The sequence below is a fragment of the Gymnoscopelus braueri genome (genome assembly GCF_963280865.1).
Source record: "Gymnoscopelus braueri genome assembly, chromosome: 24".
NCBI classification, from domain to species: Eukaryota; Metazoa; Chordata; class Actinopteri; order Myctophiformes; family Myctophidae; genus Gymnoscopelus; species Gymnoscopelus braueri.
The window spans coordinates 40,408,959-40,481,047 of record NC_137626.1 but is presented as its reverse complement, the minus strand read 5'-3'; the positions used below and the strand labels follow the sequence as shown (position 1 = coordinate 40,481,047).

The following is a 72,089-nucleotide window of genomic DNA, read 5'->3' as shown; positions in this document are numbered from 1 at the left end:
GAACCGGCAACCTTGATGTTGTGAAACATTCACTTAAGCGGGAAGCCATTAGACCAACAGACCTGATCTAGAGAAAACGGAGTTCAGACAGATGATACCATTTCACGCAAATAACTGAAAAATCCTGCGTTTAAGTGTTTTTCAAACTGCTCAAAATTGCGGACAATCTAAGGGCGGAGAGAGAGACATGGAAACGGAATAGATTGAAGAGAGAGACATGGAAACATAATAGATTGAAGAGAGAGAAAGATGGAAGCAGAATGGATTGATTGGACGTCTCAACCTATTGCCATTAACAGGAATCGAACCTTCAACCTTCGGATTGACAGGCTGCAACACTACCTATAGTGCTATAACTTTGTCTAGGCTGAGGTTGTCTGTTGAAGATAAAAGTGAACCAGTGAAAGCAGCCGATCTACAAGCTCAGAAACACGTTGCTATCTGAAAAGTTTTGAGATTGTAGATCGGCTATTTTCAGAATGAAGTATGTCATACATTGAAAAGACATACTCTCAAATAAGCATTTCAGGTTATCTTTAACAATTGCAGTTGCATTAATTGACACAATCATGTTGTGTGCAATGCAACTTAAATGAAGTCTGCATCAAGTGAGGCTTGAACTGGCAACCTTGAGGTTCTAAAGCGAGAAGCCATTGGACCAACAGACCTGCCCTGGAGAGAGAGAGAGAGAGAGAGAGAGAGAGAGAGAGAGAGAGAGAGAGAGAGAGAGAGAGAGAGAGAGAGAGAGAGAGAGAGAGAGAGAGAGAGAGAGAGAGAGAGAGAGAGAGAGAGAGAGAGAGAACAAACAATAGAGAGTGAATTGTGGCAACTATAAAGAGAATGGAAACATTTCTTCAATCATGTGTTTCTAATCCACACAACACAATGCCTGAGTAGGCATTGAGATTTCTATTCCACATTACCCAGGACTTGAACTGGGTCATGAACTTGTTGAGCTACTTACTGTACCAAGTGAAAAGCAACATGTGGTTTCACATTGTCTGAATTAAATATTAGATTGTAGTGTTCTAATTGACTAAAGTACTACCTTTTATCAACATGGATGCAATGCAACCAGTTCATTTCACATGAAAATATTTTTGTATTTCATCTAGACGACACAAATGAATTGTAGTATTATAATTAGACTTATACCATAAAATTAACAAATGAGCATTTCAAACCCTCACTAACACTAACCTCAGTAAAACAACACCTAAGTTTATCCTCAAGAAACACTATGTGAAAGCCAAATCATGATCACCTCAATACATTGTCAGGGACAGAGATCGAACTAGTGACCTACGGACTCACAGGCTACCTCTCTTCTCATTGAGCTAGATATATGGCCTCCCTGACAGTATCTGTTGACATCTATAATTATTTCCGTCCATTATGAACCAAGCCTCTGTGTCCCGAACTACTCTAGATCACTGGTTCACAAACCATTTAGCAATAAAGATTTTTTTTGTCTCCTTAGAACGAACTAGTGAAAGTAGCCGATCTACAAGATGTTGTTTGATTGTAGATCGGCTATTTTCACAATGAAGTATGTCACACATTGTAAAAACATACTCTCTCCAAGAAGCATTTCATGTTACCTTTAACAGTTGCACATGCATTAATTGATACAGTCATGTTTTGTGCGATACAATTGAAAAGTAGAACCGGCGACCCTGCGATCCAGAGGCTGATGCTGAAGCGAGACGCCATTGGACCAACAGACCAGAACCAGTGAAAAAAGAATTCACACTAACACTAACACTTTCACACTAACACTAACACTAAGATCACTCGTTCACAAACCATTTACCAATAGAGAAATTGTATGTCTCCTCAAAACCAAAACCAGTGAAAGCAGCCGATCTACAAGCTCACAAAACGTTGCTATCTGAAAAGTTGTGATATTGTAGATCGGCTATTTTCACAATGAAGTACGTCATACATTGAAAAAACATACTCTCAAATAAGCATTTCATGTTATCTTTACCGTTTACACATGTATTCATTGATACAGTCATGTTTTTTGCAATTCAACTTAAATGAGTGTGCATCAAGTGAGGCTTGAACCGGCGACCTTGCGGTCATGATGCACTTGCTTAAGGGAGAAGCCATTGGACCAACAGACAAGACCTCTGAAAAAAGATATGAAACGGATGATACAGTTTCACGCAAATAGCTGAAAAATCCTGGGTTTAAGTGTTTTTCAAACTGCTCAAAATTGCGGACAATCTAAGGGCGGAGCTTACTGGTCAGCGTGATACATGTGTTCCTCATGAGTCAAGGCACATGTCTAAGCAGGTTTAATGGCTGTCGGCCAAACGAGGCATGACTTTTGCCTGTTTAAAGTTTGCATTTTCAAAAAATCGCTATAGCGCCCCCCTTTGACCAATTGGAGTAAGATTGGTTTCAGTGATATTTGGAATGACCCTCAACATTACCGCAACGTTTCAAAGAAATGTGAGTCTGCATGTATGTGTTAGGGGCAGATGAATAATTGTCATAAAACTGCAATATTCATTGGCTCATTAAAGCTTCATTTTTTCACTTATGGAAAAGTCTTGCTGCTTGTTTGTCGGCATAGGTCCAAAGTTCATGTGTAAAACATTTCGTGCAGATTACTCAAAAATCCCAGGAGGAGATAGGTTTTAACTGTTTTTCATATAATTCAAAATGGTGGGAGATCTAAAGGTCAGAGGTCAAAAGTCAGAGTGTGAAAGTCGTTGATCTTGAGTAGACGCGTATGTATATTGAAGTTTCATGGCTGTAGGTCAAACAGGGCATGAGTTGTACCTGTTCAAAGTTGGCATTTTGCTATAGCGCCACCTTTTGACGAAAGATTGTGAGAATTATTTCTTGATAGTTTTTCATGACCATCTACCATATGGCCAAGTTTCGTAAAAAGCGTATGCACGGTTCAGCCAGAACTGCCAAAAGTGGCAGAAGAAAAAAGAGGGGAACATTAAAACAGGTCCAGAGCTGAGCTCTGGCCCCGTAATGACTGTATCAATGAATACATGTGCAAACGGTAAAGATAATATGAAATGCTTATTTGAGAGTATGTTTTTTCAATGTATGACGTACTTCATTGTGAAAATAGCCGATCTACAATCTCACAACTTTTCAGATAGCAACGTGTTTCTTTTTCAGCTATTTGCGTGAAACTGTATCATCTGTCTGATCTCTTTTTTCACAGATTTTATCTGTTGGTCCAATGGCTTCTCCCTTAAGTGAGTGCCACACGACCTGAAAATAGCCGATCTACAATCTCACAACTTTTCAGATAGCAACGTGTTTCTTTTTCAGCTATTTGCGTGAAACTGTATCATCTGTCTGATCTCTTTTTTCACAGATTTTATCTGTTGGTCCAATGGCTTCTCCCTTAAGTGAGTGCCACACGACCACAAGGTTGCCGGTTCAAGCCTCACTTGATGCAGACTCATTTAAGTTGAATTGCAAAAAACATGACTTTATCAATGAATACATGTGCAAACGGTAAAGATAACATGAAATGCTTATTTGAGAGTATGTTTTTTCAATGTATGACGTACTTCATTGTGAAAATAGCCGATCTACAATCTCACAACTTTTCAGATAGCAACGTGTTTCTGAGCTTGTAGATCAGCTACTTTCACCAGTTTCAGCCAGGGGCTTGGTTCATGACAGAAGGCAAAAATGTATGATCTTCAACAGACAACTTCAGCCTGGACGAAGCTGTAGCGGTGCCGGGAGAGGGATAGTCTGGTTACCTAACGTGCAATCACGCTTCAGCATTTCCTAATTCCCCCATAAGATGGGAAAGCTACACTCTCATTGACTGCTGTTTTCAAATCACACCTCCTCATTTCCATTTAATGGAAATGCTCGATTCTAATTAGCTGGGGAAAAGATGGAGGTGGAGATAAAGAATTTGGAGACACCTGATTCGTTTTTCTGCAACCAACCAGCAAGCGTTCCTTCCAGCTTCTCTCATCTTTTTTTTTTCAAGCACAGGTGTGTTGATTAGGCTGCAGCTGAACTTATGGTGAACTCTGCTTGCAAGTTGCTATGACATCAAAGGGGCTCCATTTGAGCTGAAACCTTGCCATTTTCCAGTAAAGCAGAGTTTAATAGCAATTATTTCATTCATGTCTTTGTATGTTTGAAAAGAAGATGTGTATATTTTGCAATAAATCTGCACTTTATTTCTACAGCAGTACTTTTGACTTGTTTCTACCAAAGATATCTGTAAAAATAGCAGTCAAGCAAATATATTTGCTTGTGTGTGTGTGTGTGTGTGTGTGTGTGTGTGTGTGTGTGTGTGTGTGTGTGTGTGTGTGTGTGTGTGTGTGTGTGTGTGTGTGTGTGTGTGTGTGTGTGTGTGTGTGTGTGCTAACACACTGCATATAACTCAGTCCATAATTATAACATAGTGTATGTTCATACAATATATATGCTAACACACTGCATATAACTCAGTCCATAATTATACTATAGTGTATGTTCATACAGTATATATGAATATACATTAGTATATTCATATATACTGTATGAACATACACTATATTATAATTATGGACTGAGTTATATGCAGTGTGTTAGCGCACACTAACGTGTGTGTGCATATATATATATATATATATATATATATATATATATATATATATATATATATATATATATATATATATATATGCATACACTATATTATAATTATGGACTGAGTTACACACACACACACACACACACACAAGTAAGACGCGCGAACGCTGGAAGCGAACGCAGCTCGAAAATATTGTGTATTTACAGACTTAATCCGTGTTATTTCACCGTGATGGGGAGAGAACATTGAGAGTGTGTGTGTGTGTGTGTGTGTGTGTGTGTGTGTGTGTGTGTGTGTGTGTGTGTGTGTGTGTGTGTGTGTGTGTGTGTGTGTGTGTGTGTGTGTGTGTGTGTGTGTGTGTGTGTGTGTGTGTGTGTGTGTGTGTGTGGCAGGCTGGTGTGCATTGTCTAAATTCCTGCACTCTGGCGCACTCGGGTGGCTGCTTACAGGCAGTGCACGCATGTGAGTCACATGGGTGCATGCAGCCAATGAGAGGTGAACACAGACGGACAGACACACATACACACACACAACCTGAGCAGGGTTACATAGTAAGCTCCACTTGGTCGGAGGCGCGGCTTCGCTTCGCCGCGCCTCCTTCCGCGTTCGCAAATACAAAATATAACTACTTGGCTGTATGGCAATCCCAATAAGGCACTGACCTCTTTGTGTCACTAATTAAATTATATTTGAAAGATTCAGATCACTTGGTAAGACTTTGGGTGGGTTAGAGAGATGTTCCGGTCGGGAATCGAACTGGTGACCTTTCGATCCACAGCTCCCCCTTCCTCCTCCTCCCCCACAGCTTCTCCTCCCCCCTCCTTCCCCTTTTTTCCTCTTCTTCCCCCCCCCTTACCCAGGCTATTGTTCCCCAGCTTTAGCGGTACAGGTCGTGTCTCAGCCTGTGAGTCCGAAGGTCGAGCGTTCGATTCCTGTCAATAGCAATAGGTTGAGGTGTCTCTGTGTCTCTCTGTCTCTGTCTCTGTCTCTGTGTCTCTCTGTCTCTCTGTCTCTCTGTCTCTGTGTCTCTTTGTCTCTGTGTCTCTGTGTCTCTCTGTCTCTGTGTCTGTGTCTCTGTGTCTGTCTGTCTGTCTGTCTGTCTGTCTGTCTGTCTGTCTGTCTGTCTGTCTGTCTGTCTGTCTGTCTGTCTGTCTGTCTGTCTGTCTGTCTGTCTGTCTGTCTGTCTGTCTGTCTGTCTGTCTGTCTGTCTCTCACTCTGTGTCTCACTCTGTCTGTCTGTCTGTCTGTCTGTCTGTCTGTCTGTCTGTCTGTCTGTCTGTCTGTCTGTCTGTGTCTCACTCTGTCTGTCTGTCTGTCTGTCTGTCTGTCTGTCTGTCTGTCTGTCTGTCTGTCTGTCTGTCTGTCTGTCTGTCTGTCTGTCTGTCTGTCTGTCTGTCTGTCTGTCTGTCTGTCTGTCTGTCTGTCTGTCTCTCACTCTGTCTGTCTGTCTGTCTGTCTGTCTGTCTGTCTGTCTGTCTGTCTGTCTGTCTGTCTGTCTGTCTGTCTGTCTGTCTGTCTGTCTGTCTGTCTGTCTGTGTCTCTGTCTGTCTGTCTGTCTCTCTGTCTCTCTGTCTCTCTGTCTCTCTGTCTCTCTGTCTCTCTGTCTCTCTGTCTCTCTGTCTCTGTGTCTCTGTCTGTCTCCCACTCTGTGTCTCTGTCTGTCTCTCACTCTGTGTCTCTGTCTGTCTCTCACTCTGTGTCTTTGTCTGTCTCTCACTCTGTGTCTCAGTCTGTCTCTCACTCTGTGTCTCTGTGTCTCTGTCTGTCTGTCTGTCTGTCTGTCTGTCTGTCTGTCTGTCTGTCTGTCTGTCTGTCTGTCTGTCTGTCTGTCTGTCTGTCTGTCTGTCTGTCTGTCTGTCTGTCTGTCTGTCTGTCTCTCTGTCTCTCTGTCTCTCTGTCTGTCTCTCTGTCTCTCTGTCTCTGTGTCTCTGTCTGTCTCTCACTCTGTGTCTCTGTCTGTCTCTCACTCTGTGTCTCTGTCTGTCTCTCACTCTGTGTCTTTGTCTGTCTCTCACTCTGTGTCTCTGTCTGTCTCTCACTCTGTGTCTCTGTCTGTCTGTCTGTCTGTCTGTCTGTCTGTCTGTCTGTCTGTCTGTCTGTCTGTCTGTCTGTCTGTCTGTCTGTCTGTCTGTCTGTCTGTCTGTCTGTCTGTCTGTCTGTCTGTCTGTCTGTCTGTCTGTCTGTCTCTCACTCTGTCTCTGTGTCTCTCTGTCTCTGTGTCTCTCTGTCTCTGTGTCTCTCTCTCTGTCTCTCTGTCTCTCTGTCTCTGTGTCTCTGTGTCTCTGTGTCTCTCTGTCTCTGTGTCTCTGTGTCTCTGTGTCTCTGTGTCTCTGTGTCTCTCTGTCTCTGTGTCTCTCTGTCTCTCTGTCTCTGTGTCTCTCTGTCTCTCTGTCTCTGTGTCTCTGTGTCTCTGTCTGTCTCTCACTCTGTGTCTCTGTGTCTCTGTCTGTCTCTCACTCTGTGTCTCTGTCTGTCTCTCACTCTGTGTCTCACTCTGTCTCTCACTCTGTGTCTCTGTCTCACTCTGTCTCTCACTCTGTGTCTCTGTGTCTCTGTCTGTCTCTTACTCTGTGTCTCTGCGTCTCTGTCTGTCTCTCACTCTGTGTCTCTGTCTGTCTCTCACTCTGTGTCTCTGTGTCTCTGTCTGTCTCTCACTCTGTGTCTCTGTGTCTCTGTCCGTCTCTCACTCTGTGTCTCTGTCTGTCTCTCACTCTGTGTCTCTGTGTCTCTGTCTGTCTCTTACTCTGTGTCTCCGTCTGTCTCTCACTCTGTGTCTCTGTCTGTCTCTCACTCTGTGTCTCTGTGTCTCTGTCTGTCTCTCACTCTGTGTCTCTCTGTCTCCGTCTGTCTCTCACTCTGTGTCTCTGTCTGTCTCTCACTCTTTGTCTCTGTCTGTCTCTCACTCTGTTTATCTGTGTCTCTGTCTGTCTCTCACTCTGTGTCTCTGTCTGTCTCTCACTCTGTGTCTCTGTCTGTCTCTCACTCTGTGTCTCTGTCTGTCTCTCACTCTGTGTCTCTGTCTGTCTCTCACTCTGTGTCTCTGTCTGTCTCTCACTCTGTGTCTCTGTCTGTCTCTCACTCTGTGTCTCTGTCTGTCTCTCACTCTGTGTCTCTGTGTCTCTGTCTGTCTCTCACTCTGTGTCTCTGTCTGTCTCTCACTCTGTGTCTCTGTCTGTCTCTCACTCTGTGTCTCTGTCTGTCTCTCACTCTGTGTCTCTGTCTGTCTGTCTGTCTGTCTGTCTGTCTGTCTGTCTGTCTGTCTGTCTGTCTGTCTGTCTGTCTGTCTGTCTGTCTGTCTGTCTGTCTGTCTGTCTGTCTGTCTGTCTGTCTGTCTGTCTGTCTCTCACTCTGTCTCTGTGTCTCTCTGTCTCTGTGTCTCTCTGTCTCTGTGTCTCTCTGTCTCTCTGTCTCTGTGTCTCTGTGTCTCTGTGTCTCTGTGTCTCTGTGTCTCTCTGTCTCTGTGTCTCTGTGTCTCTGTGTCTCTGTGTCTCTGTCTGTCTCTCACTCTGTGTCTCTGCGTCTCTGTCTGTCTCTCACTCTGTGTCTCTGTCTGTCTCTCACTCTGTGTCTCTGTGTCTCTGTCTGTCTCTCACTCTGTGTCTCTGTCTGTCTGTCTCTCACTCTGTGTCTCTGTCTGTCTCTCACTCTGTGTCTCTGTATCTCTGTCTGTCTCTCACTCTGTGTCTTTGTCTGTCTCTCACTCTGTGTCTCTGTCTGTCTCTCACTCTGTGTCTCTGTGTCTCTGTCTGTCTCTCACTCTGTGTGTCTCTCTGTCTCTGTTTGTCTCTCACTCTGTGTCTCTGTCTGTCTCTCACTCTTTGTCTCTGTCTGTCTGTCTCTCACTCTGTGTCTCTGTGTCTCTGTCTGTCTCTCACTCTGTGTCTCTGTCTGTCTCTCACTCTGTGTCTCTGTCTGTCTCTCACTCTGTGTCTCTGTCTGTCTCTCACTCTGTGTCTCTGTGTCTCTGTCTGTCTCTCACTCTGTGTCTCTGTGTCTCTGTCTGTCTCTCACTCTGTGTCTCTGTCTGTCTCTCACTCTGTGTCTCTGTCTGTCTCTCACTCTGTGTCTCTGTCTGTCTGTCTGTCTGTCTCTCACTCTGTGTCTGTGTCTGTCTGTCTGTCTCTCACTCTGTGTCTCTGTCTGTCTGTCTGTCTATCACTCTGTGTCTCTGTCTGTCTGTCTGTCTGTCTGTCTGTCTGTCTGTCTGTCTGTCTGTCTGTCTGTCTGTCTGTCTGTCTGTCTGTCTGCCTGCCTGCCTGTGTCTGTCTGTCTGTCTGTCTGTCTGTCTGTCTGCCTGCCTGCCTGCCTGCCTGCCTGCCTGCCTGCCTGCCTGCCTGCCTGCCTGCCTGCCTTTCTGCCTGCCTGCCTGCCTGCCTACCTACCTGCCTGCCTTTTTTTCTCTCAAGTTGAGTGTTCTATGCTTCTATGGCTTATTCTGCAAATTACTTATAGTTTCTTCTTTCTTTTTTCTCTCTGCAAAACCTGGCCCCGTGTTATCGCTGCTTGCAGCTATATTTATTATTATTATTACCCCAACCTATTTTGGAGACCTGGCAACCCTGACGTAGCCCCGACGGTAAGCGTGTTACGTCACTTTCTGTATTGTCTGAGCTAGCGAGACGTATATCGTTTAGCTGTGCAAGACGCTAACGTTGATATTATTGTATTATTGTGATTTAAGCACACACTGCCACTGCTAACTACTACCCTATTTCTCTACTGTGTGGCGACTTTATCGTTGCTTGGGCTGATTGTCTAGCTAAGGGACTAACTTTGCCGTTGGTTGTTGGCTTTACAATTATCCTAGCTTTAGCTTTAGCTTAGCGGCTACCCTGGGCTGCTGGGCTATGGCTTCTCACTCCTTCCCCCCCCCGGTTCCCGTCTCGCTCTCATCCTCTCTACTGTGCTGTTTGCCACATGTATAGTTACAACTCCGACAACTTTATTGAATGTACGGATGTATGTAACAAGTGCTGTGTGTTTGCAGCGCTGGAGGAGAGGCTCTGGCAGCTAGAGGAAACCATAGCTAGCTGTGCTCACTTTAGCCTAGCCTCTGCTCCCGTGCAACAGGGAACAGGGGGACATTACCAGTCACGGTCACCGATCGTGACTGATCATAGTCCCCACACGCACCCTACGACCCAAGACGGTTGGGTGACTGCTCCTGGTCGTAAGCGTAGTAATAAACAAAAGCACACGGGACACCAACCACTTCACGTTTCAAACAGATTTTCCCCACTCGCTGCTACACCCGTTGAGTTTAGCAGTGAGACGTCAGCCCCACTCTGTGACACGCCCCCTCAGTGTGTCACTGAGAATACAACTCTGGTTATTGGTAGTTCTATAATAAGAAACGTGAAGTTAGTGACACCAGGGACCATAGTCAAATGCATCCCCGGGGCCAGAGCGGGCGACATCGAATCAGATTTAAAAATGCTGGCTAAAAGTAAACATAAACGTTATGATACAATTGTAATCCACTGCGGTGGCAATGACACACGACTTAAGAGATCAGAGATCACGAAGATAAATATTGGGTCTGTGTGCACATACGCAAAGACAATGTCGGACTCCGTAGTTTTCTCTGGTCCCCTGCCAAATATGATTGGTGATGAGATGTACAGCCGTATGTCTTCATTCAACCGCTGGTTATCAAGGTGGTGTCCAGATAATAACGTGGGCTTTATAAATCATTGGCAAACTTTCGAGGGGAAAACTGGTCTGATGGGGAGAGACTGCATACATCCAACTTGGGATGGTGCGGCGCTCATCTCTAGAAATATAGACGAGTTTATCAATAAACAATGACCACCCAGAGTTGGGACCAGGAAGCAGAGTTGCAGTCCTACACGCTTCTCTGTGCTTCCACCAGAGCAGCCACATACCCTACAAATCAGAACAATTGAAACTACTCGACCCCCTAGGCATGTGAAACCAAGGGTTCGAGGAGCTGTGCATAAAAACTTGGCACATATCAAAATTAATGCAGTAGTGCCACAAAACAAAATTATTAAATGTGGACTCCTGAACATTAGATCTCTACGCTATAAAGGTGTATTGGTAAATGAAATCATATCAGACAACCATCTTGATCTACTTTGTCTTACCGAAACATGGCTGGGTGAGTAAGAATACGTCAGTCTAAATACAGCCACCCCACCAAGTCACACAAATGCTCATATTCCTCGAGACACCGGCCAGATTGGAGGTGGAGTTGCAGCCATTTTCAACTCAAGCTTAATAATCAGCCCCAGACCCAGGCTGACTTAGAAAACGTTTGAAAGTCACTCACTCTTTCGCACCCAAGCTGGAAATCATTACAGCCTTTATTATTTGTTACAGTGTACCGCCCTCCTGGGTCCTACACTGAATTTCTATCTGAATTCTCAGAGTTTCTATCACGCCTAGTCCTAGACTCTGATAGAATCATTTTGGCTGCCGACATGAACATCCACGTAGATGTAGTAACCGATACCCTCAGTAAAGCGTTTATTACAGTAATTGAGTCAATCGGTTTCTCTCAGTGTGTAGATAAACCTACTCACAAGTTCAACCATAAATTGTTTTGGTCTATGGTATTGAAATTGAACATCTCATAGTCTTCCCATATAATGAGAACCTCTCCGACCACTATTTAATAACCTTTGATTTTACATTAATTGATTACTCACCATTGGACAAAAATGTATTTGGTAGAAATCTATCCGATAGTGCTGTGGGCAAATTTAAGGAAGCAATACCATCAGCCATCAACTCAGTATATTCCAACACAATTGAAGATCTCTATACTTATAGCCCCTCTCAGGTCGATCATCTTGTTAATAGTGTCACAGGCTCCCTTCAGACAACGCTTGACTCTGTTGCTCCTTTAAGAAAGAGGGTAATAAAGCAACAGAGGCTAGCCCCATGGTATAACTCTGGAACTAAAAATCTAAAGCGAACGTCACGTAAGCTTGAAAGGATATGGCGTTCAACCAAACAGAAAGAATCCTGTATAGCCTGGCAGAACAGCCTTAAAATATATAGGAAGGCACTCTGCAATGCCAGAGCCACCTATTATTCATCTTTAATAGAGGAAAACAAAAACAACCATAGGTTCCTTTTTGACACTCTAGCCAAATTGACAAAAAGTCATGACTCTACTGATCCGCGTATTCCTATATCCCTTAGCAGCAATGATTTCGTGAATTTTTTCAATGGTAAAATCAATACTATCAGAGATAGTATTGATAACCTACTGCTCTCTGCCCCTGCTGGACCACCCTCCGATGTGGTATCCTCAGAAGTGGCTGTGCGACACAGTGTATATTTGGACAGTTTCTCTCCGGTCGAGCTCTCCGAATTCACTTTAATGATCACATCTTCCAAACCAACGACCTGTCTCTTGGATCCAGTCCCAACTAGATTACTTAAAGAGGTCCTGACCCCGGTTGGTGCATCCCTACTCGATATGATCAATATGTCTCTGGTGACGGGCTACGTACCACAGTCCTTTAAGGTAGCTGTCATCAAACCCCTCCTCAAGAAGCCTACTCTCGACTCAGGCATTTTGGCTAACTATAGACCTATATCGAACCTTCCATTTCTCTCTAAAATCCTTGAGAAAGCAGTCGCCAAGCAGTTATGTGAATTTTTACATAACAATAAGCTATTTGAAGCTTTTCAGTCAGGATTCAGAGCACACCATAGCACTGAGACGGCATTGGTGAAGGTCACAAATGACCTCCTGATTGCATCCGATAACAACCTTCTCTCTGTACTGGTTTTGTTGGACCTCAGTGCTGCATTTGATACTATTGATCACCATATTTTGTTACAGAGACTAGAGCATTTGGTTGGCATTAAGGGTGCTGCATTGAACTGGTTTGAGTCCTATCTGTCTGACAGATTTCAATTTGTAAGCGTTAACGATACACCCTCATTACGCGAAAAGGTTAAATACGGAGTCCCACAAGGCTCTGTACTTGGACCAATACTATTTACTCTATATATGCTTCCTTTAGGTGAGATAATTAGGAAACACTCTATAAATGTCCACTGTTATATACACAATTATATCTATCGATGAAGCCAGATGAAACAGATTAACTGGCTAAACTTCAAGCATGTCTTATAGACATCAAGAGTTGGATGACCCGTAATTACCTACTCCTCAACTCGGACAAAACTGAAGTTATTGTACTTGGCCCTAAGCACCTCAGAGATAAATTAGCCGATAAGAATTTTACCCTAGATGGTATTACCTTGACCTCCAGGGCCACTGTAAAGAATCTGGGAGTCACGTTTGACCAAGATATGTCCTTTCAGTCCCACATAAAACAAATTTCAAGAAATGCTTTTTTTCACCTGCGTAATATTGCAAAAGTTAGGCACATTCTGTCCCAAAATGATGCAGAAAAACTTGTTCACGCATTTGTTACTTCTAGGCTGGACTATTGCAACGCTTTATTATCAGGCTGCCCAAGTAAGTCCCTAAATAGCCTGCAGCTAGTCCAGAATGCCGCTGCGCGCATACTGACAGGAACCAGAAGAAGAGATCATATCACTCCTTCATTGGCCTCTTTGCACTGGCTCCCAGTTAAATACAGAATAGAGTTTAAAGTTTTCCTCCTCACATACAAGGCTCTCAATGGACAGTCACCAGTATATCTCAAAGAACTCATCGAGCCCTATAAACCAGCCAGAACACCATTGCGTCCACAGTATGAAAAAATCGGCGGTCCGGACCAAAATGCCAGGGCTGAATTTTGGTCCCAGTCCGGCCCTGGGTTGTATGAACTGGATAAAGTTAATGTTTAATATTGCAGCTCCGAGACTGGACACAGTGGACAGTAGTGTAGCTCTGATCCATAACCTAAGGAGATCTCCTTCTAAGGCCAGAGCTATAGTTTGACCCACTTTGCGCAGCGCACTGGTGTGTAATTAATTATTTTTGAGCACGTTATTTTCTGCATGGGTGTTAGGCTACTTCCTACTGCATAATGCATTCCAATGATCCCAACGATATAAGACCTTATTTTATTTTTTTGAATCAGGACAATCATAGGCTGTAATAATTTAAAGGAATTATCCCCTCAACACTTCTGTTTATAAAAATAACTATCAGACAAGCACCCATGTCTGTACTTTTTTTTTGAGAGAGAGAGATTACACTGGTAGCTGTCCAGTGCTGAAATCGCAAGCTTGTAGATCGGCCATTTTATTATAATAATAATGCTAATAATAAGGTGGGTCCGTGGGGCAGCTTAGAGGGGCTGGGGGGGGGGGGGGGGGGGGGTAGGACACGTGGCCGACGCGGTCCGTGCGGTCGGTCGGGAGCATGGCTCGGGCCCGGCAGGCGACGTGCGTCGGGACCTAAGGTCACTAAGCTCGCTGAGGTTGCGACCTTAGCGACCTCGGTGGCTAAGGTAGCGGCAGCGACGGGTCGGCTCAGTCAACGACCTGTTACTCAGTCATCCACCTGCTGCTCGTCGGAGGTCGTTGAGGTTGCAACTGAGGTCGCTAAGGTCACGACCTCAACGGAGGTTGCGACCTAGGTCGCTAAAGTCCCGACACACCTCACGAGTCGTGACCAAGCATCGCTAGTCACGACTCACGACGTCCAAGTCTCGACCTTAGCCGCCTAGGTCGCTAAAGTCGCGACCTCAGCGACCTTATAGCGACCTTAGGTCCCGATGCACGTCGCCTGCCAGCTAGGTCGCCAGCTAGACCAGTGTGCCAGGCTCCCGACCGACTATCTATCTATCTATCTATCTATCTATCTATCTATCTGCGGTAGAGTTCATGTCGGAATTAAATTATTATATATATAATATCATCATATTCTTTATTATGGTGGCGAAATTGATGCTATTCAAGGATTATTCTTATTCTTATTCTTATTCTTATTCTTATTCTTATTATTATTATTATTATCATTACCCTTATTATTATTATTATTATTATTATTATTATTACATTTCATATATTTCTTTGGCCATGTTTTGTACATTTTCAAAACACTTTTTTTCATTGGACATATTTATAAATTGTTCGATGTGAAACATATATTTTATTTGCAGTACGGACATCGATGCACATACGACATATCACACAAGACACAATGCATGCACAGTTCAATGTGAAACTTTATTCATGAACCAAGGGACCATAATATATATATATCTATATAATAATGTATAAATACTCTATATACTCTACTTCCTTCTGTGGTGACATTAAACAAATGACAAATAACAAAATTATATATTTTTTTCCTTAAAAAAAGCCACATGATTATATTTAACAGGCTGTACAAAAATAAATAGTGTTTGAATATTCTGTACAAAATAAAAAAGAAATCAAGAAATAAATGCACCTTCGCAGAAGGTAGGAAAAACTTCCTTATGAAGCATTAGATGGACACACACACACACACACACACACACACACACACACACGCGCGAGCACACACACGTACACCTCTTTGGACTATGGTCAGAACATGCATGTGATCGGTGGCAATAATTCATTTGTTCCCCTTGATTTTGGTTGCGCACCGACAATTACAGATCTGCAAGTTCACAAGGCATTGCAGCACAACGTGTTGTGAACTTGTAGATCTTCTATTTTCTGTGTTTGACACATACGCGCAACCAAGCAAAACTATACATACTCACTATGCTGATTGTATCTGTCCAACCCAGCTTGGACAAACCACACACACACACACACACACACACACACACACACACACACACACACACACACACACACACACACACACACACACACACACACACACACACACACACACACACACACACACACACACACACGCATGACATTGGCACTGGCAGCATTGTTCATGTCGCTGCAGTCTGGCTGCAGTTCTACATCTTCACAGCCAGGTGGCGCCAGGCCACCCAATGTGACTTTTACACTTGACCCAAAAAAAGAAACAAGTCTGTGGCAAGAATAATGGCTGTCCACTTTCGACAGGGAGGCCGTGAATGGAGAAGATCGGATCGTCTTGACACAATGGAGGTGGTTTGATGAGAAACGTTAGACCGCTGTCCTTAGCAAGCGCCCTGATTGCATCTGGATTCTAGGGGATCCCCATCAAAGTGAGTTCATATACTGTAGCATCAAAATCAGTTTTATCCCTGTTTATGTACTTTGGCTTTTCTACAAGCTCACAACGCGCCGCGATGCAATGCATTGTGGGCTATTGAAAACACAAATCTTCTCTTCTCGGGGTCCCTTGCACAACATCTTTTCAGACGGGGGTCAAATACATGTTGAATTTGGACGGTTTGTGACGTGAAAACATTTGTGAGGCACAGTTCTTTAGCAAGCGCCCTGATTGCACAAGTCCAGCAACGGCCGGGGCCGGTCTTTGGGGTCGCAGCTGTCGTGCGTCAGTGTGCGTCCCTCGTGGCCCACGCAGCGCAGCGGCCGCTTGCGGAAGCCCCGCCCGCACGTCTTGGAACAGGCCGACCACTCCCCCAGGAGCCAGGAGGGGCACGGGTGCGAGGCGCACTCCCGCGACACCAGTGGCCGCAGCTCCTCGGGGCAGTCGGCGGACGGGCGGCCCTGCGGGTCGGAACACGCCACCTCACGCTGCTGCGTGCCTCCGCCGCAACTCTGCGAGCACGGCCCCCACTCCCGCAGCGTCCACTCGGCCCCTCCCACCTCGCGGATGGCGTTGATGGATGGGCGGCGCCCCCCGCCGTTGGAGTTGGAGTTGGCGCCGTTGTTGCTGCCGGCAGGTCTGGGAGCGAAGTAGCTGAACTTGACGCGAGGTCTCGGGGAGTCGCCCACAGACAGCACCTGGAGACCAAGGGTGGAGAGTCAGTAAGTACATTTACTCGAGTACGATACTTCAGCACAATGTTGAGGTATAGGCTACACTGACTTTACTTGGGGACTTCCATTTTTATTTAAGTGTGCCTGCCATGTAATGGCAAAACACTTATTGTAATCCACCATACTTATTAATACATATTTATTTATCCTTGCAAAATTCGATTGACCATAACTGCCGCACCGTTTACACAACCCCGCCAATATGTGCATCAAAACGTGCGGCTTGGCCGGGAATGATGTGCTCGGAAATAAAATTTCCGTTACGCGTTACCATTGCGACGTTATTCGCAAAACAACAAGTTTTTTGGCCGCATGCCGCGCCCCAAATGCTACTCCTCCCACACGGTTGAAAAAGTCTGCGGCAATGTATACAACAAAACGTGCGCAACGACCGGACCAACCAGGCTTTTACTTTTCTCGCCGTTTCGCGTTACCACGGCTACGTAATCGGCAAAACCACGTAGCCACGCCCCCTTTTTAATCCCCCATTCGAACCCAGGGGGGACCCATGTTTTTTTTTTCTTTTTTTCAAAATTTGTTTTTATCCCCCCAAAAAAAATATCATTTTTTTTTTTCCAGAATTATTTCTTAAATTTTTTTTTTCCCACCCACACACTCTGAGGGGTGTGGAGCTCAATGGTGCAATCCGGAAGTGGATCTATTCACTTCCGGTTTTAAAAAGTGCCCAAAATGCTCCGAAGCTTTGAGGACCTCCCGTAAGTGGGGGTCTGCCAACAAATGCATCAGACCCAAAAGTGGATTTATTCACTTCCGGTTTTGAGAAATGCCCAAAATGCTCCGAAACTTCGCCTAAATGGGGGTCTGCGAACAAATATATGCTCAGTTTTTGCCTCAGACCACCAAAAGTGGGTGAAACAAGCACTTGAAACCATTTGAGTAATTGTTTATATATAATTGTTTTTGTTAGACTTTTTTCAAACATTGTTTTAGATGCTCATTTTTTCCTTACATTTTTCGTCTTTTTTGCTTTCCTTTTTTAGTTTTTGGTTTATTTTGTATTTATTTTTTAAATAATGTTTTGCTGTTTTTTTTTTTTACCCCACCAAAATAGACCACCCAAAAACCTGTTAGGAGCACGTTTCAGGCCATTTGGAGTCAATTAGGTACTTTGTAGTGAAACTATTTTGAGTCTAAATAACATGCAATCTAAATGACAATTCATTACATGTTTCATATCATTTTTAGTTACTTCTACTTCACTACAGCTCATTGTACTTTTTCACTTTTTCTCTTTTTCACTCAGTTTTAGTTACAAGTTACTTTATAGATTTAGATACAAACTTGTATCGTGACATTGTGAGCTTGTAGCTCGGCTATTTTAGAGAGTTTGAAAAAAAAATTGAACCATTTTTGTACATTTTGCAATACTTTAGTACTTACACACGTAACAAATTATTTACATTGTGGTATTGCTACTTTTACTAACAAAGTTTCAGTAAAAATGTGTAAAGAATATGAGTACTTCCATCATTGACTACAGCAGTGGTTCTCAAAGTAGGGTCCGGGGACCCCCAGGAGTCCTTGGAGGGTTTCCAGGGGGTTCCCAAAACAATGGGTTAATATCCACTTATACATTGGCTATTCAAGAGTTCCGAAAATGTTTGGAAAATGTTGAATAGGTTTGAATTTCTTCTCTTCTGGCGCAAAATATTTTCCGATGGGGGTCCCGTGACTAAATACATGTCTATTTGGGGGTCCTTGACACGAAAATGTGTGAGAACCACTTTAAGAGAGTATTTCTACTTAAGCAGTGGTGTAAAGTAACAAATAACATTTACTCAAGTACTGTAATTAAGTAAAGTTTTGAGGTACTTTTATATTACTGGAGTATTTCCAATTTTCAATGCTTCTACTCCACTACATCTCAGAGGCAAATATTGTACTTTTACTCGTAACAGAGTACTTCTACATTGCAGAATTGATACTTTTACTCAGGTAAAACATTTGAGTACTTTTTCCACCACTGTACTTAAAGGGCAAGACCACTTTGGTAGAGCTTTGGGTTGTGTAGTTACCTTGCCATGATGTAACTCCAAAGGTGGACTAGAAATCTAAAATAATTGTTCCATTGTTTAGAAATGATAATTCAAAATATGCTCCTCATTGACTTACATTGTGCGGTAAAACAGCTCTCAAAGTCACTCCTTTAGCACATAAACGAACACAAACAAAGCTGATTCTGACAATATAGATCACCACCAAACCCAGTACTGTTTTTTTTTTTAATAAAAATGTCAACTTCCTGTTGATTTTACTATTTGAAGATCCGGATCCGGAACCGCGGATCCAGTCCGGGTTTTCTTCTTAATAAAAATAGCAAAATCAACAGGAAGTTAACATTTGTATTTAAAAAAAGAACAGTACTGGGTTTGGTGATGTTCTATATTGTCTGAATCAACTTTGTTTGTGTTCGTTTATGTGCTAAAAGAGACAGTACAATGTAAGTCAATGAGGAGCATATTTTGAATTATCAATTTCTAAACAATGGAACAATTATTTTTGATTTCTTGTCGACCTTTAGAGTTACATCATGGCAAGGTAACTACACAACCCAAACCTCTACCAAAGTGGTCTTGCCCTTTAAGTAAGACATATCCGAGTACTTCCACCAGCACTGACCTGTATGGTGATGGCCTCGGGGAGCGGAGAGAAGCTGCGCAGACGCTCGAGCGCAGCAGACGATCCGCTGTAGCGGAGCAGCGCCCCCTTCAGGGCGATGTCGGTCTCCAGGGTCATCAGCTTGTAGTCGCCGTTCAGCAGGTAGCCGCCGTCCTGCCGACGCACCGCCAGGTAGCTGTTGTCATGGCGACCGTTGCCGTGGGCTCGCTGCTTGACGTCCAGGTGGGTGGCGCCCGCCGGGATGGTGACCACGTCCTGGTAACCTGGCCTGGAGGGACGGCAACACAGAAGGGTAAAACTTAGACATGAACATTTTAATTTATGTATCATATTTATTATAGCTATTAAATTGATTTTGATATAATGCTATACAATCAGTGGTGGAAAAAAATACTCAAATGTTTTACTTCAGTTAAAGTATCAATACTGCAATGTAGAAGTACTCTGTTACAGGTAAAAGTCCGGAATAAAACATTTACTTGAGTAAAAGTACAACAGTATTGGTATCAAAATGTGTACCAAAAGTAAAAGTACTAAAATGTTTGAAAATAGCAGATCTACAAGCTCACAACGTGTCGCGATGTGACGCGTTGTGAGCTTGTAGATCTGCTATTTTCAAATAGCCTAGGTATAAAACAGGGCTAAAGCGGTTAATAACGTAATCATTTATATATTATATTATAACGTAATCATTTATATCTGCAAAGTAACTAGTAACTTAAGTTCAAATAATTGTAGTGGAGTAAAAGTACAATATTTGCCTCTGAGATGTAATGGAGTAGAAGTAAAAGTATAGACAATTGGAAATACTCCAGTAAACCAAAAGTACCTCAACATTTGCTATGAGTAAATGAGTAATGTACTTAGTTACTTTACACATTTAAGTAGCCATTAGATTGTTTTATTTTATTTATAAAGCCATTAAATTGAATTAAACTAAATGTTGATTATGAAACGTTTATCTTGATGTAACTTCCAATAAAAATATGAAAATCTAGCTGTACGTTTTTGATGGAACGTATTCATTCCAATCAGTGGTGGAAAGTAGTACATTTAGTCAAGTAGGCTGCTTCAAATGTTGTGATACATGAGTATGTCCATTAATTTCAGCACGTTATACTTCTACTCCACTACATCACAGAGGCAAATATTGTACTTTTTACTACACTATCATTATTTGAAAACTCAAGATAACTACAAGATACTTTGCAAATGTATGTACATACATGTTGTTGGATGCATATGCTATGTGTACATAAGTAGATACGCTGAGTCTCTTTTTTTATTCGTTCTTTTTTTCAATTCCCTTGCCCCCCCCCCCCCCCCCCCCCCCTTCTCTCTTATTTCTCTTTTCTGGAAACAGTCAAAACGATGGAGCTTGCACAAAAACATATTTCACCCACTGTTTTACACCTGTAAACCTGTGATTGCAAAACATACATTAACTCATTAAGCCCTATTTTATACTCCGGCTATTTGAAAATAACCGATCTGCAAGTTGACAACATGTCACAATGTGATGCCTTTTCAGCTTGTAAATTGGCTATTTTCTAAATAATTCAATTATTGAAAAACTTTTGAAAAACTAGTGCATTCGCAGTGTAAGTATATTTAGATTACAATAGCTTTGTACTTTTACTCAAGCAAAATTTAAGACATACGACTTTTACTGATTAAATGTAATCCATTGTATTATAATTAACACATAAAGCTGTTTGTATTCAGTATTCTTACCGTGCGCGCTCCAGTGATCCAGACACTTTCTTGCAGGTGGATCCATCTCCTCCACACAAGCCACACTTATCGAAGCGCCGCGTGGATCCGATGACACGATCACACCCTGCCTTGACACACTGGCCCTGAACACACACTGAGGTGGAGTCTGGACTGCAGGGTGTCCCATCCGCCACCTGAGGGCAGCACAGACACATGAGAAGAAACATTAAGAGCTCTGTCTACTGAAGCAGTTGTATAACAGCAGTGGTGGAAAAGTACTTTTGAAGTGAGTAAAAGTAGCAATAACACAATGAAGAAATACTCTGTTAGGGCGCGCTCCCACCGCACTTTTATTTCACCTCTGGGGCGGAATCTGCCAATGCTTTGTCAATGCAAATGCGTGGATTCTTGGAAAGACCATGAATCCATTTTGTATTCAAAATTTGACTTGAATAAAAGTACCAAACTATTGGCATCAGAGCACACTTACAGAACCAAAGTATGCACAACGATAAAAAATGTATCTTTAAAAAAATTGCTGATCTACAAGCTCACAAGCTTACAAATCAGCTATTTTCAAATAGCTGAATTATAAAATAGGGCTTAAGTGTTTTGTAATAATAATCCAGAACTACACTAAAGTTGTCAAGTAATTGCCATGGAGAAAAAAGTACAATGTCTGTCTCTCAGAAGTAGAAGTTTAAGGTATCAAAACATATAAATAATCTAGCAGAGTAACTGTACCTCAAAATGTTACTTCATTACAGCACTGGAGTAAATGCACTGTTACATTCCACCACTGCTGAAGCAGTTACATAAGAATGAAAGCAGACACTCTTCTGCAAGAAGAACGTGTTACGTGCTTAAGGCTGCGTGTCAAGGTGATACGCCAATGTTTAGGAGATATTACCAGTGGTGGACAAGTAGGCTACTCAACCTAAAGTATAGATACTCCTGGTCAAATTTGTCTCAACCACAAGTGAAAGTTTCTCAGTCAAATTGACTTAAAGAGTTGCTTTTAAATTACCTAAGTATTCAAAAGTACAAATTGCTGTATTGCAATGGAGAAATGATCTCACATTTTTTTTAAATAGACAATCTATAAGGGAGCTTTTGGATTGTCTATTTTCACTAGACCTTTTGAAATATTTTTATTTTGTACATTTTGGTCCCTTCCTAAAAGAAAGTGGTGTCAAAAAGCAATGGCCGCGTTTCCCAAAGAGATTCGTAGAGATGCTGCGTAGAGATGCTGCGCAGGTCCTACGACGGGTCTTACGTGCGTCCACACAGGCTGCGCAGTACCTTAGCAGGCACGTAGATTTCAGGTCATGCGTAGCCTACGCAGCTTGCGTAAGAGCCTCCTACACAGCTGGGACTCGTCGAAACCTACACTCTACCCTCATTAGTAGAAGCTGGTTGTGCCCTACGTGCCATCTAAACTGGCTTCAGGAAACACCATCGTCGTAGGTTCCCAAGTCCACGGCGTTACGTGTCTGCTAAAACTACATTCGGGCAACAGCACGCACATATCCTACTCTCCTCCTACTCCTGGGAGAGGCGTAGCCCTGAGTGCTGTCCTACGCAGTAGTTTGTTATCTGTTAGCAAAATAGATCTATGAAAAGACCGACCACACACACACACACACACACACACACACACACACACACACACACACACACACATATAATTTATATATATATATATATATATATATATATATATATATATATATATATATATATATATATATATATTACGGCCGGGCCGGTGCGTAACGTGCGATGCCTACCCCAAAAAATAGACATACAAGCTGTCAACGCACTGCGACATGCCGTGTCTATAGCTTGCAGATCTGTTCTTTTGGGTAGGGCGGGCGGCTGCGCTGCTTCGTCCTCTATGCATGAACCCGAAGTTTACAAAGTGTACTCTCACGGATGATCCGATCGTCTGATAAAAATATTAAGCATATGCCAAGTTAACTAAAGGTATATAAATGATGCTGAGCTAAACATGTTTCCTTAATTTCGAAGTTTTATAGTTAAACGTTATGATGAAAGTCCCCAGTTCCTCTCACAAAGTGACAGCTGTTGCGCTCGCCATGTTTATGAATGGTTAAAAAATATTTTGTATATAGCAGATCTACAAGCTCACAACGCCTCACAAGCTTGTAGATCTGCTATTTTCAAAATATTTTAATACATATTAAATTTGGGAAATGGGACATTCTGCATAGGACCTTTACTTTTGGTATTTTAAGTATATTTACATAGTTATATTTACTTGCATAATGGGGACACTTTAGTGTTTTATTTACCTCTTTATGTCACCTCACCTCTGTAATTTAATTCATAAATATATTATTCAAAAGTTGTATTTGGAGTGGACTGCTTCAGGACATCTGACAGTTGGCTCTGGTATTTTTATGATCCATTTCACTGTATATATTTGCAAAGGGTGTTTAAACTGCTGTGTAGTGTAGGACAGCACTACGTAGTTTACGTAGGCTTTACGTAGGCTTCGTCCAGGAGGTCTGTACGTGCATGCTGTCTCCCGTTTGTAGTTTTAGCACACACGTAACGCTGTGCGCTTGAGAACCTACGCCGATGGTGTCTCCTGAAGACAGTTTAGATGGCACGTAGGGCACACACAGCTGCTACTAACGAAGATAGTGCGTAGCGGGGTTGCTACTGCGCAGCTGGGTGGAGGCTCTTACGCAGCTTCTAGGCTACGCACAAGCTGAAATTCGTTTGGGAAACCCGGCCAATATTAGTCTTTGAAATGTAATGGAGTGAAATGCATAAGCTTTACACTACTCAATTCTCATCTCATCATTACTGTCCATTAATGGCTCATAGACAAACCACAACCATGAGAAGAAAAGGACCACGCAATGATTGGTTTTTGATAGTTTGATAATCAATAATTTTTGCTATTCGGTTTTAAGTTTAAGTTTGCCCAGTGAGTAAATTGACTTAGTTACTTTCCACCACGGCCCTCACCTTAGACTTGAGTACAAAGAAGTATCCGGTGCCCTTGGCCCGGCAGACCAGCTTGCAGCGGTCTTTGGGGGACACGCCGGCATACTTGGGCACCCACTCCACCCCATCCCCTGAGCCGAAGGACATCTGGGAGGACATTTCATTATGGGCCAAACACTGTTCCTCCCGAAAGGACAGACCTGTGGACAGACGGAGAGAGAGAGACAGAGAGAGGGGTTAGATTCCCTGCTAGTTCACCCTAAAACTTTGTGTTGACAAGTAAAACCAAGTACCACACTTGTATATAAAAGCTGATGATTAGCAGTTAACCCATTAAGACCGGGAATGTATCTGTGTCATTTTCAGATTTCTTTGGCTATTCAAAAATAGCAGATGTGCAAGCTCGTATAGATCTGCTATTTTTTGAAAAAAAAGGAAAATGTGTGCAAATCTTTGAATATACATTTTTAACTCAAAGCTTTGCTTCTGGGGATTCTTTAATGTCTTCTAGGATTTAGAAGACATTAAAGAATCCCCAGAAAACAGTTTGTTTTATTTGTTATGTTGCTATAATATCAGTGGTTCTCAAACTTTTTTCATGTCAAGGACTCAAAATGTTGTTCCAGGGACCCCCAAAAGCAAAGATTTGAGTTAAAAATGTTCGCTTTAAAAATATATAGACATTCAAATATTTGCACAAATGTTCATGATTTTTCTTTAAAATAGCCAAAGTAGAAAAATATGTTTAAAGTGGTTACACAGATGCGTTCCCGGTTTGAATGGGTTAAGGGTGGGGGTAAGTGATAATTTTCATTAAATCGAATCGAATTTAATATTTTATTGACGGTACATAGTACAACGGGTTAAAAAGGTCCGACTGAAGGTAAAGTGCTTCTCTTACCGTTGGTATCGGGACAGAGTTCCGTGTTGCAGGAGCGATATTGGATCCTCTTGCCTTCGCAGTACTTGCCGCCGTTCCGGGGAAGGGGGCTGTCACAGTCTCTGAAGGAGTACTGTACCCCCCCGCCACAGGTCCGAGAGCAGTCCCCCCACGGACCCCACATCCCCCATCCACCATTCACTGCAGTCTGAAAGGACAGCAACAAAAATCACGTTATAGTGACCACATTATACCAGCCTGGTAAACACTGGAATACACTCATAATATATCCATTTCTGGAATTCATCGACTTAACGATTGATCCCAATAGGCTCTGCACAGCAGCCATACTGGAAAGAAATCGGGCCTCTTCCTTACTTCCTTCACAGGTGTTACCAATGATACTAATGAAGGCTCTGTTCCATTCTGGTCAAACAGAGTCAGGGTGCTGCATGTTGGCTCACTGGAAACACTCTGCTACACCAGTGGGTCTCAAATTGTCGTGGTTCCTTGGGGGGGGGGGGGGGGTTCCAATGCCCCCTTACGGGTGTGTATAACTCTGTAAGGGGCCAATGTGTAACCCTTACGGGTCCATTTGGTTCCATTTGTACGCTCTCAGAGTTATGGGGGTCCTTGAAATTAAAAACGTTTGAGAACCACTGTGCTACACTAAACGGAACAGAGCCTTCATTAGTATCATTGGTAATACCTGGCCCAATTTATTTCCAATTGCTGTGGCTTGCTGGCTGCTGTGCATAGAGCCTATTTGTAATAAACTGATTAAAAAAAATTCAATCGAGTGCCTCTACGAACGTAGGGACATTCTCTGGCTTTCGGTCTGACGGTTGCATGTCGTGACATCCCCAAACCCCGCCAGTTGCTTACCTGGTGCTTGGCAGCCTGGCTCTTGGTCAGGCACTGTCCAGCCAGACAGTAGCTGTCGTGTCCGCACAGCGTTCCGTCGGCCCAGGGGAAGTTCTTGGTCTGGCAGACCAGCAGGCCGTTGGTGGTGGTCACTGTGCACCAGAGCGCCGCGCACGTGCTGCTCAGGTCCGGACAGTGCTGCGATTCCTCGCCGAACGTCAGGCGACACTGGCGGTCCGCGTCGTATGAAACGCCTGGGAGAGCCTTGAAAAGGGGCGGAGACAGACAGTTATTATAGTTAACAGAAAATTATGAAATAATTAAACTGAGAATCGAAAAAAATAATACTACAAATTTGTGTTAACTGAAGTAAAAATAAAGCTTTACAAAACAACTACTAACTGAATTATGTGTTAACTAGAACTGACTAAAATCATAGTCTTTTTTTAAATATATTTCATACATGAGCCTAATATTTTGAGTGGATATCGTATCTATAATATTTGAGCTGTGTCAGTTTTAAGCCCTGTTGTTAAAACAATTGCATCACACAAGGCGTGTAAAATTCTAGATCTGCTATTTCTTACTATTTTTCGAACCTTTTTGAATCTCGCCCCTGACTAGCCCATATTTGAAAAAATATACAAAAACTAAAACTAACCCTACGGCTAATACGAACTAAATTACACCAGCAAACCTTAAACTGAAGTTGAAGACAAGAGAGTCTGAAATGAAATACGAATACAAACGAATACAATGACTAAATCTCTACTAACCTGGGGCAGAGGTTGGGATTTGGCGGGTTTGTCGAGCAGGCAGCGCCCGTGTCCGTTGTCCAGGAAGGTGGTGACCATGAGGGCGGAGCATGGGGACCAGGGCTGTGATTGGTCCAGGTTGGACAGGGTGGACGCCATCATGTGAGACCCCCAGTGGTCTCCGTTCACACCGGAACACAGCTGAGCGTCATCGTGAGGCATGTTGAACACATGGCCTGCAAAGGGAAAAGGTTTGATGTTTAGCTTAATGTGTAACTCTCTTACACGCGTGTGAATAGAAAACATAGGCCCGTTGCACTGTAGGACCCGGGAATCACCTTGAACCTTTAGGGGCAGTGGTTTTCAAACTTTTTCATGTCAAGGACCCCCAAAATGATATGTATATAGCTTCGGACCCCCCATCTCAAAATATTTTGTTCCAGGGACGCCCCAGAAGCAAAGATTTGAGTTACAAATGTGCTTTAAAAATATATATATTCAAAGGTTTCCAAAACTTTTCACGATTTTTTTTTTGCAGATCTACAAGCTCATAGCGCATCTGCTGTTGTTGAATATCCAAAGTATAAAAGGTTAAAGTGGTTAATATGACTGTGATGCTATATTAACACATTTGGGAACCCCCTGGAACCCCCCCCCCCCTCAATGACCCCTCCACTTAGAGAACCCATGCTTTAGAGACCGTACCGCTGTAACGCCACTACCTTTTTGGTGGTAACTAGTCGTGCAACTACTTCGTCTTTCCAAATTATTATGGGATTTTTGCTCTGTGCATTATGTGAAAATAGCCGACAACTTCGATTAGGATTAAAGGTTTATAATGATCCGACTTCTATTCTCACACAAGACCCGTCTGTGACCTCCCTCTCTGCTCACTGCAGCTGCGGTATACTCGGACCCTTGCCGTCCTTAAGATTTGCTGAGGGGGCACCCTTCAATCCTTAAACTGTTTCTGGATCACATCAAAAATGTAATTGTACTCCCGGTATCCTACACATGTCTGTAGTTCCAGTTAATCGATGGGTCCACTCAACCTTTTAAACCATATTTTTTTGCCAACCTGCCTGTGCTGAATTTGACACGGGAGGCGCACTACTGATCAAGAACGCGCCTCCATGTCTATCCGTCTGCTACAGCCTATACGGCAGGCAGTTCTATAGAAAGACTTATTTTAATGTATGTTGTTGAAGACATGCTTTCTATTATAGGCTATCAACAGTTAGTCTGTTGTGTGTACGGCTTTCACCCTAGTGAGCTACAATAGATGAAAGTTAATTAAGTTGTCATCTTTCGCCACAGCAATACACATTTTTTATTTTAATATTGAGGCAAAAAAATTGTTAGTTAGTTAGTTTCCCAAGTAAATCATTACTTTTATAATGCTGAGTAATTTTTTTGACAGCAGCAACTAGTAACTATAACTAGTAACTAATTGAAACAACACAGGTGATGTGTAACTGAATCAGTATTTTCACCGGCCCTGTTCCATTTTGAACGGTCCACTCACCCAGTTCATGAGCCACAGTGAAGGCAGCCTGCAGGCCGTCATCCTCAATAATGGAACAGCTTCTGTCAGGGTCACACACTGTCCCCACGTCTGCCATGCCCAGAGTGTCACATGAGTGGGCACCACACAGGTCCTATCCACAGAGAGAGAGAGAGAGAGAGAAATTACATTATGACTTATTCTATTGTCTCTGACTCAACCACACACACTCATCCACACTGTTAAGCTAGATTGACTTAGTTGCACGTTGGTGTTGTGCACCGAAAGTAGCAGATCTACAAGCTCACAACACGTCTCGCTGTGACAGGTTGTGAGCTTGTAGATGTGCTATTTTCGGGGCATGATGCCGCATGCAACAAAGTATATCTAGCCTTGGATCAAGGCTGACAGAGATTATTTAAGCGATTCTCACATTTAGCCTATGTATCTCTGTCATGGATGCCAACTCCAAACATCCACAGGAATTCCATCTTTAATGTCTCCATAAATATACATTCAACATATCATTCAACAAATAATGCTTCATGATGAACCCCTTGAAATGGCAAACATTGTTCTTGTGTGTTATATAAAGCATGGGAGAGCTTTAAGTTCATTGTGTGCGGACATTCCCTTCTTTTTAACCCATTAAAACCGGGAAAGCATCTGTGTCATTTTATACTTTGGCTATTAAAGAATAGCAGATCTACAAGCTCATAGAGTGTCACTTCATGCCACGCTATGAGCTTGTAGAACTGCTATTTTTTTTGTATTTATTATTTATTTTGCTTCTGGGTGTCCCTGGAAGAAAATATTTTGAGATGCGGGTCGGCAGCCAAATACATGTACATATCAATGTTGGCGGTCCTTGATATGAAACATGTTTGAGAACCACTATAACATATGTATTTCAGAAAACTGTTAGGATTTAGAAGACGTCTGTAGAATCGGGCCTCAGGTCTTAATGGGTTAAAAGTATATCAAGCCCTTAAACCACCCCCACCCCCCCCCCCCCCCCTTTTACTTTACCGGAGTAGGCCTACTTTTACTCCACTACAATTATTTAAAAACTTTAGTTACTAGTTACTTTGCAAATATAAATATATTACATTATAAAACATACATTAACCACTTTAGCCCTATCTTAAACCTAGGCTATTTTCAAACATTTTAGTACTTTTACTTTTGGTACTTTAAGTCAATTTTGATATCAATACTTTTGTACTTTTACTCAAGTAAATTTTGAATTCCGGACTTTTACTTGTAACAGAGTACTTTTCATTGCAGTATTGATACTTTTACTTAAGTAAAACATTTGTGTACTTTTCCCACCACTGCCCCTTACCGTGCGTGTGAACAGAACCGCCGTGTCGTAGTGCTCGGGGTGGCGGTCTCCGGGAGGGTTGTGCTGTCTCTGCCACTGGCAGAAGTTCCGCAGGGTCAGGGCTGCGTTGGACGACACCTGGGGTCCTTTCTCCTCCTCGTAGACCACCAAGAGCTTCACCACCGCCAGGCTGATGGAGTTATGGATGCTAAGAGTCCAAGAAACACAATACCAAAAAAAAAAAAAGGAAAGACGCACATATTTAGGAGATTTTCTTTATCCCACTGGGAGGAGACCCTGTGGCAGACCAAGGACCAGATGGGGGGATTACATCTCCACACTGGCCTGGGAACGCCTCGCCATCCCCCAGGAGGAAGTGGCTAATGTTGCTCAGGAAAGGGAAGTCTGGAGCTCTCTGCTGAAACTGTTGCCCCCGCGACCCGACTCCGGATAAGCGGTTGAAGGTGGATGGATCAAGCCCCCAGAACCCCAGTGGTTTCATTGAAGCGGAATGGACATGCTGGCCATTTGAGGTACTGCAGATGGGGCCACTGTCGGCGGTAACGGTGGAAGACGGTGCTCGTTCATGAGTCAAGCCTCGGCGCGCTCACGAATAAACTCTATGACGCAAAACGCGTCACCTCTGTGACGCGCAGTGGCCCCAAATAGGCCTCGCCCACCACATTTCCAACCCGGAAGAAGGGGTTAATTCGCTTCATGCGCTGGGTGAGCAACTCAATGCAAGTGGATGGGAGGGGATATCCGGTGCCCTCTCTATAATTTTTTACTCTATGGGATGGATGGATGATGGACATTTTACTTTAAACCCATTTAAAAATTTTAAAAATAGCAGATATACAAAATCTGCTATTTTTTTTTAAATCGTGAAAGTTTCGTGCAAATCTTTGAATATATATTTTTGAAAGCGAACGTTTTTAACTCAAATCTTTGCTTCTTGAACAACATATTTTGAGATGGGGGTCCGCGGCCAAATACATATAATTGTGTAAAAAAGAAATTGTACATTTGTAGAATCCCCAGAAGCAAAGATTTGAGTTACAAATGTTCATTTTGCACAATTTAAAAAAAGAATAGCAGATCTACAAGCTCATAGCACGGCACTTGGTGCCACGCTATGAGCTTGTATGTCTGCTAATTTTTAATAGCCAAAAGTAGAAGATAATGGTCATAGTGGTTCAAATCTAAAATGACAGATGCTTTCCTGGTCTTAATGGGTTAATTAATATTACACGTTTTGAACATTAGGGCTTTTTTTTTCACGTGTCCTATCAGGCAGAGTAATACATTAGCAGATTTCTAAGGGATTTCTGAAAATAAAAAACAAATGTGTGAAAACTGCCGAGCTGCAAGCTCAGAGAGCTTTATTGCAGATCTGCTACTTTCGCTGTTAAAAAGGTTTGGGGAGCCCCTGGGTTTAAGTCAACACCTACCTGGGGTGGCGGGGTACAGGCGCGATGCCACGGCCATGAAGGTGAGGAGGTACGGCTTGAGCCCGGCACCGTGGAATTCGGCCATGGACTGGTCGGCCACGATCATGATCTCCAGGTACCGTGGGGTGGACACGAAACGCCTGGTCCTCTGATGGGAGGCTGGAGGAATGGGAGAGAGAGAGGGGGTATTTAAGTATTTTCACTCGAGTACTGGACTTGAGCATAACTCTGAGGTACTTTCCGTGTGTTGATTTGTCACGCTTCTATGGTTCTCAATGTATTTTTTCTTTTATTTCAAGGACCCCCATAACTGACAGCAGTGGTGGAAAAAGTATACTCAAATGTTTTACTTAAGTAAAAGTATACTGCAATGTAGAAGTACTCTGTTACAAGTAAAAGTCTGGTGTTCAAAATTTACTTGAGTAAAAGTACAAAAGGCTATTCTCAAATAGCCTATGTATAAAATAGGACTAAAGTGGTTAATGTATGTTTTTATAATATAATATTTTTATATCTGCAAAGTAGCTAGTAACTAATAAGTTTTCAAAGAATTGTAGTGGAGTAAAAGTACAATATAAATATTAGTATTGGAAATTGGAAATACTCAAGTAAAGTACAAATACCTAAAAAGTGTACTGAAGTACAGTACTTGAGTACATGTACTTAGTTACTTTCCACCACTGACTGGCACCACTGACTGGCAATGGACCCTCACAGGTCCATTTGGTTCCATCAGCACACTCTCAGAGTTATACACCCGTAAGGGGACATAATGGAAACCCCTCAAGGAACCATGAGGGTTCCTGGACCACACTTTGAGACCCACTGTTCTACTCCTCTACATTTCAGAGTCAAATATTGTACTTTTCACTCCACTATGATAATTTGACAGCTTTAGTTACAAGTTTGGAGATGTAGGGCATTAATGCAAAACATACATTAATCACTGAAGCCCTATTGTATTCTTAGCCGTTGGAACTTGTGAGGACAATACCTCACAACGTGTTGTGATGTGTGAGCTTGTAGATCTGCTATACTTTTGAAAATTAATTAAAGAAATGGTGAAATAGAACATTATGCATGATAACTATGTTTACTTTGGTACTGTGAGTATATTTTGATGCCAATACTATTGTACTTTCCCTCAAGTATAATTTTGAATACAGGACTTGTATTTATAAGAGAGGGTTATTGCTACATTGTGGTATTGCTACTTTTATTTAGGGAAGGGGCTCTCAAAGTGAGGTATGGAGACCCCCAGGGGTCCTTGAGGGGGGTTCCAGGGGGTCCCCAGATAAATGATTGATATTTAGGAAATAGGAACCAAATGGATCCTTATGGGGCTGTAACTCTAAGAGTGTACACATTTGGTTCCATATGTACACGCTCAGAGTTGTTCCAAGGGGTCCCCAACAAAATGTGTAATATATATATATATGTATATATACATCAAAATCAGTTTAAACACAGTTTAAACACACAAATATTTTGACTTTTTCACCTGGCACAAAACAATGTTTTCAGATGGGGGGTCCGCAGCCAAATACACAATAATTTAGGGGTCCTTGACATGAAAAAGTGCAAGAAACACTGCTATAGGTTAAATACATCATTGCACTTCTTCCACCATGAACTCAGCGTCACTCCAAGGGTAGCCCCTCCCCGGCTCCATCCCCCTCCCTTCTGCTAAATTCCTAAAAATGACCCTTCTGCAGCAGGGCAACGTTATGAGAGAGAGACACTGAGAGAGAGAGAGAGAGAGAGAGAGAGAGAGAGGAGAGAGAGAGAGAGAGAGAGAGAGATGAGAGAGAGAGAGGAGAGAGAGAGAGAGAGAGATGAGAGAGAGTGAGAGAGAGAGAGAGAGAGAATGGGGGCTTCTTGGGAATAAATTACGACTGCCAGCGGTGCAATGGGGCAAAGTAACTGAATACATTTACTCAGTGGGGCGAAGTAACTGAATACATTTACTCAATTACTGTACTTGAGTAAAAACAAGGTACTTTAGTTTATACTTTATTGAGTTTTTTCCATGTCTTGATCCTTTATATAGGCATTGTCTACATTGTAGGCCTACTCCATTGCAATTATTTCACATGCTTTAGTTAATAGTTAATGTGCAGCTTTATATTCTTACTAGACTGTCTATAATATAATATAATTATATTATATAATATTAAAATTATATTATATGATTAGACTATTACATTAGATCCGATTAGATCAGAATTAGAATATTAGCCTAATCAATCACGTTATGAACCAAAACTCTTATAATGTTGGGCTATTTTTTCGAATAGACAATTAAGTAGGCTATATGAATTAAGTGCATAATGATCAATAATTATGGTTCACTAAAGTTGATTACATCAGGGCCGGACTGGGACCAAAATTCAGCCCTGGCACGGGGGGGGGGGGGCTGTTTCAGCCCAGCCCTACACATGAACTCTGCAGCCGCACTGAGGCCCCTGCTGGAAAGCATCCCAGCCCAAACATTAACGTAACTAATAATTGGGCCACACGACCCTGAAATGACCGTAATAATCCTAAAACGGGAGCAAAAATATTTGATTTGATTTTTTTTTTTTTTTTTTTTTTGGTGGCCCAGCGGCCCACTGGCCCGCGGCCCACCGGGCATTTGCCGGTACGCCAAATGGCCAGTCCACCCCTGGATTACATATGATTCTGAAACGGACTGTCTGCATAGTGAGTACTTTTACTTTAAATCGGAGTAGGATACTTCTTCCTTCCCGCCCCGATTACGAGTGAGTGTGTGTGTGTGTGTGTGTGTGTGTGTGTGTGTGTGTGTGTGTGTGTGTGTGTGTGTGTGTGTGTGTGTGTGTGTGTGTGTGTGTGTGTGTGTGTGTGTGTGTGTGTGAGAGAGAGAGAGAGAGAGAGAGAGAGAGAGAGAGAGAGAGAGAGAGAGAGAGAGAGAGTGGAGAAAATCCTTCTTAATAGGGTAAAACAGTGAGCTAGTGGTGCTAGTCTCTCTAGTCTGCGGCATTAAGAACTCCTTTAAGGCTACTTAGTACCAGGCGGTGGGTTTAACACAGTGTCGGCTCTGCCCTGCCCCGCCGCCCTGCAACCTCCCCTCACTCACTACCCCTCTTTCTTTCTTTCCCCTGGAGGCTACTGGAGCTGTCTCCTCCTCCTCCTACTCGCGTCCACTGTGCGTAAAAGGCAGCTCCGATTGTACATTAACTCTTACCGTGCACCCTGCTTTATATTACGCCCTGACTGTCAAATATGACTTATCGTGACACTCTCATGCAGTGGCAGAAAAAGTACTCAAAATGTTTTACTTTAGTAAAGTATCAATACTGCACTATATAGAAATACTCTGTTACAAGTAAAAGTACAGAATTCAAAATTGACTTGAGTAAAAGTACAAAAGTATTGGTATCAAAATGTACTTAAAGTACCAAAAGTAAAAGTACTAAAACGTTTGAAAATAGCCGTTGTGAGCTTGTAGATCAGCTTTTTTCTAATAGCCTAGGTATAAAATAGGGCTAAAGTGGTTACTGTATGTTTTATAATGCGATAATTTATATCTGCAAAGTAACTAGTAACTAAAGTTTTCAAATAATTGTAGTGGAGTAAAAGTACAGTATTTGCCTCCGAGATGTATGTGGAGTAGAAGTAAAAGTATTTGAAATGGGAAATACTCCAGTAAAGTAAAAACAAATCCTCAAAAGTGCACTTAAGTACAGTACTTGAGTAAATGTACTTAGTTACTTCGCACCACTGTTCATAAGCCCAAAAACATCGTTCCATTGTACCTGGCTGCTGCTCTCCAGCAGCCACGCGCTTGGCCGCCCACTCCTCTGCTGGCACCCTCCGCGCCTCATCCTCGTTGACCCCGCACTTGGAGCCCCCCTCCTCGGTGAGAGATGCCCGGCCTCTCCGCCGAATAACGTGGACCACCTCCTCCTCCTCCTCCTCCTCCTCCAAACCGCTGTCATTCCTCCGGGGCTGGATGAAGTACTCTTCCCCCTGGAGGTAGAATCCTCCCTTCAGGCCGCAGCCGCACAGGTTGACGGCAGCAGCGGAGCGCGCATCCCCGTTCACCGTCCCCGAGTAGAAGCAGCCGGGCTCGGCTCTGCTGTCCGCCAACACCGGCCCCCCCCCCGGGGCAGACCCGCCGGAGCCAGTCCCCACGACGTGGAACACAAAACCCGGCGCCAGGAAGCTCTGATCGGGCTCCAGTCGCAAGAGCAGCTCCCGGCCGAACACGTCCAATCGGTAGACCCGCGTCTGGGCCTCTTTCTCCCGTTCCTCCACGGACAGGACCCGGTGGTCTTCCTCTTCGGAAGGCCGACCCGCCGTCGGGTCCAGTCTAACCGGCACGACGACGCTCTCCTCCCAGGCGCCGCCGGTGCCTCCAGCGCGCACCACGGCGCACAGAGCCGCGATCAGAGCCAACGACACGCGCAAGAAAGAAGACATCTCCGTCAAAAATCCGTCCCGAGTTGGAAAGGAAAGACTGCAAAACGGTCTCAGATGAAGCAAAAGTAAAATCCCGTGACACAAAAAAGGAGCTTCCACCAAACTAACTTTTAACTTCCATTAAGACTGGAGAAAATGCCCCCAAATGATGCACACGCGTCTTAAAAGGAAAATATTAAAATCCAGTGCAAAACTCATTCAAAGTAGGCTTCACAGAAACAAGGTTTCATTGATTCTTCAGGTGAAAAACAAACGCAAATCTGAAAAGAAATATATAAAAAAATATATATAGTAAATTAATTCCAACAGATTGGAGCGTTATTTTGGGTGATTATTCCTTAACACAGCTGGATTATTTATAATAATGCGTGATCGCGTTGCTGGGACAGCTTTTGCTTTAAAGTCTCTTTGCTGTCCAGTTAGTTGTTGTGTCCAGCTCTAGTTTCTCAGTCAGATTATCCAGCCCAGTTCAGGGGTCTTTATATGCCCCTATCCCAGGACCAGCCCCTTTCCTGAAAAAAAAAAAAAAAAAAAAAAACTCTTTGATCTGTGAGGAGTAACTCCTCCATGCGTAAACGATCACGCACGCGCAACGCAACGCCCTGGAGCGTTGCCATAATAAATCAGTCAAAGCACGAGAGCTGTGCCTCGTCGTATGGCAGTGCGTTTGAGCCCAAACACTGAGTACATTACTCAAGAACTGTATTTAAGTAGGCCTACATTTTGAGGTATTTTTTTACTCTACTGGAGTATTTCCAGTTTTCAGTATTTTACTTCTACTCCACTACATCACAGAGGAAAGCATTGTACTTTTACCCCACTACAATTATTTGAAAACTTTATTACTTTGCAGATAAATTATTATATTATAAAACATGCATTAACCATGTCAGCCCTGTTTTATATATCGGCTATTTCAAAATAGCCGATCTACAAGCTCACAATGCACCTAGATCAGCTATTTTCAAACATTTTAGTACTTTTACTTTTGATATTTGAAGTATATTTTGATGCCAATACTTTTGTACTTTTAGGCCTACTCAAGTAACATTTTGAACACAGGCCTAGTATTTTTATATTTTGGTATGCTACTTTTACTTAAGTAGAATATCCGAGTAGTTCTTCCACCACTGAGGGGGAGACAATGGATCCAAGCGAAGCCCTATGGCTGCAGTGGCCGGGTCTCCTCGCTCTGTCTCCGGGGTTGAGGGGAGAGCAGAGGGGCCAGTGAGAACGGTTCAACTTCTTAAGGTGGAACGGCGAGGGCTACAGGCTAGTCTCCATTGTAGAAATACTCTGTTACAAGTAAAAGTCTGGTATTCAAAATGCACTTGAGTAAAAGTACAAAGGTGTTGGCATCAACATATAAGGTACCAAAAGTAAAAGTAGCTACTCATTATGCATGAAATGTCCCATTTCACTATTAAAAACAAGAAAAATTAATAAAACATATTTTGAAAATAGCAGATCTACAAGGTCACGGTGTGTCGCACACGCACCGCTTTACTCCAGTAAAGTACCTCAACATTGGACTTAACAGATATTTACAAAATGTTTCAAACATAGTGAAAATAGCCAATCTACAACCTCACAGCGCGTTGCATTGTGACACAATGCAAGCTTGTAGATCTGCCATTTTCAAATAGCCGATGCATATTATGTTTAAAGTATAGTTAAGCTGAGTATGATGCTATGTTAACAAATGTAGCTGGGGTCGGGACCCCCTCAAGGACCCTGGGAGTCCTCCCACCTCTGGGGTGGAACCACAAAACAGAGCAAAGTGGGGACTTTGCTCTGTTTTGTGGTTCCACCCCCGTTAAAAGAGGAAAGTAGAGCACAAAAGCACATTATCCCAAATATCACTGTATCCTTAAATAAACTGGATCCAAGTTGAAGGCCTGCACTGGCTGTGAATGAAACACTGAGAAAGCAACTATAAGTAGCCTACATTTACTCGAGTACTTAAGCACAGTGTTGTGGTACTTGTGTGCTTGTTGTGGTATCGAGTATTTCTATTTCTTGATGTTTTATACCTCTAGGCCTATTCCGCTACAGCTCAGAGGCAAATATTGTAGTTTTTACTCCACTACAATTATTTGACAGCTTTAGGTACAGATCACTATGCGGATTTAGATTATTCATAATAATTAATGTTATTATTATTCATTATTATTATTATTATTATTATTATTAATCAAAAATCTTTATTGTCCTTGAAAAATGACGATCTACAAGCTCACAATGTGTTTTGATGCTACACGATATAAGCTTGTAGATCTGCCATTTTTAAAAGTCTAAATAGGGCTTTATTTGTAAATAATCAACAGTAATAGTCCAATAACAGGATATTATGGGATTGTGAAATGTGCATTCTGGAAAATTACTACTTTTACTTTTGAAAGTATATTTTCATGCCCACACATTTGCGCTCCCACTCATGTAAGCACTGAGAATGGAATGTATTAGGGTGGCTATACTGGTGTTTTAACCACTCAAACCCCAGCATTGGTACCCATATGGGTTTAAGTGGTTCATTAATGGCTCAAATGAAGGCATACCACCTTAAAAGCAACATTCCATAGAAATGGAACAGCTGCAATGCCGTTATGTTCCACTAGATGGAGCCACCGACACATGGGATATACCAATCCGGATTTCGGGCTCCTGAGTGGGTGTTCCTGAATTCGCCGACAGACGGCGCAGCAGTATCACAATAGAAAAAAAAATAGCAGATCTACTGTGAGCTTGTAGATCAGCTATTTTCAAATGGTCGAAATGTATATAGGGCTGAAGTGGTTAATGTATGTTTTGTAATGATAATCAACTATAACTAAGTAACTAGTTACTAAAGTTTTCAATGAATTGTAGTGGAGTATAATTAAGTATAATATTTGCCTCGAGGTGTAGTGGAGTAGAAGTAAAAGTACTGAAAATTGGAAATACTTCAGTAAAGTAATGGTACCTCAAAATTGTACTAGAGTACAGTACTTGAGTAAATATACTTAGTTACTTTACACCACTGGTTTTCTCCTCGCGCTACCCTATTACCGTTACTTTGTCACCATGGAATAATAGACCTATCCGGATGTCAGGCTCCTGAGCGGCCATTCATGAATTCACCGACAGGTGGCGCAGCAGGATCACATAAAACAAAAATCTAGTAGTGTGTGTGAAGTCACTCTAATCTGCCCACTATGAGCTTGTAGATCTGCTATTTTTGAAAAATCTAGAAAATGTGTGCAAATCTTTCAATATATATATTTTTAAAGCAAACATTTTTAACTGAAATCTTTGCTTCTGGGGGGGTCCCTTGAACAACATATTTTGAGATGGGGGTCCGTGGCTAAATACATTTTGGGGTCCTACATGAAAAAGTTTGAGAACCACTGACATAGCAACATAGGTTTTTTCAAAAAACTATTAGGATTTAGAAGACATTTTGTAGAATCGGAACCTTAGGCCTTAATGGGTTAAGGGAGGACTGGCCAGGGGGCCACGTCGTCACCATCATGTCACTATGACTCAGCCATAACCATATAAGGAGTTCTCAATGCAGCTACGCCCAAATATGGAGTGTGTTGTCTAACCTCAATATGTTGTCATGGCATCAGGTGCAAAAAAAACAAAACAGTCAGCTCCATATATGGGCACAAAAGGGGTCATGCCCATATATGGGCATAATGATGACATCAGCGATCTCCATATATGGGCATATTGGTCGGATCGGCGGTGCAACATAGGTGTTTGGGCCGCAATGTGTAGGGGGTGGGGGTATGGGGCTTGACCTTCAACTCAACTGGGTCCGTTTGGGTTAGATTGTAATTTCAGGCCTGTTGAAAACTCTAAAGCAGTTGTTCTCAAACATTTTCATATCAAGGACCCCCAAATTGACATGCATTCGGCTGCAGACCCCCATCTGAAAATCTTTTCTGCCAGGGAAAATAGCCCATCTACAAATGGCCAGTAGATCGGCTATTCTTATAAACAAAGTATAAAATAGGGTTAAAGTGGTTAAACTGTTCCTCGTTCGCTGTGGACCCCCTGGAACTCCCTCAAGGACCCCTGGGGTCCACTTGAGAACCACTGCTCTAAAAAATATTATTTTAATTTAAATCCTATATAATACAACTGTAGAATTGAAGAAACTTCGAGAATAAATTATTTTTGCACAAACATGTCAAACTTAAGAACTCAAAGAGTGTTCTTCCGTGTGCGTAGTTTCTGTTCTTACCTAAGAACAGATCACAGCTAAGAAAACATTGGAGTATACCAAAATCTCCTTAAAAACTTCTTAAGTGGGTCTAAGAAGAAATGTCCTCTTAAGAACGGTTACTGCATGAGGCCCAATGACATGGGCGCAATTGGTTAGACCTACAAACAACTACCAATTACAGTCTCCCATATTTGAATACTGGGACCTGATTGGTCACCCCAGACTTTGGGAGCAGGAAATGGATACACAATGGAACGGGGCAAGACCCAAATCGCAGGGGGCAATTTCTTTTTTGCACTGGCAGATTCGTCTGATCCAAGGCTAGTCTCGCGTAGCCAGAAAACTATTCCACAATCTCCGAATGCTATATAGAGTCTGGAACTACAACTCCCGAAATCCGCTTGAGGAAACTGGCACTTCCGTTCACGAAAATATATTAAAAAATATCTTAACATTTTCTTTTTTAATTTCAATTTCTGCTAAGCAGCAAGCTAAATATACTTAAATTATTTGTATTTATATTAGGATAAATTTGCGCGACTGTAAAGACGAAACGGAAGTGGGGAGGAAGCTTCACATCCGGTTTATATTCGAAGCATGATCAGAGCTTTCGAGTCCCAGACTGTATGACCGGAAACATTTGAAAATTGTGGGAGGCAACAGTCTGGCCACGCGAGACTATCACAGTGCGCGAGGCGTTGTGAGCTTGTAGTTTGGCTATTTTCACAATAAGAGAGAGAGAGAGAGAGAGAGAGAGAGAGAGAGAGAGAGAGATAGCAATACCACAATGTAGAAGTAGAATACAAGTAGAAGTCATGTATTCCATTTTTTTTATCCTATATTAAAATTGACTTAAGGGTGGACGTCACAAACGTAGCCTAAAATACAGGCTTGTGAGACGCACCGTTGTTCCTATCCGCTTCAAACTTGGCGCAAATAATGTTCACTCTTCTGCAATGAGAATACGCACGCACGCACACACGCGGGCGCACACGAGCACACGCACGCACGTACGCACGCATGCACATCACAATGTACTATACTGTGTCCTTCATTCAAATGTATTTACTGAAATCAAAGTACAAAAGTATTAGCATAAAAAATACACTTAAAGTAGCAAAAGTAATTGTACTCATTATGCAGACTGTCTCATTTCAGAATCATTATGTATCATGTTCTTGGACTGTATGTACTGTATTGATCATTAAACCCTGTTTTAAACTTTTGCACAAATTGATTATTGATAGTATAAATCTGTAAAGTAAGTAGTAACTAAAGCTGTCAATTACTTGAATATTTGCCTCTGAGATGTAGTGCAGTAGAAGTTTAAAGTATAAAAAAAGTAGGTAAATGTACCTCAACATTGTACTTAACTACACTACTTATGAATAGATAAGACGTTTTTTGTCACTGTATTCAACATGAACAACACAAAGTTGTTTAGTACATGCACTTGAAATCAAATAGCAGCATCAACATTGAAACACGGATACAGCAACATTGAGCACGATGAGTACTTTTACCTTTGGTACTTTAAGTACCTTTAGATGTCAATACTTTTGTAATTCACTCAAGTAAATTGTGATTTACCGGACAAGTATTTTTTCAACCACTGGTGTGTGCGTGTGCGTGTGCGTGCGCGCGCGTGCGCGCGCGTGTATGCGCGTGCGTGTGCGTGTGTGCGTCCGTGCGTGCGTGCGTGTGTGTACCACCGATTGGCCCTCATGTCAACACCACACCCCGCCTTTGGCTCTCTGCCATGTAGTTTAGATTTGTTTTTATTGTCCGGCAGCTCTCGGCTGCATACATATACATCTTCAGATAACCAATATGACTTGATTTACTGTAGCTTTGATCCGGACAGATTTTTGGACGGCTTTGCGAGGAATAACGCCCACACTCGCAGGGCCAGGGCGCACATGGCTGCCACATGTGAAGTGGTGTAAAGTAACTAAGTACATTTACTCAAGTACTGTACTTAGGTACGCTTTTGAGGAATTTCTACTTCACTGGAGTATTTCCCATTTTCAATACTTTTACTTCTACTCCACTACTTCTCAGAAGCAAATATTGTACTTTTACTCCACTACAATTAGTTGACAGCTTGAGCTACTAATTACTTTGTAGATTTAGATTATTATTACAAAACATACATTATAACCACTTCAGCTCTATATACATTTCGGCCATTTGAAAATAGTACTTTTACTTTTGGTACTTTAAGTACATTTTGATGCCAATACATTTGTACTTTTACTCAAGCAAAGTTTTTATTACCAGACCTTTACTTGTAAGGGTGCGCTCCCACCGCACTTTTATTTTACCTAAGGGGCGGAATCTGCCAATGCTTTGTCAATGCAAATGCGTGGATTCTGGGAAAAAATGCGCAAGACCTTTTCTGGCGCTCCCACCGCACTTTTATTTTACCTCTGGGGCAGAATCTGCCAATGCTTTGTCAATGCAAATGTGTGAATTCACGCAAGAGCGGATTTTTCCGCCTGTCGCGCAGACCTTGCGTTTATCTGCTCTACACGACTTGTCCATTTGAAGCAGAAAACTGCTGGAGGCAGGAGCTGATTTTCCTCCTCTGTCCAATCGGGTGAGTCGAAGGCGGACCGTCCCAAGACTCAGGAAGCACCATGGTGCTCAAGGCAGAAGGCGGTGCGGGCTACGGGGACGGTCCTGAAAGTGAGTGACAGGCGCGTCACTCACGTTTTTTAGAATCCGCTGGCTGCAAAAAACTGTACAACCTGCGTTTAACGCTAGCCGACCATGTTTTGGTGGGAGCGTGCCCTAACAGAGTATTTCTACACTGCATTATTTATACTTTTACTTAAGTAAAAGATGCGAGTACTTTTTCCACCACTGCACATGTGTTATATCGTTTCTGTTGGGTGGAAATCTTGCACGTCCAAAAGTGTTAACTTTTCAGAAACTGAAAAAGAAAAAAGAACCTGTGTTCCAATGGATTCAATGTAGTTATTATTTAGTTGCATACTAATTACACACATATTAATACTTTTCATCGGTTTAATGCAGACCCCTGCATTAAACCGATGAAAAGTATTAATATGTGTGTATGTATTAATATGTTAGTGTTCAACAGGGGGTCCGGGACCCCTAGGGGTCCTCAGAGTTACAACAGCCAAACGTTTTTGTGATTTGTTAAACCACTTGAACCCTAGCATCCATATTCATCCTTATTTGCCAGAAATAGCTGATCTACAATCTCACACTCTGTACAAGTACTGTACTTAAGTAGAATGTTTTGGTACTTTTACTTTACTGGAGTCATTCCGATTTTCTTTACTTTTACTTCTACTCCACTACATCTCAGAGGAAAATATTGCACTTTTACTAATTATATGAAAACTTTAGTTACTAGTTACTTTGCAGATATAAATGATTACATTATAAAACATGCATTAACCACTTAAGCCTTTATACCTAGGCTATTTGAAAATAGCCGACCAAGCTCACAACACGTCGCGATGCGACGCATTGTGAGCTTGTAGATCGGCTATTTTCAAACATTTTAGTACTTTTACTTTTGGTACTTTAAGTACATTTTGATAACACTACCTTTGTACTTTTACTCAAGTACATTTTTAATTCCGGACTTTTACTTGTCACAGAGCACTTCTACATTGCAGTATTAATACTTTTACTTAAGTAAAACATTTGAGTACTTTTTCCACCACTGAGTGGGGGTCCCTGCTTCATTTCTCGCTCAGCTAAGGGAACCTTGGTCTGAAAAACGTTGAAGACCCCTGGTTTAAGGTTTATAAAGCACACACACACACGCACGCACGCACACACACACACACACACACACACACACACACACACACACACACACACACACACACACACACACACACACACACACACACACACACACACACACACACACACACACACACACTAAACCACTTTCACTACTTTCACTACAAGCTGTGAGTAAAAAAAAACATTGAAAGTTTTTATGTGGAGATAAAAGGTTTGTGTCTGACAGCAACGATGCAACAACAGCAAGGTGTTGTTACCGTGGAAAACCTTTAGGGGAAGCTGTGGAGCTGTTCACTTAATAAGAGATTCATAATACACATTACAAGGCAGACTGGGGTGAGGGATGGATGGGAGGGGGAGAGAGAGAGAGAGAGAGAAAGAGAGAGAGAGAGAGAGAGAGAGAGAGAGAGAGAGAGAGAGAGAGAGAGAGATAGAGAGAGAGAGAGAGTCATTCTGTCCTTTGCTGTCACTGTTGACATCATCCATGTATGCATCTGATCATGGAGCCATTCCGGTCAGCTACTAAATCACTGCTACTAGGCCATCCTCACGATTCAAAGAAATGTTATTTGTCACTCATACAAGTATGTGCAGTGACATGTCAAGGTGACTTGCTCCACACACAGTGCTAGTGAAAGTAATCAGGCTATAATACAAAGTTAAGAAAAACATAAGCGTTTTTTGCAATACATGTGGAGGAGGCACTGGACATCTCCACCTACTTGCATACTCCCCTGCTTCCATCAGAGTGTATATTAGTGGCCTTTATACCAGGAGTTACCCCCAGTTTGATACACCATTAGGCCATTTGCTTCCAATTGTACCCTTTCGTAGTCAGTGGTGTAAAGTAACTAAGTACATTTACTCAAGTACTGTACTTAAGTACAATTTTGAGGTACTTTTTGCTTTACGGGAGTATTGCAATGTGTCTATACTTTTACTTCTACTCCATACATCTCAGAGGCAAATATTGTACTTTTACTCCGCTACAATTATTTGAAAACTTTAGTTACTAAATACTTTGTAGATTTTGATTAATATTACAAAAACATACATTACTCACTTCAGCCTTATATACATTTTGGCCATTTGAAAATAGCTGATCTACAAGCTCACGATGTGTCACGATAATTTTTAAAGGATTTTAATACATTTTATACATTTGAAAACTTGTGGAATGGGACATTCTGCACAATGAGTACTTTCTACTTTTGGTACTTTAAGTACATTTTGATACCAATACTTTTGCACTTTTACTCAAGTATATTTTGAATTCCGGACTTTTACTTGTAACAGAGTCTTTTTACATTGTAGTATTAATACTTTTACTAAAATAAAACATTTGAATACTTTTTCCAACACTGGTCCAGCCCTGTTTTGCTCGTTCACGCTTTGGGCCCAAATAAGCCCAAACTCGCAGTACCGGAGCTGGCCACACGTCAACCTTGCTTCAAGGAGTGCTCCTGGTCCTGGCTTGTATGACAGTAGGTTAGACTACCGTAACGCATCCATGTATAGCTGCCCAGGTGTTTTGTGCACAGTCTGCACACTGGGTTGTTTACAAGTTACTATAGTTCGCTTGCTGCTACTAGATTTATAGCAGCAAGCTGCATATGACATGATGGTCATATCATGACAGTCATGACGAAACTTCAACCTGTTTTTTGCACTTTCTCCATTTACATCTACGTAAACGTTCGGATTTCAAATATAAAGTACTTAGCCCATGGCCACGGATGTTACAATTTACTTCGGGTGGGTATAAGTACCCGTATCTTGCGTATTGTTCAATAAAAAGCATTTTAATCCAATTGGCATTTTCTCATAGACTTATAGTGTATCAGAGTGCAATACACCTCCCAACCGATAGGGTCACGTAGTTGAAAGCATGGAGAAAATACGGAGGAAATGGCCACCGATCGGATTAAAATGTTTTTTATCGAGCAATATGGAAAATACGGGGAAATGGTGCATTTATATAGCACTTTTATCCAATGCACTTTACATAGATTGTGCATTACATTCACCCATTCATACACCGATGGCGGAGGAAACCATGCAAGGCACCAACCTGCTCATCGGGAGCAATTAGGGGTTCAGCGTCTTGCTCAAGGACACTTCGAAACTAACTCTGGGGGAGCCCCCCAGCCCAGGATCGAACTGGGAACCTTGCCGTTTCCAGTTCACTCTACCCGGCCACTCTAGCCCTGAGCCACTGCCACCCCCGGGGTACGGGTACTTATGGGTTACCCGAACAGACTTGTAACATCCGTGGCCATGAGATAAGCACTTTGTATTTGAAAACTGAACATTTGTGTAGATGTGTTTTGTTTTGTCTTTTGTAAATGGTTCAGGGTACTAAAGACAAAGTGCAAACGCCAGCTTGAAGTTTATCGCTACATGCTCAGAAGCTAATGTAAGTCAGTCAGCATTAGTTTGGGCACTTTGGGGTCGGATTGGCGTTTTTGTTGGAACATTAAGCCGACACGCAACACCACGTTTAATGTTACGTTGTAAACAACCACCAGTCCACCACCAAACCTTTTGTTACCTCGATTTCTTTGTGGTGAACGCTATTGTGTCTCTGCAAGTTTGTTGTGCTTTTCCCAGCTATCTTGTGACCACATTGCTTCCCTTCGGATAAAATCAAGCATTGTGTTTTGTTCTCCGCATCGATGTAGCAAAAATGTGTCCATATCACCTCTTCTCTTTCTCCCGAGCCCTGTGCAAAGCATTTTACTGTTTTACTTTTTTTAAGTTTCGCTCTGAAATCTGAACGCCCCTCCTGACTGTCCATTCATTTGTCGGTGGTGTGTGTGTGTGTGTGTGTGTGTGTGTGTGTGTGTGTGTGTGTGTGTGTGTGTGTGTGTGTGTGTGTGTGTGTGTGTGTGTGTGTGTGTGTGACTGGCTATTACTTTGAGGGGGTGTGTGAGTGAAGAACAGCATGCGCTTGCGCATCAAAGGAGACAGGAAGAAAGTGACACAATCTTATATAATATAATATTTCGTCTCTTCTTTGTTTGTGAACTAAAATGACCATAGATTTTAGCCCAGTCTTTATTTAGTGAACTAAATTTTCGTCTCGTCTTTATTAGTCAACGAAATTGCATAATGATTTAGTCCCAGTTATTGTTTATTCATGTGGGTGGTGGTCTCGTCTCGTCTCGTCTTCGTCCTTTGAAAAATGTGCGTTGACGAACATATTTCGTTTCGTTTTCGTTAACGAAATCAACACTAACTGGCAGGACGGTATTTTTTTTTTTTATACTTAAATTTTTATCCCACGATTTTGTAACCCTATTTTTTACACCCAGTGCCAATTGTCTATGTAATCCTGGGCACTACCTTCCCTCAATGCATGAGAGCCAACTGACCTTCTTGTCACCTGACAGGGGAGAGTTTCCCTGGTTGGACGTAGCGCGTGGAAGGAACACGTTATTCCAACCAGTTCCCTTCCCCTCCATCAGGCGCCCCAGCTGGCCAGGGGGAGGCAGTATAGTGACCAGGATTACTGCATGTTTTTGTGAGGGTACCTACCCTAGGAGACACGGGGAGAACATGCAAACTCCACACAGAAAGGCCCTTTCGCCAACCCCACCTAGGGTATGGGCACTGATGACGCGGAGGAGAGAACAAAAAAATCTTCCTCCTAGTATAACCATAATACCTGATGATTATGTTTTAGGGGGGGGGGATCACTGAAAATCACGGCACCCCGTCTTTAAGCGTAATCTTAAGACATTTGGGTTAGGGGTAGACATTTTTCTCATTCATCTCAATTATTAATTTGATAGCTCTTTTTTGTGTTCCCCTGCTCTTTTTTTAAGTGTCTTTTAGTTTTCTGTACATTTGATTAGTTTGTTATGTTCCCTTTTTTTGGCAACCTTTTCTCTTTGTGTAAATTACTTTACAGTTGCATTGTATGTGTGAAAGGTGCTATATAAATTACATTACATACATAACTGTTCTAAAAGTATGTCATCATTATGTCATGTAGTGAGGTCAAAGAGGAAGGCTTGTGGATGAGTGTTGTAATCGGGTCATGTGTGACAGTCCAAGTGTGTCCAACAGTCAGTGTGCCTGAGGGGGCGGATATGCCCGTGTGACTCTGTCTGGGTGCAGGGTGACAGCAGTGACAACATACGCACGCACGCATGCACACACTGACATAATGGGAATCCCCGCCTGCTGTCAGTTAGACACAGTGTCCCAGAAGCTGTGACATCAGATGGGAGGGACCTGCACCAGACAGATGGACTCATGTCACACTGCAGCCCTGCACACAGAAACATAGTACACAGTAGAGGTAGGTCTGAGTGGGGGAACAAGGGTCTCTATCCCTTTTCAATGTGTTAGACCCCTGGGAGATGGATTGCTGAGGTGGAGCGCAACACCTACCATCAGCTCCTAGTGCTTACAACACAACCTGCCAACAGCTCCCTGTACTTACAACACCTACCATCAGCTCCAAGTACTTACAACAACACCTACCATCAGCTCCCAGTACTTACAACACCTACTGTACCATCAGTTCCCAGTACTTACAACACCTACCATCAGCTCCCAGTACTTACAACACCTACCATCAGCTCCTAGTACTTACAACACCTACCGTCAGCTCCCAGTACTTACAACACCTACCATCAGCTCCCAGTACTTACAGCAACACCTACCATCAGCTCCCAGTACTTAAAACCCCTACCATCAGCTCCCAGTACTTAAAACACCTACCATCAGCTCCCAATACTTACAACACCTACCATCAGCTCCCAGCACTTAGAACTCCTACCATCAGCTTCCAGTACTTACAACACCTACTATCAGCTCCCTGTACCTACAACAAGTAAGACGCACAAACGCTGGAAGCGAACGCAGCTCGAAAATAACAATAAGAAGAATCTAAAGGAATGAGCAATTGTAGAGAAGTGGGTGGTACAGTGAAATTAGTGAGAACAGGGCCGCCACAAGAGTTTGTGAAATGTGTTTGGTTTAGGCATTGAAGTATATCGTCCAGCCATAATCATACCTAAAATGAGCCAGAACTCCACTTGTTTAATTAGTACACAGAATTAGTTAAAAATATAGAAGTCTGCCAATGTTCCCCAAAAGGCAGGACAGGTGAAGAGTGGGGGATACCTGGCCATTTACAGTGTAAAGACAGCCTCTGTGTCCAATACAACACCTCACTTTGGATAACAAAAGAAGCATGTGTTTTCACCTGGACTAGAAAGCTTTTGTCTCATTGTATTCACTTCGTTTGAAGCCCGGCACCATGTGGACTTATTTAACATGTCTGTGAGAGCTGTTGTCTTCCCCAGCCCCGTTTTTAGAACAGAGCTACTAGTTCAGGTAGAACCTGGGTTGAAATGTGAAAATATATACTGAAGTTAAAATGAACAAAAGTATTTAACTATGGCCTGTGTAGGTTTAATATAGGTAAAAAGCCAGGAGTAGTAAAACGTATTCACATGAATGGATGCTGTGTTATTAAAGCTTTTAAAGTTAACTATTGTTTACAGATGAATAAGAATGTAATTCCTGGTATCATTCTAAAGTGTATGTTGTACAAAGTATTAATCTAATAACAAAACTTCATTGTGAAATATGGTTCTGTACTGAAATTAGATATTGCTGAATTGACTCCCTTGTACTGAGTGATCTAGAATATTATGCGCAGTAGCTGTCCGCCCGGCCACGACGGTTCAGCTCCCGATTGGCTGAGAAGAGACAGAGGAGGAGCTCTTGTTAAACAGCGTCTCTTTCGAATCTACTGTATATAAACATGTTGTTTAGAGAGTAGCAGGGTGCTGCCTTTCTGGACCCTTGCAGTAACCATTTCTTGATTCTCCTTGTCGACAAATAAAGAAAGGAGAAGAAACTTTATCACCTTGGATTTGATGTCTCCTTTGTCCTAACATTTTCACTAAGGGCTTACGTTGCTCCACGGCTTTAATCCACGGTGTTCCACACAGATTATACTTCAATTGGCGTATGTCGGCAGACGGTTTTAACTATCCGCTGGGAGAGGACTAATTGTGGGTCTGTGGAGTTTGAATTCTTCTCAAAACGGTGAGTTGCTTAGCCACAATCTTACGATGGTTTTTTCTAAGGGGATATTCGTTAAAGAACCTTGTATTTTGTGTGCACGCTCGTGGATACGCTGCCTTTGGGGGGGGTGTATGGATTTAGGGGGATCCGTGGTGGTAAAGGCGTACTTTTGGAGTACAATAGACAAGTTGGGTGGGTCTTCTTAGAGGATTCATGCGGCTTCTTTTTGTTTGTTTGTTTTGTTTTTACATTGGTAAGGCGGTCAATATATCTGGTAACAGGATACGCTCGTTATGCGCATGAATAGGACGCAGGGACTTTCATATTATATGACTTCAGCGTAACATGATACTGCAGATTGAAACCGGGGGATCTCAAGTCGGACCTTGCTTGGCTGCTCTTCCCTTATCCAATGAGTTGTTATAATGGTATGGAGTGTTTAGTGGCAAATTGTGTGTACTCGAAATGCGTTCGGGAACTGCGACGCACTGACGTATGAAGTCGGACAATCAATGATATTAGTTTTGAGCGTGAGAGTATAAGCCAAACACTCAGTGCTTATGTGTGGCGTCTGGGATGCCATGTTTATTTTTTTACGTAGACCCTGGTATAAGCTCTGAGCGCGGTGCACTGCGTTCAGAGACATAGGCGCGCGGTATACTCCGTGTGATACTTAGCCCGTAAAATGTCTATGATAGATGTGTAAGGAGTGCCACTGTATGTAGGTGCGGTTGGCTTAAGAGGCAGGATTTTTAGTTCAGCGGCAGATATATACTTTCTTTGAAGTCATTGTTTGAGTTGCGAAGAGTGGGAGTTATTCAACGTCCCATCATACTCGGACCTTTCCCTTGGAAAAAGTGTGATCGTGTCGCTGTATGGTTATATTTGAAAAGTATGTAGGTAATGTTTTTGGCGAATTGATGTTTTGTTTCTGTCTAGGAATACTTGCGAAATACGTTGCGTTTATGGTTGGGGCTTGTACAGTGACTCTGCAAACACTTTGTGTTTTTTCTACTAAAACATGCTCTTATTGTTAGGTGTGACTAAGGTTACACAGTTCTCTGCATGAAAATTTGGCTGGCTATTTCTCATTTTTCTTCCATTATGCTCTCTTTGTCAAAACACAGCTCATGTCTGTCTTTCTTCTGACTCCTTTCTTTTTTCTTTCTTGCTAGCTGTTGCTAGTCGTTTCAAAGACACTTCTTTGAAATGTCTTTGTGCATTTTCAGGAGCACGGAGTCTTTCGGGTATATTTCTACATGTCCCATTCATGGCTACACTGTGTGTGCTGCTTATAACCGTTATTATCTTGTGGGTAATGGCGATTGGATTTGTAGTAGGTTCAAATCTTTTTCGCCTTTCTTAGACACACGGGTGAAGCATATTTTGTTGGGCTTCGGCGTGTGATAATTGTCCTTTGGTGATTACGTTTGGTGCTGAGATCAGATTTTAAAAAGCTATAGCTCCATTGTTTTGCGGTTTTTCGGCCATCTTGCTTTGTAGTTTTAGGGACCTTTGTTTTGTAGGCTTGTTATGCGTCTGCTTTATTTCCCCTATTCTCTTTTCTTTTCACACATCTTGGTGTAGTTTCTTTATTTTGATTGGCTTTTCATGATTTATTTCACAGCTTGTAGGCTACAAATATTGTGAGTTTTTTCGCAAGGCGTTTGCCACAGGAAACCTAATCTTCATATTGGGTGAATTGTGCCTTAAGCCATTTACATGCGTGTGATATTTTAGGATAGCTTGATTAATATAATTCTCCTTCTAATCGACTTCCATTGTTTCTATATGCTGTTTTTACTGCATTCATAGTAGCACGGCTATGGTGTGTGGGGTTTAAATGGTATTTTCTTTATTTCTTTTCACTTATAACATTGTTACAATAACTCTTCTATGCGGTTTATTCTGCTTTCGTGGTAGCAGTATATTTCGTCAATTTAAGGTTGGCTGCTATTATGCATGTGCAGAAGTGGTGTGACCTTTATTTAATTTCGTAGTATTTCCATTGTTGAGACTTTTGGTTCTGTGAAGTTGTTTCGGTTTGCCGGTTGGTAGCTGTACTCAAGTATGTGTTTGATGCTTTGTGTTGTGATGTAGGCTTGTGCTGGATGAGTTAGGAATGTGTCTGTTGTGGTGATTGAAGCACTTAGTTGTGATGAGAATTGTTGATGCAGTGTTGTTGGATGAGTTGGCATATGCGCTGGTCGCGTAAACTCGAAGTCATTCTTTAATGTGAGTTTCTTTGCAGTATTGATGCAGGTGGCTTTAATGTGAGTTTATTTGCAGTATTGATGCAGGTGGCTTTAATGTGAGTTTATTTGCAGTGTTGATGCAGATGGCTTTCCCATGATTAATTTTCAATAAGGTATATTTGTGGTGATGACACAAAGCGGCTTATTGGCGTGTTGGTATCCATTTTTCGACACATTTCAATTGTTTTATGTGTCGTCAGGGGAGGATGAAGCTGACATAAATAGTATGAAATTATTATCTAGGACTCGTGTTGAAATTACATAGATGTGACTATTTAGGCCTAAAAACAATGAAAATGATCCTTTTGGATTGTTGAATGTAGTTGTGAAAAAAGGACGGAAAATAATTGTTAAATGTAGTAATAAATACATAGGAGTAGGTTAATTATTTCGATTTGTGCTAAAGTATTGTGTTGAGTACTATACTAATAATGATAATAAGGAATAGAAGTGTGAAAAAGATTTGAATTCGGTCCGTTTTGTGTTTTAGACACAACAGATTTAATTTAATAATTTAACTGGATGTTCGCTATAATTTTGTTCCTCCTTGTATTGACTTAAGGCTACTTTTCTGAGAAAAAACTAACCTGGGACGCTAGGGACTCGACGGAGTCAATGTTATTTTTTAGATATGCCAAGGGTCGATTATTTAAGTAACATTTGTGGCAGCATTTGGACAAATTATGTTATTTAATAGGTCAAACAGGTGTGGTACAATCTGTGGGTTTTAATTCATGTAAGTATTACATTTTGACTACTGGGTCGTAAGTGATGCCTACTTTTGGCGGAGTTTAAAAGTGGGTGGTAATTAAGGTTGGGTGTTAAGATAAAAGTTTTTTAGTGTATTGGCCGTTTGGCTGAGCGATACTATATATTACTTTGACAGACTGAGAATACCTTAATTTTATTTGTACTAGTACAGAGGTGTATTGGTTTGAATTCTTTACTGAGGTGCTGTTCTATGCTATTTGACTGATGTTTTTGGATAAAGGCAGTCGCAGTCTCCTGGCTGCTAGAAGCAGATATTCTACTATAAGATTTTTGTGAAGCCTAGAGTGGCTATTTTTAAGACTGACGAATTCGCTCATACTGAATGTAAAAGTATAGGTCACAGTTTTTGAGTGCACGTTTTAAGATGTTTTTCCTATAAACGTCGGAACGACCGTGTACATAATTGAAGATTTAGTGATTAGTATCTTTTCAAAGAAGTAAGTTGGAATCTGTTAATTTTTTTTTTAACTGTTTGTACAAAAAATAATCCCCACTTGAATTATTTTGTGTACATAGCGTTAGTTATGACGTCTGAACAGGAAGTGTCCATCTCTTTCCCAAGTAGACAGTTTAGGAGTTGTAGTTTTCTGCCACAAAGGTAGAACTCAGAACTACAGAACATTGTGTTCTCATTTTAGTTCGTCGATTGTCGCCCTCTGGTGGTTGAGAGATATATTTAGGTTAGTGTGTGGTGACGTGTCTTCCAGTGGGAGTGGTGTGTATTCATGAAACCGCCCCTTCCAGTGATTGACACATCCAAACATTTGACTGACTCCACCTAGTGGTCGAGACGAAGGTTGCATTTTCACTGTATGAATGAGAAGCTTGGAGGGTTTGTGCTCGTTAGTGTTTTAACATTTCTGACTTATAGAGTTAACTCTTCTTTTAACAGTCTTTATCTAACAAGTTATTCAGCCTATTGGTATTCTATGGTGTCTAAGTATGCTTGATTAATGTTGTTTGTCTGTACTGCATGAGTTAATGTTGGTTGTCTGTACTGCAGGATTATTTTTTTCTAATTTAATCCATTCATGTCTATCAATAGCTTTCCGTGGGAGGGGAGCGCCACATTCGAGTTGTTTCCAGTCCTGGCTAATAGAGGACGGTTCATGTCTGGGATTAAAGTAATGTATTGACCAGACTTACAAATTTATACAAATTCAAACATTTGTCTTATATTTGATTTGGAATATTAAGAGACAGTTCAAGTAAGCTTTTGAAGTAATTTAATCTTTAATTATCGTTCATACATACACACACTTATAGTTCTATACTGTTATACTTAGGATATATGAGCAACACTATTGGGTTGACTCACGTGTGTGCTGAGTGATAAAGACACGTCACACTTGCATTATAATGTTCTCATATCAATACTCCTTCAAAACTGTTCTTAAGGTACTGACAGAGGTCCGTTGTGGACTCAAGACATTTATGATTTGTGTGTGATTTTTAGATAAAGAATAGCCATATTGTAAGTAAGATCTGATTCCAGAGGGGAACACCTATAGAGGTTGAAGTAACGTGACAATAATTGTGATTTAATATCATTTGGATATTTGATCTACAATTATGGAATCAGGGCAGCAGCAGAGTTCCTTGGAACAAAATGATTCTTTCATTGACGTGATCAATATGATTTTGGGACAATGGGAGGATAATTGGCCAAACTTTTATGGGCCTTGGCCACAAGACAGCATATTCGACCCAGAAATTATTGACACATTAGGAATGCTTGCCAGAGCATATCAGAAAGATTGCTCAGACACAGGGGCAAAGGAGAATACAGTGTTTAAATTGTTTTTCAAAAAGGGTAAAAAATTAAATAAGGCTTATGTGAGATACCAAGCCAGGATGACGACCGCACAGGTGCACCCAGAACCAGCTGAGAAGAGCGTTTCATCTTCTGATCCCACTACGTCACCGGGTGAGAAACCTATCGACCAATTGTCAGCCCTGGACACAGGGCATTGCAGTGACAGTGGAGACGGGCTGGGAGCTGGAGCAGTGGCGAGAGCAGGTGTCCAGGAAATAGGTGACGGACAAGCAAACCCAAAGCCGTTACGACGACATCATGAAGGTCCCTTCAGAGGACGGTGCCACATCTGTCAGAAACATGGACATGCTTGGCGCCAGTGTAACCAGACACCACCGGCTGTCAGCCCCATTGCCCCACTGTCAGCCCCAGCTCTTCAAGGTACCCCACAGTTTTCACCAGGTTTCAGGCCGTCTGTCTCTGGTCCTAGGCAAAGTGATGTTCCGGCTTCACCCCAGGGAGTCGACCGGGTGGTGCTACAGGTACACACATTCTATGAACGGCTGGTCCCCCATCCAGGTGGCTATCAGTCTGCACCACAGCAGACTCTCACCCCTTACATGCAATGGACTGAGTCAGAGTTGGTGCCACGGGTGCCCCCGGTACCTGCACTGCAAGGTGATTATCAACTAGGACGGATGTCCAGACGTTTGTCTGAAGCTTGGGGCAAGCGGTGTTACAGGTGTTATCAGATGGGTCACTTTGCACGAGATTGTCCACTACCTGGACAATTCACTCCAGTTATTGCTCCCTGCCGCATGGATGACAAGGCGGTACATGGCTAGAGACATTTGAAAAGAAACGTACAGAGACATTACTTTAGACTGTGATGGAGGCTGGACATATTGGAACAGGTGACGTAGGGCAATGATGGAATACATAAACCGTTGTTGACAAGAAAAGAAAACCCTGAGTCACCGTTGAACTTGACATGATCAGACTGCGGCTTGATGGGAAAAAAAAAAAAAAAAAAAAAAGCAGCAACTTTCATTTTCTACCTATTTTGAAAAATGATACTGATCACTGTCCATATTCTAATTGGAGATTTAGCATAGAGTCTAATATGCTTTCAGGTGGTTGACTAAATTTGTACAAAATCTGAACCTAGTATAGGATGGATTGTTGGAAGGAGCTGGAGATGCTGTTGGTCTTTTTTGACACTTGTATTTCTTTCCTGCTATAGGAAAGTGTCACAGGAATTTCGTGTAAAACTATTGTAAAAATTAGGACTAAATTGTTTAACCAATTCCACAGTAAAGTGTGGATTGGGATAGATCCAGTAAACTGGTTCGGTGAGCATACACAAATGATAAATTGTTGTCAGTAATGAGAAACCGTGGAGAAATGAAACATATAACACGTCCGTATGACGTTCTTTTCAGGAGGACTTCAGTTCTTTATTGATCTTCTGGGGTTTGATGAGACATAATGTCCATTATTATTGCCTTATGTCTCAATCAGAATCAGAATCAGAATCAGAATCAGTTTTATTGTCACATCACAGGTTTACAAGGTAAAAAAGTGGGTGAAATTCTTTTTTGTACATCGTTCCCATCGCAACGTTAGTTTCCATAGAAAGAAGAGGGGGGGGGGAGAAGAAGAGGGTGGGGGGCAGGTGGGAAGGAGATCAAAAACAAGAGAGCAACAGAAGGCCAGACAAGTTATCTACATATTTACAAATTACCTGAGATAATAAATAAAACTAAAAAAACTAAACTAAGGTGCCTGAGCATAGCAGCAATGTATTGTACTGTGCATGTTATACTTATACTGTGCATGATAGACAAGGACGTTAAGGTGCTTAAGGAGCACAATAAAAAGACCCAAAAAAAGTCAGTGCGTTATACAAGGGATTAAGGTGCAAAAGGTCAGTGCGTGTCCACCTAGAGTGGACTGACCCTAGTATAATCCGCATGTAGCTCCATGAGGGAGTGCAACAAAAAGTCATTTGTACCTGGTGTAGTCCACAGGTGTGTCCGAGGGGGGGGCTAAAGTCCAAGTCATTGTCCCTGGTATAATCCACAGGTGTGTTCAGGAAGAGCCAGAAAAGTCTGCGCCGCCTGCTGTCAGGCTGCTGAACTCATCCAGGCTTATGCCCCATTCAGCATTCTGACAGCGGCTGGATTGAAACTACACCAAAATCTGGTGGTGGAACTCTTGATACTGCGGTAGAGCCCCTTGCCCGGTCGCGGTCGTTGTAGGGGGTTGAACAGTCTATGACTTGGGTGGTGCTTGTCCTTGATGATGCGCTTGGCTTTGACCACGCACCGCTTTTTGTACAGTTCCTGGAGCGCTGGGAGCTCGATTCCCATTATCCGCTCTGCCGATCGCACTACTCGTTGTAGGCTGACCTTTTCTCGGGCAGTGCAGTTCCCGTACCAGGCCGTGACACAGCCTGTTAGGATGCCTTCGACAGAACTGTTGTAGTACAGCCTGAGGATGCGACGTCCTACTCCGAGCTTCTTCAGGCGGCGGAGCCAGTACAGTCGCTGCTGAGCCTTTTTCCTCACGTGTGTGGAGTGCGTCTCCCATTTGAGGTCCTCCTCGATGTGTACTCCGAGGAATTTGAACTCGTTGACCCTTTCCACTGCAGCACCGTCGATGAGGATGGGCGCATGGTCTCTCCGCGGCCTCCTGAAGTCCACGATCAGTTCTTTGGTCTTGTCGACGTTAAGAGAGAGGTTGTTCTCACGGCACCAGTGTGCCAGTGATTTGATCTCCTCTCTGTAGTCAGACTCGTCGTTGTTGACGATTCGGCCTATCACTGTCGTGTCGTCCGCGTACTTTATGATGGTGTTGGAGACATGTGTGGCTATGCAGTCATACGTGTACAGGGAGTAGAGGAGAGGGCTCAGCACGCATCCCTGGGGTGCTCCGGTGTTGAGGGTCAGGGGGTCGGATGTGATGCTGCCCATTCTCACCACCTGATGTCGGTTGGACAAGAAGTCCTGTATCCAGTCGCACATGCTTGGGTGTAGCCCTAGGTGTCTGAGCTTTTTGTCAAGTATTGCTGGGACAATGGTGTTGAATGCTGAGCTGTAGTCCACGAACAGCATACGTACATATTTGTCCTTCAGCAGCTTGTTGTCCATGTGCGAGAGGACGGTGTGGAGAGCCATGGCAATAGCGTCGTCGGTGGATCTGTTTTTGCGGTATGCATACTGCCACGGATCCAGCGAGGCAGGTAGCGTGGAGCTGATGTATTCCCTCACCAGTTTCTCGAAACACTTGCTGACGATCGGGGTGAGAGCAACAGGTCTCCAGTCGTTCAGGCATGTCACTTTGGCCTTTTTGGGAATGGGCACAATGGTTGACATTTTGAACCCTGCAGGGACCACAGCCAGGGAGAGGGAGAGGTTAAAGATGTCAGCGAAGACACCCGCCAGCTGGTCTGCACATGTCTTAAGGACCCGGCCTGGAATCCCATCAGGTCCGGCTGCCTTGTGGATGTTGACCCGTGTGAAGGCTGTACGCACTTCTCTCTCCGAGATGGTTAGAGGAGGGTTCTCCTCTGCTGGTGCTGCTGATGGCCCCGCTTGGCTGCCGCGGTTGGAGCTGATCTCAAACCGGCCGTAGAAAGTGTTCAGTTCGTTGGGGAGGGAGGCAGGCGGGTTCACCTCGCTTCTGGTTCTTGTTTTGCAGTCTGTCAAGGTGTGTACTGCCTGCCATGTGCTCCTGATGTCGCCACTGCTGAGTTTGTCTTGCATCTTTTTTGTGTAGGCCTTTTTCGCCTTCCTGATGGCGCTGTTTAGGGCCGCGCGCGTCGTGTTGCGCGTTTCCACGTCGCCAGATTTGAAACCAGCGTCCCGTTCATGCAGATGTGCACGTACTCCGCTGTCCATCCATGGTTTCTGATTGGGATAGATCCGAACTGTCTTTTTTGGGACTATGTCATCTATGCACTTGCTGATAAAGCCAGTGACTGAGTCTGAGAGTTCGTTGATGTTATTCCCAGCGGCGTTCTTAAACATCCCCCAGTCAGTCTGGTAGAAGCAGGATTGTAGCATAGCGTCTGTGTCCTCAGACCAGATTCGGATTTCCTTCTCAACGACCGGCTCCCTTTTTAGCCTCTGTTTGTAGGCAGGTAGCAGCTGGATGGCGTCGTGGTCAGAGCTTCCTAGCGGTGGGCGGCGGAGAGCTTTGTATCCATCCTTGAAGGGCGTGTAGCAGTGGTCAAGAATATTGTCACCACGGGTACTGCAGGCGACATGCTGGTGGAATTTGGGAAAGACCTTTTTTAAGTCTGTCCGGTTGAAGTCGCCTAGGCAGATGACTGCGCAGTCCGGGTGGCGATTTTCTTGTGCACTGATCGCCTGGTGTAATTCCCTCATAGCTGTGTCCTTATTAGCTCCAGGATGAATGTAAACAACGGCTACAATCACGATGCTGAAGTCGCGTGGTAGGTAGAAAGGACGGCAGGCTATGATTAAAAGTTCAAGGTCTGGTGAGCAGTGACTGTCTAGGATTTTAACATCTTTGCACCAGTTGTTGTTGATCAAGGCACAAACTCCCCCCCCACGTTGCTTACCGCTCAGTACAGGGTCTCTGTCTTTCCTATACGCGGTGAAGCCAGGAGGAGTGATAGAAGAATCAGATGCTAACTCCGTTAGCCACGTCTCTGTTAGCACAACAACACAGGTCCTCCTCGTCTCTGCGTTGTATTTAACGCGCGCCAGTAAGTCGTCCATAGTGGTCACTGTTCTTGATTCACACAGAGATCTAACGTTCGCTAGCAGGATTGAAGGCAGTGCAGGTTTATATCCACGTTTTGTTGTTCTTACGAGAAGACCCGCTCTAGTGCCTCGCCGCCACGGTCTTTTTCGACGGGGGTATGTTGTTGATCCGGCCGGAACAAAGGGTACCCCACCCCCCCCCCAGCCGAGCGGGAGGTTTTCGGCAAAAAAGTCCGGAATTCTGTGTGTAATCGCTGTGCTGATGTCCATAAGTGCTTGTCTGTCATAACTCCTTAGACACGCGACGGTGTAGGGAAAAAAGAGAAGGCTAAAAAATACTAAAAAGATGGAAAAACGTTGCGATGCTACGGAGCTTGTACGAATGCGGCCGTCTTTCATGGCGCTTCCGGTTGTATGCTCCTCAAGAGGGGAGGTATAAAGGGAAACATTTAAAATTGGGGTTTTGGACATAGTATTTTTTGGAACAAATTGACCAGTTCATAGGCCAGATTAATATTTAATTTTGAGTTTTTAATGACCTACACTAATATCTTTGCATGAACTAAATTGAGTGAATGAGTAACACTTCTTGTGTGTGTGTATTGAGGTGGGTAGGTGCATGTTGTACTTTCTAGGAAAGAGTAGGGACGTTTTTCCCCCAAATGTTCTCGTGCTAATAGATGGAGAGCTGCTGAGGAGAGGAACGGCTGTCAGAGGAATCAGGCTGCAGAACCAGGTGTCGATGAGAGGTCGAACGAATCATGTTGGTGGAGATGACAGCGGCTATGAGACAACCTCTACCCATCACTGTTTCTGCTGCCAAAGTGAGCTACACACCAGGAAGGGATTCTACCTCCCCCAGTCAGCTCTACAGGAGCCCAGGGTGTGACCTCACAGAAGCAGTGTAAACCTTCAAATCTACAGATCGAGGCCACAAACAGAGGATAACGGGTGTCCAGGTCAAGGGGATTCCATGCACGTGTCAGAAAGCTGGTGTGTCTCTTGAAGAATGACACATCACGCCCATACCCTATGCCCTTTGACGCAGATAACGAAGATCTTCATCAATTTCAACCCCTTTTCTTTTTCTTGCCCCAAGCTGTGAACAGTTTTTGCTTCAAGGACTGAACATTTCCTAAATACAGGAAGAAGAAGAATTGCGTTTGTTAGTTTAAGCGAAAAAAGAGGAGAAAAAAACAGAAAATTGTCCTTCTGTAAGCGCGCAGTCCCTTATGTAAACCACATGTCATAATGTATTCATGATGTCTTTTTGCAGGTTGAACTGAGGTACAGATTCTGAATGATATTAATTGGTTTCTTTAATGAAGTGTTTTGGTTTTATTTTGTGGCTTTGTATAGGTACCATTCTACAATCAAGAGGGGTATAAACTAATCATTTTTGCAGGTTGTTTTCCAGTCAGAGGTTTGGATTATGATTTTGTGCTGAAAGATATCTTCTTTCGCCCGAGCTCTGAATTACGGAAGACGTTATAAGTCTTCCGAGAGGGGTTTATGAAGTATATCGTCCAGCCATAATCATACCTAAAATGAGCCAGAACTCCACTTGTTTAATTAGTACACAGAATTAGTTAAAAATATAGAAGTCTGCCAATGTTCCCCAAAAGGCAGGACAGGTGAAGAGTGGGGGATACCTGGCCATTTACAGTGTAAAGACAGCCTCTGTGTCCAATACAACACCTCACTTTGGATAACAAAAGAAGCATGTGTTTTCACCTGGACTAGAAAGCTTTTGTCTCATTGTATTCACTTCGTTTGAAGCCCGGCACCATGTGGACTTATTTAACATGTCTGTGAGAGCTGTTGTCTTCCCCAGCCCCGTTTTTAGAACAGAGCTACTAGTTCAGGTAGAACCTGGGTTGAAATGTGAAAATATATACTGAAGTTAAAATGAACAAAAGTATTTAACTATGGCCTGTGTAGGTTTAATATAGGTAAAAAGCCAGGAGTAGTAAAACGTATTCACATGAATGGATGCTGTGTTATTAAAGCTTTTAAAGTTAACTATTGTTTACAGATGAATAAGAATGTAATTCCTGGTATCATTCTAAAGTGTATGTTGTACAAAGTATTAATCTAATAACAAAACTTCATTGTGAAATATGGTTCTGTACTGAAATTAGATATTGCTGAATTGACTCCCTTGTACTGAGTGATCTAGAATATTATGCGCAGTAGCTGTCCGCCCGGCCACGACGGTTCAGCTCCCGATTGGCTGAGAAGAGACAGAGGAGGAGCTCTTGTTAAACAGCGTCTCTTTCGAATCTACTGTATATAAACATGTTGTTTAGAGAGTAGCAGGGTGCTGCCTTTCTGGACCCTTGCAGTAACCATTTCTTGATTCTCCTTGTCGACAAATAAAGAAAGGAGAAGAAACTTTATCACCTTGGATTTGATGTCTCCTTTGTCCTAACATTTTCACTAAGGGCTTACGTTGCTCCACGGCTTTAATCCACGGTGTTCCACACAGATTATACTTCAGCATGTTGTAGGCTGTTGTGCATTTTAATCAGAGCATTGTGTACATTCCTGGTGGTGCACTCTGGCGCACTCTGGTGGCTGCACACAGGTAGTGCACGCACGTGAGTCACATGGGGGCGCGAGCCAATGAGAGCGTGAGTCACATGGACTGCACACAGAGACACAACCCGAGCACGGTTTCATAGTAAGCTCCACTTGCGCGGAGGCGCGCCTTCAGCGCCTCCTTCCGCTGCGTTTGCAACCACTCCTACCATCAGCATCCAGTACTTACAGCTCCTACCATCAGCTCCCTGTATTTACAACAACAACTACCATCAGCTCCTATGCAGTACTTACAACAACAACCACATAACAAATCCCGACCTGAAAAGTCATTTTCTGTTTGTTAAAGAGCTGGAGAGATGTGGAGACCCCTGTTATTGAACAAACATATTATTTTTCTTTTTTGTTTTATATATATATGCAATGAAATGAAATGAAATAAAGTACATTTATTGAACATAGAGGATTTTCTCTCAGGACTTAAACCAACATGTGCACAAGGACTTTGAGCTACGCTGTGACTAGCGTTGGCGTAAATCACTGCGTGATTTACGTACGAATGCGCGCGAGCACGATTTTTTTTGCGGTTTTCCCCCGGATTTGTAACTTTTGGGTATTTTTTTTTGGTACCTTAATTCGGTTAATTCGGTTAATTCGGTTAATTCTGGGCCTCTTTGAGGTACTGAAAAATATTGCTTTATAAATAATATATTTATTTATTTAAAGCATGTCTCCTCTGTTTGTTTCAGATAACAAAATAATCACAGCTTAATAATTCAGCTTTTTAACAAAATAAAATAAAATCTCTCTCTCAACAAGTCTTATCTTAGAACAAGTGAGGTACCCCATTATTCAAAATAACCTTTCATGTCTATAATGTAAAAATGTAAAAAATGCCTCAAAACCTGTTAATTATAAACAAAAGCAAATAGAGAAGTAGCCTGTTCTTCAATGTTATAGCTCATTCTTCAAAATAATGTCTCCTATGGCTAATGTAAAAAATATAAATAATGCCTCAACATTTAAACAAAAAGAAAAGAGAGGTAGATAACAAAATAATCACTCTCATACAAATATGCTCTATAATATTTCATGTTAAGTTCTGTATGAACATTCAGCTTTTGAACAAAATAAAATAACCTCTCTCTCAAGTCTTAGACTTATCTTAGAACAAGTAAGTGTAAAAAATATGAATGTGATCTGTAAAGTCACAGAGCCCACAGACTGGGTGAACGCACTCGTCGTCGTGGAGAAGCCAAAGACAGGTAAATCGAGGGTGTGCCTAGACCCCAGGCCCCTCAACAAGGCTATACTAAGGCCTCATTACCCCCTACCTACTTTGGAGGACGTCATCACAAAGCTCGCCGGAGCAAGATACTTCAGCGTTTTGGACGCTAGGTCAGGCTATTGGGCCATAAAACTGAGCAATGAGTCCTCAATGTTAACAACATTTAACACAGTGTTTGGCAGGTATCGCTTCCTCAGACTGCCATTCGGGATCATCTCAGCACAGGACGAGTTCCAGCGGCGTGTGGACGAGACGTATGAGGGCCTCAGTGGCGTGGCAGCCATCGTCAATGATGTGCTGGTGTTTGGGAAAACCAAGCTGGACCACGACCGACACCTCAGAGCCATGCTACAGCGCACCAGAGAGAGAGGTGTGCGACTGAACCCTGACAAATGCCACATCTGCGTGTCAGAGGTCAGTTATTTTGGCCACACACTGTCACACGAAGGCATAAAGCCTGATCCACAGAAAGTGAACGCTGTACAGGAGATGCAGCCACCACGGAACAAGGCCGAGTTAGAGACCATTCTAGGAATGATAAACTATCTTGCCAGATTTGCTCCACATCTGTCAGAGATCAACGCACCACTGCGACAACTACTAAAACAAGACAGTGAGTTTCTGTGGGACGCTAACCACGACAAAGCATTCAATCAAATGAAAGAACTGATAACTCAGCAGCCAGGCCCAGTACTATCGTACTTTGACCCTGAGAAGGAGCTACGGCTGCAAGTGGACGCATCTAAAAGTGGCCAGTTGCCTACGCATCTAAGTCTCTCAACAGCACCGAAGAGAACTACGCGCAGATAGAAAAGGAGCTGTATGCTGTACTGTTCGGCTGCAAACGCTTTCACGAGTACATGTATAGGCGCAAGGTAGTTGTGGAGTCAGACCACAAACCTTTGGAGGCTATACTCAAGAAGCCACTGGCAGCAGCGCCACCAAGACTGCAGAGAATGATACTACAACTCCAGAGGTACGACATCACAATCATTCACAGGCCTGGAAAAGACATACCTGTGGCTGACACACTGTCACGGAAGTCCATAGAGTACCATGACAGAGCCCTGCATGAAGGGATGGAGGCCCAGGTGCACACAGTTATCAGCAGTGTTCCTGTGAGTGATCAGAGACTGTCAGAGATAAGAGAGGCAACAAGCCAAGACTCGCAGCTCACTGACTTGAGAAAAGCCACACTGGATGGCTGGCCTGACACAAGGTCACACTGCCCGCCTAGCATTCAAGAGTATTGGAATCACAGAGATGAAATCTCAGAAATCGATGGCATCATGTTCAAAAGTGAGAAGATCATCATTCCCCGTAAGCTCAGGGAGAACATGATAGAGCGCATACACTCCAGCCACATGGGTGTGGAAAAGAGCAAAAACAGAGCACGAGACCTTCTATTGTGGCCCAGCATGGGAAAGGAGATCGAGGCAGCAGTGGAGGCCTGCAGCATATGCCAAGAACGCCGCAGCGCTAACCCCAGAGAGCCCCTGCTGTCACACACCATCCCAGACAGGCCATGGCAGGTGATAGGCACCGACCTATTCACCTGGAACTCAAGAGACTATGTCATCATTGTCGATTACTATAGCAGATTCTTTGAGTTAGAAAGATTATATAGCTGTACTTCAGCAGCTGTTATCTCCAAACTCAAGTCCACCATGTCTAGGCACGGTATTGCAGAGGCCGTGATCAGTGATAATGGGCCATGTTACAGCTCAAGCGAGTTCCAACGCTTTGCTAAGTCATGGGGTTTCACACACACCACCACTAGCCCCCACTACCCACAAAGCAATGGCCTCGCAGAAAAGTATGTCCAGATAGCCAAGCAGATACTGGACAAAGCCAAGGCTGAAAACAAAGACCCCTATCTCAGTCTGCTAGAGTATCGCAACACGCCAGTAGACAACCTGAAGTCACCGGCACAACTTCTCATGAGCCGGAGACTACGCTCGATCCTTCCTGCAACAGCCAAACACCTGCAGCCGCAAGTCGTCTGTCAGCAGTCAGTACAAGAGCGGAGAGAGATCTGTCAGCAGCGGCAACAGTTCTACTTCAACAGGTCTGCCAGACCTCTACCCCAGTTACCTGCTGGTGCGCCCGTCCGGTTTCGCCAGCAGGATGGTTCATGGACACCTGCAACAGTGACACGACCTGCACACACAGACAGGAGCTACCACATCACCACCAGCGGAGGTCAGACCTATCGACGCAATCGCCGACACCTCACAGAGAGTCGAGAGCCACACCAACACGACAGCGGAGACGGTGCGACAGCAGAGGTCATCCAGCAGCTGGAGCCCAGCGTCAGCAACACACCGGCCCATCACCGTGATCCTGTGTCACCTCCACACCTGAACTCTCAGACAGATAACCATCAGCCTGGCTACACCACACGATCAGGCCGTGCTGTCAAGCCAAGACAAGTCCTTGACTTGTAATTATTGTAAAAGGGTGCAGGCGGATCGCTGCCCTATATCACTATTGTGATATTACCAGTGCCTTTACAAAAAAAAAGAGAGAAAAGCGCACTGTGATTGTATTTGTGAACTTTTATGCAATATTTTGTATTTGTGTATTTTGATGCATTATTATGCTTACCTGAGGATCTAGTACCTGCGAATTGCATTTATTGAAATTGCACTGAGTGATGTTTTAGTATGTATTGGACCTGCTCTAACTACTATTCTCATTCCCATACCTGTTTACAGATGCAACATTTTCACACAGGACATTTGTACCCAGGCTTAAGTACTGATATAATTGCACTGTCCAGTGATATATGCTATTGCCTATTTCTGCTAATTCACTGTGATATTTTTGGGCATTTATGTTTTCGTCAGCTAAGATACATGTTTGTGCCTGTTGAACTTTATCAGTCATACTACCTCATATGTGGAACAACTATCTTTACATAAGAAGGAAGATGTAACATACTTGGTACACTCCATTGCCTGGAGTGAGTATGTAGTCCCGCGAGACTTGGGGACGGGAGTTAAGTTTGGATGAGATCCAAGATGGCGGAATAAACAAACCATGCTGAGACATACACGTCCTTGTGTTTATTAATATTACGGTTTATAACCGACCAAAGGGTGAAATATTACAGTAAGGTACCCCATTATTATACATTATTATAGTCGGTCAATTTGGCAGAAGAAGTCTCGCCTTGCACAGCTTTCTTGTGCTTTGAAGTGGCAGTATGGGCTTGCAGGTCTGACAAACCTTTATTTGCCACGAAGACATATGTTCCTGCTTTGCAAACAGTACACTCTGCTTCACATTTGTCACGACCCAGACGAAAACACGGGTACTTTTTGCACATTTCATCTGTGAAGTTGCATTTGCGTTTCGGCATTTTCTCCGCTCCGCCTCTGTCTGTGTAACTTTTCTCAGTCGGGGAGCAATGAATAACAGGCAGCGCTGAGCGCGATGTATGCTGTTCAATGTGTGTCTGTGTGAGTGTGTGTGACTGTCTGTGTGTGTGTGTGTGTGTGTGTGTGTGTGTGTGTGTGTGTGTGTTTGGTCACGTGTGCCTCCAGCCTGTCAGCAGCTGTGTTGCCAAGTCTCGTGAGAGAAATAAGGAAACATTCCTCCAAAATAAGACAGAAAAAGAAGCACATTTTTGTTTTTGAAGTTGTGGTAAATATTCGGATATGGCAACACTAACAATGTGAACAACTCGTTCGCAATTTACAAAACCGGGGTTACGGAAGTACCATAGTTAGCGCTTTCATTGTAAAAAAAAAAAAAAACACCGGACATTTGAAGGATTTTATAAACCCCCCCCGGACAGGCCGGACAGCACCCCAAAAGAGGACATGTCCGGGTAAAAGAGGACGTATGGTCACCCTAATATACTAACTATGTTGAAAGTTTCACGCTTCTTTCAAAAAGTGCACGATTTGCTCAAAAACGGGAGTTAAACAGCTCTACTAACAGATTTTGTCCAAACATCACGCAAATCCGTACAGAGTACATGTCTTTCAGATTTTTTATATTCCATCCTGATTTGCTAAGATTGGCTTCCAAAGTTTGCAGGAGTGCTCCGTTTGGAACAAAATCCGTCAAATCATGAACACAGCGTGCGATTTTTGTGACATTTTGCACGCACATTCCCACTAGGCCAAGAAAGAAATGCCATTTGAATTTTTTCAAACCAGCCTCATGGTGACGCTATAACAGGCCAATTCGTTTTTTTTATCCATAACTGCACCGATCTGTGTAAAGCTTTGTTTGCACACTCCCTAGCGGCCAAAGAAAAACACACACGCAGACCGAGGAGCACTGTTTCTAGTTTATGCATGTTTTGCAAGTAACTTGTAACTAAAAGGCCGTTCACGGCGAGTACGTAGTTCATTCATTGAATACATAGGACCACAATGGATACAAGTCCCCAGGACTTTTTTGTGTTATCCTTTTAGCCTAAATGTCTGACTACCTCATGCATGACCTCATGCTGTTTACATGTCTGTCTAATAAAGTATTCAATCAATCAATCAAACATATCTACGACCAGCGAACAGCTAGCCTACCAGCTAGCGTTAACTATTCATAATCATCTCCTCATCTCTGATAATAACAAAACTTTCCGAGGGTGAATGAGACCGATTGCATCCCAGATGTCCTTCCGATGTATTCTGATTGGCTGTCAATGTTTCTATCGTTCATAAAAATCTCTCTGAAAGTGATCCTAACGATATTTGTTTGCGACAATAATCTATTGTTTACGACTATCGTCGTTGTGGTGTGGACACTGCCATCCACTTCAGTTAGATAATTATTTAGTTATCGTGCTCAATGTTAAATAATTACAGTGGAGTAAAAAGTACAATATCTGCCATTGAGATATAGTGGAGTAGAAGTAAGTAAAAATGTTGAAAAAAAATAATAATCAAGTACACAGAGGAAGCAAGATGGTGTTTTGTAACTCCGTGCCCCGTGTGGAAGGTGGTTGACTCATTGACAACCGTGCGAAACGCCTCTCCATGTGCGGCCCACCTGTTATTGTCCCAGCAAATTCACCTTCACACACGACCTTCAGACGTAAACACACCAGTGATGGAAGAAGTACTGGCATCAAAATATACTTAAAGTAAAAGTTCTAATTATGCAGAAGGTCCCATTTCACACGTTTTCACAATGTATCAAAATATTTTGAAAATAGCAGATCTACAAGCTGACAATGTGTTGCGATTATGCGACACATTGTGAGCATGTAGATGGGCATGGGCTCTTTTCAAAAAGCCTATAAGGCTGAAGTGGTTAATGTGTGTTTTGTAATAATAATCTAAATCTACAAAGTTCTAGTAACTAAGTTTCCAAATAATCGTAGTAGAGTCAATTTTACAATAGTTGTCTTATAGGGGGGCACGGGCATTTTTTCCCTCTTCCCCCCCTTGGTAGGCGTATGTTCCCCAGCCCTGGCGCAGTCGGTAGCGCAGTCACCTCACAGCTAGAAGGTCCTGGGTTCGATTCCCACCGGGGCCGCTGTGGGCGCTGGGTCCGTGTTCTCTCATCCGCGTCATCAGTGCCCATATCCTAGCTGGGGTTGGTGAAAGGGCCTCTCTGTGTGGAGTTTGCATGTTCTCCCCGTATCTCCTAGGGTAGGTACCCTCACAAAAACAGGCAGTAATCCTGGTCTCTATACTGCCTGGTCTATACTGGTCTATACTGCCTGGTCAGCCGTGTGCTAGCTCTCATGCATTGAAGGAGGCATGAGCTCGGCTCTAGGCTCTCCCTAGGCTGGCAGAGGGAGTGTAGCGCCCATGATTACATAGGTAATTGGCACTGGGTGATAAACTGTTGCAAAAAATTGCAATAATAAAAAACAAAATAAAAGTTGTCTTCTAGATGTAGCATGGAGTAGAAGGATTAAGTATTGAAAAATTGAAATACTCCAGTAAAATAAAGGTAACTCTAAAGTACTGTACTTGATTACATTTGCTTAGTTTCCACCACAGTGCACATGCACACGCACACGCGCACGCACGCGCACACGCACACGCACACGCACACGCACACACTATTATTATTAGTATAACTATACTTGGGGCATCAACATTTTTGAAAGGTAATCTAATAAATGTCATTTTTAGTTATTTTTTTGTCCTGATCTACAAACTCACAACTTGTGATCTTGTAGATCGACTATTTTGTGTGTGCATCAACAGTGCATGAATAAGAATACATCAAGACATTTGGCTCTCACAAGTATAGTAGTATAAGTACACACACACACACACACACACACACACACACACACACACACACACACACACACACACACACACACACACACACACACACACACACACACATGCAAAAACGCACGAACACACACACGGACAGGTGTGCACACACACGTACAGTCACACAAAAACACACAGTAAAGCGGAAGAGAGTAGCGGTGGTGGTTGGAAGGGGGGTTCTTGGCCGTCCGAAAACGGCAGCTGTGAAAACAGGCGCCCAGTGATGTCAGAGGGTGCAAAGGATTCTGGGTGACGAGGCTGTATAGCGAGTTCGCTTTGATGTGCTTTGGATTTTTATAGCAGCTCTGAGAGAGGGCGAATTGATGTTGTAGTGACTTATGATGTGTGTGTGCGTGCCAATGCATGTGTTTAATCAAAGAAATGTGTGGGACGCACTTGGGACACACACACACACACACACACACACACACACACGCAGGCACTCTACCAGCAGCAGCATTGCTTTACAGAGCATTACAGCATTTCTAAGCATTCACCTGAGTGAGAGAGAGAAAGACAGACAGACAGACAGACAGACAGACAGACAGACAGACAGACAGACAGACAGACAGACAGACAGACAGACAGACAGACAGACAGACAGACAGACAGACAGACACCTCTGAGACACAGAGTGAGTAGACAGAAACGGTTCCACCTTATAATGAGCATCAGTGAGGACCAAATTATTTGAAGATATGGTTGAAAAATGGGTTCCCTTTTAAGTGAAGCAAACATCCTTCTCCTTTTGGGGCTGGCCGTCCATGGATGTGTGGGTAGAGAGGCCATCTGTGGGTGTGTGAGTAGAGAGGCCATCTGTGGGTGTGTGTGTGTAGAGAGGCCATCTGTGGGTGTGTGGGTAGAGAGGCCATCTGTGGGTGTGTGAGTAGAGAGGCCATCTGTGGGTTTGTGAGTAGAGAGGCCATCTGTGGGTGTGTGAGTAGAGAGGCCGTCTGTGGGTGTGTGAGTAGAGAGGCCGTCTGTGGGTTTGTGAGTAGAGAGGCCATCTGTGGTATGTGTGCAGAGAGGCCGTCTGTGGGTATGTGTGCAGAGAGGCCGTCTGTGGGTTTGTGAGTAGAGAGGCCATCTGTGGGTGTGTGAGTAGAGAGGCCGTCTGTGGGTATGTGTGCAGAGAGGCCGTCTGTGGGTATGTGTGCAGAGAGGCCGTCTGTGGGTGTGTGAGTAGAGAGGCCGTATGTGGGTTTGTGAGTAGAGAGGCCGTCTGTGGGTTTGTGAGTAGAGAGGCCGTCTGTGGGTATGTGTGCAGAGAGGCCGTCTGTGGGTTTGTGAGTAGAGAGGCCATCTGTGAGTGTGTGAGTAGAGAGGCCGTATGTGGGTGTGTGAGTAGAGAGGCCGTCTGTGGGTTTGTGAGTAGAGAGGCCATCTGTGGGTGTGTGAGTAGAGAGGCCATCTGTGTGTGAGAGAGAGAGAGTGTTCGGGGCTAGTCCGGGGCATAACACTTTTTGTTGATAAATTTGAACCACTGGTAGTCGATTAGTGGACTAGTCGAGGTTTACCTATTATGTAATAATAATAAAGACGCTCTGGGGCACAGCATTTCGCAGCAGCTAGGTTGCCATGACAACGGATGTACACACACAAACGCACATGTTGAGAACGTTACACTGCAACAAAGAACAGCATTTCACAATTGCCACAATCCACATCCATTTTAGCTGCTACATCACGCAAATCGGTACACATTAACTCTGTAATCACATGATCAAGGCTTATCTGTCAGATTTATTTTTTTCATATTCCACAAGACTGGCTACGATTGGCTTCCAAAGTTTCTGTTACGGGCCCGTTTTGCAAAAATCATGAATGCAGCGTCCGATTACCGTGAAATGTTGCACGTGCATTCTGCATAGGACCAGGAAGAAGAGGAAACTTTTTCTTTATTGGCCTGTTATAGCGCCACCATGAGGCAGATTTTCTTTTGCTCTAACACTGCCTGAAGGTGGGGGAAAAAAGGCCAAATAAAGCAATCTTGAATCTTGAATGTGATCAAGATGGATCAGAATTGTCATATTCCATTCCGATTGGCTAATGATTGCCGTGAACGTGCGCGCGCACATTCCCAGTAGGCCCAGAAAGAAGTGCCCTAAATCCTTGCCTAAATCTGCATCATGGTGGGGTGACGCTATAACATGTCACAACACAGCCCTGTGTAGGCAACCTGGCCTGGCGGGGATCTGCACTCCAAGAAGTGCACTTTTTGCCAGACCCAGGGGGTCAGGCCTACATGTGGCTTTGTCGGTCCCCTTTTGCTATCGTTTTTCGTCCATATATGGACGAAAACGTTTTCTTACATGTCCCTCTTTTTGATTGGCCATTTTCATTCAAATAAATTGTCTGACTGCGGTTTTAAACACATACGACAGTTCTACCAGCAGAGAGCAGCAAATAGACACCTCTATCACTAGCTGACTCACTCAACCCCCCCCAAACAGAGTCAAACAGTCAAATACGTCGGATGTGACGTTTTCGACAATCGCCGACCAGACCGTTGTGATACACGACGACGATGACTGCTCGTCACCCAGACTAAAGAAAATAGAAGTGGAGCTCTCTGTTCGTATTTTATACTGTGTGAAAAAACGTGTTTTGGCCTAAATAGCGCATTTTTCAAGCTAAAACCGGAAACCGGAAATGGAAATCGCTGAAATTGCTTCCGGGTGAAGCGGAGGTGAGTGGAAAACGAAACTGATCTCGGAATGTAAATAAAACAGCGTGATCGTCTAATTAACCAAATTAAACATTAGGACGCAGATCTGCGTCCTAGATTATTCTGGCAGCCCACGGTTGTATCTAATAGGACGCAGATCTGCGTCCATGGCAGCTTATGTGTTAATGAGCAGTGGTGCAAAGTAATTAAGTACATGTACTCAAGTACTGTTCTTAAGTACAATGAGTACAATTTGAGTTTTTACTATACTGGAGTATTTCCAATTTTCAATTATTTTACTTCTACTCCACTACTACTTTTACTCCACTACAATTATTTGCAAACTTTAGTTACAAGTTAATTTGCAGATTTTGATTAGGCTATTATTACAAAATAATGAAATAGCCGATCTACAAGTAGATCTGCTATTCAAAAGATTTGAATACATTTTGAAAACTTGAAATGGGACTTTTCATTGTATAATGAGTACTTTGACTTTTGGTACTTTAAGTAAATTTTGATGCCAACACTTTTGTACTTTTACTGGAATGGTATTACAAGCAAATTCTGAATTCTGAATACCAGGACTAGGTATTTTTTTTACACTGTGGTATTGATACTTTTAGGGCGCGCTCCCACCGCACTTTTATTTTACCTCTGGGGCAGAATCTGCCAATGCTTTGTCAATACAAATGCATGGATTCCTGGACTTGCAGATTTTTTCCAAGAATCCAGTAAAACATGTATTTTTATCCCACCACTGTTAACCAATTTAGACTGGAAGA

The 72,089-nt window shown here is 43.0% G+C and overlaps 1 protein-coding gene across 1 annotated transcript; it reads right to left on the bottom strand.

Moving 5' to 3' along the window:
• Nucleotides 1-14,691: 14,691 nt before the first annotated feature.
• On the bottom strand, nt 14,692-35,418 carry adamts1 (ADAM metallopeptidase with thrombospondin type 1 motif, 1). The gene is given in 12 exon segments (XM_080422891.1): nt 14,692-16,393; nt 19,070-19,337; nt 20,804-20,979; nt 23,786-23,964; nt 24,666-24,852; nt 25,530-25,772; nt 26,285-26,499; nt 27,789-27,921; nt 29,113-29,299; nt 30,543-30,553; nt 30,556-30,701; nt 34,319-35,418. Coding segments are annotated over 12 exon segments (2,895 nt in total). The 5' UTR covers nt 34,986-35,418; the 3' UTR covers nt 14,692-15,910.
• Nucleotides 35,419-72,089: the final 36,671 nt, after the last annotated feature.